Consider the following 60,130-nt stretch of genomic DNA (forward strand, 5'->3'; position numbering starts at 1 on the left):
GATTGGGATAATCCAAGCAATCTTCTAGATCTATCTCTATAGATCTTCATCCCTAGGATGTAAGATATTTCTCCCAAATTTTTCATGGCAAATTGAGATGATAGCCATACCTTTATTCCTTGTAATGCAGAAATGTCATTCCCGATTAAAAGAATGTCATCCACATACAAAATAAAAAATATAATAACTGAACCATTTGCCCATTTATAAATGCAAGGTTCCTCTTCATTCTTAAGAAGCCATATGATTGATCACCTTATCAAATCGTATGTTCCAACTCCGTGAAGCTTGCTTTAATCCATAAATGGACCTTTGTAGCTTGCACACCTTAGACTCATCTGTAGATGTAAAACCTTCAGGTTGTATCATATATACCTCCTCTTCTAAATCTCCATTTAGAAATGCGGTCTTTACATCCATTTGCCAGATTACATAGTCTAAATGTGCTGCTATCGCAAGCACAATCCGAATGGACTTGAGCATTGCCACAGGAGAAAATGTCTTGTCATAGTCATACCATAACGTTGACGATATCCCTTGGCAACCAGACGAGCTTTATAGGTCTCTACCTTTCCGTCTGCACCCGTTTCCTTTTGAAAATCCAACTTACACCCTATAGGTTTAATCCCTTCGGGTAGGGTCAACTAATGTCCATACATCATTGACCTTCATGGATTCCATTTCGGATTGCATGGCTCCAAGCCATGCATCAGAGTCATGCCTCTGCATAGCATCCATATAGGTGATCGGATCCTCATCGTTTTCATCAAGTTCGACAGGATCCCTGTCTTCGGACCCAGAAACAGTAGTATCTGTCCGGCTGACGTGGTACTCTACCTGATCGCCTTAATGGTGCATCTAAGATGGGTTCTGGATCTAATCTAATCAAATCTGACTCAATTGGCTCAGTGGATGGTGTCGGATCTTCTTACCATGTTGAACTTCTCCTAAGCTCAACATTAGAGCTTTTAATTCCTTCACTAAGGAATTCTTTCTCTAAGAAAACAGCTCTATTGCTTACCGAACAACTTTTTGTTCTTCAGCAAAAGTAGAAGTAATATCCTTTAGTTTCTTTAGGATAACCACAAAGAAACATCTGTCCAGACTTGGGTTCAAGTTTGTCTGTTTTCAAAGATGAGAGAGCATCGGCTTACGTCCAGTCCACATCTCATGTGGTGTTTTATTTTACAGACTTACTTGGAATCTTATTTAGAATGTAGCAGGCTGACTCAAGTGCATATTCCCAAAAAGATATGGGCAGACTCGCAAACCCCATCATGGATCGAACCTGTCTAACAGAGTTCGATTTATTCTTTCTGATACACCGTTATACTGTGGTGTACAGGAGGAGTCCATTGGGAGAGAAATCCCATTCTCTCCTAGATATGTCAAAAACTCACTGGTGAGGTATTCACCTTCTCGATCTGATCGAAGAGTTTTAATACTCTTTCTAGTTTGTTTTTCTACTTTATTTACGATATAATTTGAACATTTCAAAATGATTCAGATTTATGTCTCATTAAAGTAGACATAACCATACCTAGAAAGGTTCGTCTGTAAACGTTAATGAAATATGAATACCCACCTCTAGCATTGGTGCTCATTGGCCCACATACATCAGAATGTACAAGGGTCAATAAGTTACTGGCTCGTTCACCTTTTTCGGTAAAAGGTGATTTGGTCATTTTACCAAGAAGGCATGATTTACAGGTTGTCAATGATTCACAATCATTAACATCGGAGGATTTTCCTCTTTACTTAACCTGTTCATCCTGTTCTTGTTAATATGTCCTAGCCTATGATGCCAAAGGTAGACATCCCGTGACATTATCTATTCTAGGGCGCTTATTGGACTTGTACATTACATTGAACAGGCTGTGACAAAATGTAAATGCCATTACTCAATCGTCCATTCATTATAGTAATACCATTCATAATGATATCACAAGAACATTTCTTTATTGAAATTTCATAACCGTTCATGGCCAAAAGGCCTACGGAAATTACATTCAATAAGAACGTAGGACAATAGTGACAATCACTCAAGACAACTACAAGAGAATTGAAAATAAGTTTGAGGGTTTCCTAAAGCTAGCAGCTGGAATAGATCTTTCATCTCCAACATTTAGGAATCTCTTGCTGTTTTCAAATCTCTTATTGACCTGAAGTATTTTGCAACGAACTGCATATATTAAATGGACTTCCAGTATCTAATACTCAGGTCGAATTTATCACATATAGAGAAATTACAAGGTATTAAATACCTTGATCAGCAACTAATTGCCCTTTTCTCTTGCTTGGCCTGTTCGGGTTAAGTGAGGCAAGATACTGAGGACAATTCCTCTTCCAATGCCCCTGCCTTCTTACAATAGAAGCATTCTGCTAGATTGTGGTTAGCCTTAATCTTTTTGGTCTGACTTGGCTTAGCACGTTGCACCTTTTCTTTTTCCCTTTCTTAAAGGGGCGACCCTTGGTGAACCTCCCACTGAGTTTACTTTCTTAAGAAGTTGGTGATTATTCGCAAATGCCTGTAGTAACCCCAACAATTGGTGATAATTCACTACAGATTTCGTCATACGAAAATGAGTGAGAAAGGAACGGTATGATCTAGGCAATGAGTTTAGTATGGCATCCTTCTCCAATTGATCATGAAGGGGAAAGCCAAGAGTGCTTAGACGTTCGATCAACTCAATCATGTACAGTACATGATCAGTTACCGAGGTCCCATCTTTCATTCGGGCACTGAAGATGGCACAACTGGTTTTGTGCCTTTCAACATCATCAGAAAATATCGAAAGATTCATTCAACACTTGAATGATGTCTTCCGGCTGCGCATTCTCAAAATGCCTACTAAACTCATCATTCATTGCAGCGAGCATAATGTAACGGACAGTGATACGATCACTGAGCTACTTCTGATAAGTGTCTCTGACCGTACCCCGTGCATTAGCAGCGGGCTGTTCAGGTGCTAGATCCATTATCACATAAAGGATCCGTTCATGCTCTAGCACAATTTTCAGTTTTCTATACCAATTATTGAAGTTGGGACCAGTCAACTTGTCATTATCCAATAATGAGCGAAGTGACAAACTTGTGGCTATTTCTGCATAAAAGAAAATTTGGCTATTAGTATATGAATTGACTGAACTCAATAGACTTGGACTTTAGTCTAAAGGTACTCCCACTATTTTATACAAATTGGTAGCCTCTACCTCCAATTCGAAAAATTACTCCTAATTCTTTAGTGGGCACTAGAACCCAATAGATCGCATATAGGCCCGAGTGTGGCTCGGCTAACCCATATGCACCTATTAGTAGATTCTTAACCAATTGTTTCACCAAGCAACTTCTAGTGATGATTTTGCCCTAGGTTCTTCGGCAGGCGTGTGGCGCCTCCACCGAATATCCTAGTCATGTCCAACCATTAAATGATAGGGTTAAGTCTAATCAACTAATAGACGACCAAGCCCGAGTGTGGCTCGGCTCACCTGACCGCCTATTGAAGGTACACTTAACTCATCATATATTGAATGACAATTTCAATGCTTGATAAGTACCAGGCGTGTGGCGCCTCCAATAATTATAAAATATTGGACCCATTATCACCCAACTTAATGGGAGGCTATGACCTAGTTATCCCCATAACCATTTCATTTTAAGGACCTAATAATTTTAGAGGATTTCATAATTAGGATAGATGAGAAGATCCGGTTAGTCTAATTTCTCCCACTGACTTCACCAAATCAGATTAGACTCAAACCGGTTAAGGAGGCACCTAAATCAGTCAAACTGATTTTCCTTATAGGCATGGGCTAACTCGAATCATTAAGTGATCCAATCAAAATGTGATTGACCATGTCGCCAGGTAAGTGAGATCGGTGGAAGGGATATGCCATTAACTCGACAAAGACGAATCAGTGCGAGTAGCTCCCAATTAAAAACCACCGGTCAAAACTGCCAAAACTTACCTTAGACACCGACTGGTTAATCAATTTCGATTTGATTACTCAAATGACTCGGGCTACACCTCTGAGCCTAAATCAAGTTCCATCTTGGTCTAATCAAAGACATGGACTTGATCCATCTACAACTATTGTAAATTGACCTAGAATTTTCTTGACCTAATCTAGTTACTACTTAATTAGATTTGATCAATTAATTCTATTTGTCCATGTATGATTCTAACCTTAGGTCTAACCCAATCCTAGGAACTTGATTCAAGCTAACCCATATGCCCAAAGAATTATGCAATGTCAATTAATTGAGTTACAATTCTATTTCATAACACTTAATTCTCAATTAAGTTTAGACTTATGAAAGTTTTGATCATTGCATATTTCTTTTTAATTACAAATTAATTACAATCTTTCAGTTCTTAAAATATATTTTCATATCTGAGTTTTTTGTAATTAATCACATGTAATCAGATTTAATTCATGTTTAAGTCATTATATTTTATGTTCATGCATCACATATACATAACAACATGAATTAATACAAACAACATACATCTTATGTGTTTGTTTTTTTACTTTTATTTTCAGATCTGATTTGTTCATTAAAATCAGAGATCATATGAATCATAAATTTTATTTAGATCTAATCTAAACAATATTATGATTTCAGATTTATTTATGTTACAAATCTTAACACAAACATGCATCATATGCATCCAAAATTTCAGATCTAGTTAATCATGCATAATCAGCAATTAAATCAATCATAAAAATACTTTAGATCTAATTTAAGCATGCTCATGATTTCAGATTTAATTACAAAATTAAAACATAAAATTTTAAACATGAACCTGGCTCTGATACCACTGAAAGGAATTCCTAGGTTCTTCGGTATTAAGCATGCTGAATTTTTTTTAAAAAAAATCATGGCTTGAACCTGATCGGGTTGCCTACGTACCCCTTCATAAGGGGGATCCAGCCATACGTAGTTCTTTTTAAGTTTTAAAATGCAGCAAAAAAATCGAATCAAACAATTTAATTCATGCATGCTTACAAGATCAAATCTAGAAATCAGCACCTTAAGAACACATAGGATTATGCCGGAATCGTTTAAACAATTATGCTAAAACTTTCATGCATGATTAACTATCAGATCTGAAACTTAAGAACTCTACTCCGATTAATCTCCGAATATCCATCGAATTGATTCTGGAGATAACTCCGTGAGGAGCCCCAAAGGAGGGTAAAACCTCAGAGAATCGGACCTAGACCCTGACTCCAAAATAAAATATTGATGTGGGATTAATACCTTTTATGATGGAAGAAACTTATGGATCTGATCCTTCACTTCGCAGCCACGCACATGAATGGCCTCTATGAGAAGTACACGCGAAGCCCTAGGTAGATCGTTTTCCACAGGAGTGCTAGCTCGCGCAGGAACACCGCAGTGGCTAAAACTTTCTCCATCTAAACACTCAACCTTTGATTGTTCTTCAAGAAGATGGAGGATGGATGTGAGGATGAGGAGAAGAAGGGATGGAGGCCCTCAGGGAATTTTTTCAGAATTTTTTGAAGCCTCTAAATATTGTATATCTTGAACCTAAGGCATGGGGGTCTTTTATAGCCAAAAGACCACCTCACGCCTCACACCTAATTTAGCCAACTAATTTGGCTGATAAAATTTCCAAAAAATTCTGGTGGTTTGGGAGCTAAGAGAAGATAAACATATCCAAATTTTGTGCATTTTGGATCCCTAAAAGATAGGAATTCATGCGTCCAAAGTTCAGCCGCGGACCACCCTATTTCATGCACCATGCAATCCCTACAAATTAGGAAATTCATCTAAATCTTTCTAGAAAGATTTAAGGTGCCATTTTTATGAAAAATATAGCCCCACACCTCCTCTCTTTTCACGCCAATTTTGGCCAAAAATAAAGAGGATAGGCATAGAAAATATTGGAGATAAATTAAGATGTCATTCTTCTCCAAGAAGATAAGGATGGGTTCCTAAAATTTAAGGATTCTTCTCCTTATCCAATTCTGATTATTTGGACTCATAATCCTCATCAAATAAGGTCTTCTAATTGATTTGGATCAAGCCCAATCCAATTGGGTCAAGTTCCATCAATTGGGTCAAGCTCAATCTACTTGGGTTGAACCCAATCCAATTAGGTCAAACTCTGATGCAGCCCAAATTGAATCCTATTCAATTTGGCTCAACCTAAGCCCAATTACTCAATCAAATTGAGTTTATTAGCAATCTAATTGCCAATTAGTCCTTCAATAATTCAATAATTATTTTAATGCAACTTTTGCTTTTGATAATTTGTCAATCGAATTGACCAAATTATCCCTGAATGATTCTTAATCATCAATCAGCCATTTGATCAACCTAGAAATTTCTATGCGTGTGACCTCATAGGTTCGAACCTAAGTCGGTAGTATAGAAACGCCTTCTTATACTAATCGATGTGACCATCTAGCAATGATACCCGACATCCGGATAGGCCGAATATATGCGAAACAAATATTCTGGAACCTTGGACTATGGTTACTGTATAATTCAATCCCTTTGACTCCTAATGTCAGGATGACTTAGAGCTCACTGTCAACCCTATAATTAGTACATCCATTATGTGATTAACTTTAGATATCCCATGACTCCTCACTGGGATTACCTTGGCCAAGGTTTTGCTAAATTAATCACAAGAGATTATCTCCTGTTTCCAGAAGGGGTCAATTCTATCTCGTCTCACAACTGACTACGCAAGTACTTGACTGCACCCAGTGACCTTCCATCACTGAATTAGAAATTCAGGTAGTCTAGTACCAAAGTACAGTGAGTTGCTTGGTAGTCACAGGTTGCGATCTCAGATCAGAGGGCCAAACTTATACCCATATCCACTCGGAACATCTCTTGACAGTAGAGCGTTCCGGAGTTGGTCACGTTCGGTGAAATGTACTCCTACACTTCACCTGTGTGGCACTCCAGTGTCTCCACACTCCTTGGTTAAGAGGATAACCAACGTATATGTCACACAACAACCTAATCTCGATAATGTTGTCGTCCTAATAACAACATATCATTTGGTCGCGAACAAGTTTAAGGACTCAAAGATAAATCCTCCTTTATCATAACATAAGTCCTAAGAACTTCATCATATAAGAGTTCATTTGAAGATGAAATGATGAATAATGCTAAATAACACTTTATTAATTTGTCAATTCATTTACAAAATTCAATCATCAATATGCTGACGATTGACATTTAGGATACAATTCTCAACACATACCAGGTGACTATCATCTGATTTTAAAGGGACTGCGGCTCCAGAATAACTCTGGTGGCATGCCGAGCAATCAGTACCTCCCTCTTGGTTAGTAGTGATTGAACACCCAGCCCCCCTGCCCTAGTCGGACGGCAAATCGACTCCTAGTTGACCAGATGAACTCCCGGGCCACCTCCCTACAATCACTAAATGAAGCTCCTAGCAAGCTGCTCAATCTCCTGTGGAATCATCTTCGAGACAACTATGTTGGACATAAGGTAGATCGGCATGGAGCAATGTACAAACCTGACCAAAGTAACCCTACCCATCATAGACAGTAATGACACCCTCCAACCCTCCAGCCTCTGTTGCACCCAGTGTACCACATCCTGACAGTCTGAGACTCTCAACCTCCTTGCTATGATAGGAACTCCCAGGTAGCACAATAACCCCTCCTGCTTCCTCATACCAAGAAGACTCCTGATCTCCTGCTACACCCGCACCCCAGTCTTCCTGCTAAAAGCAATGGTTGACTTCTGAATATTCACCCTCTGTCCCGAAGCCAAACAGTAGTCTTCCAAAACCCTCCGAAGGACAATGGTGTCCCCGGGCTGAGCCCTGGCAAAAAGAATGCAATCATCTGCAAAAAGGAGATGGAAGATCGGTTGGGCACCAAGCGCCGGAACATAGGCCTCCAATGCCTGCTCCCTAGTCGCATGCTGCAGATCCCAAGACAAGACATCCGTACAGATAATAAATAAATAAGAGGATAGGGGACAATCCTGGCGTAGCCCGATAATTGACCGGAAGAAAGGCGTTGGTGTGCCATTGACTAGGATGGAGAAAGACGGCCCCCGCACGCACCCCATAACTCAGGAGATCCAGGTCTCGTGGAAGCCAAGGCTCACCAATGCCCTTTGCAGGAAGCACCGACGAACTATGTCATAAGCTTTCTCCAGGTCAAGCTTCATGGCCATATAGCACCGTCGTTGCGAAGCTCTCTGTAGGTCCCACATCATCTTTTGAGATATCAAGACATTGTCGGTAATGCTCCGGCCATCGACAAACGCCTCCTGCTCTGGACAGATCAGAGGAAGAAGAATGGGCTGCATCCTGCCCACCAGTATTTTTGCCACCACCTTGTAAAGGGTGGTGCAAAGACTGATGGGTCTGTAATGGCTGGGCTCCACCGCATCATGATGCTTCGTGATCAAGATAACAAATGTTGCCTTCCAATCATCCACCATAACTGTCATCCTGAAGAATAGCTGCACTGCCTCCACCACCGCTCTTCCAACAATGCCCCAATATCTCCGAAAGAAGAATAGAAAAAACTCATCCGGCCCAGGGGGCTTGTCCTCCCCCAATGCCCAAACTGCCCTCCTAATCTCCGCCTCTATCACCTCAGTGCGTTCTCCGATGGCACGACCACTATGTCTGGGCTCAGGAAGGCAAACTTACTATTAGGCCCCTTCCCCTCGGTCCATCTTGATCGAAAAAATCAAGCAAAAGGTGTCTGATCGAGCTCTCCTCTTCTACCCGGGCCCCCGTCCCATCTCGTAAGGACCAAATCATGCTCCTCAGCCTCGTAGACTTGTGGAAGAACTAGGTGTTCCTATCCCCCTCCTGTAACCACTGGACCATGTACTTTTCCAGAACACCTCCTGCTTCCTCAAAAGTGAGTGATGCTCTGCAAGTCTCTGTCGAAAATAGTACATATTCTTCTGAGATAGACCACCCAAACTATCCTCCCTCTCTTGTAACTCTGTTATGGATGCCTCCACCACTTCCAATCTCTTGAAGATGTCCCCCAAAACCTCCCGGTTCCACCTCCATGGTCTACGCTTGGTAAGCTCCAACCGATGGGAGACCCGGTGCATGGTGTCGCCCCGCACCCGTGTGGCCCAAGCCTGGCGCACAATCTCCTAAGAATGAGGATACTCTAACCACAATCTCTCAAACCAGAATGGTGGTCAATAATGTGACTGGTCGTCTGTGGAGATCGAAGCGGGCAGTGGTTAGAAGCAATCCAAGCCAAGTGATGCACCTAGAAGGACGGAAAGCGCTGGATCCAGCACGGCGAGGCAACAAGAGATATTTTGAGGATAAGAAATATTTAAAACATTATAATAGGATATTACAAGAAAGTACTTCTGACTAGAGATTTATGTTTAGAGATTTATTAATTCATGAACTTTGATTGATGATTTTACGAAAAGTCTATGAGATGGAAAAAGTCTATCTTTGATAAATGAGAGGAAATCGTGAACCTTGAGATAGGAGGAAGTTGTGAATTGTGATGAATAGGTTTGAGAAAGTTTAGCAACGGAATTTTTGGAATTGCCAAAAATTTTATGTAAAAAGATAGGGTTACCATTAGGAGGATGAAAGTTTTCACATAGATTCTTACACTCATTATAGTTTTTAAGATTGCACCACTGTTATTTCTTCGTGGCCAAACAAAACCAAATCATTGTTTTCGTTTATTGAGTGGTTACTGTGAGTAGATGCTTTAAGTTTCGTGTGGAGATTGTGTCATTCTGCCGAATAGAGGGCGCGCACCGACCATGGGTGATCAGAACTCCAACTAGGCAAGAAGGTATTCCAATAGCGAGGATCGTCCTCAATCGAGGAGGGCTGAGGCTAGGCAAATGTGGTATAGGGATCATTTAGGCAACCTTAATGGACTAACCACAAGATTTCTGAGGAGGAGATCGACAATCTTCAACGCTACTTCACGAGGGTCTTGGAGCTATCGACTAAAAGGGTAGAGGCAGGCATGGGAGTCAACAACACTGATTGCTCTGAGTCTTGGGCAGTGGGTACCGGTTGGCTGGGCAGCTCGGGATGTCAAGGCCAGAGGGAAACTAGTCTCTATGAGGTGGAGGTTTTTCCCATGGCTGATGACAACATTGCTCTACGACTCAGGTATGAAGGAGATCGGGATGCAACGATCACCACAGTCCAAGATTGGTGGCTAGATAGCTCCTGGCGATGGGGCCATGAGTGCTAGATTTTATTTCCGGTGTTGACTTGGTTAAGAAGGTGGTGGTGTGGATCCACCTTCTAGGCCTCCCCCTGGAATATTGGGAGAAGGACTTCATTCTTGACATCGCGGCGGTGGTCGGACAATCGTTGGCACTGGATGGGTTCACAGACCATACGAAACTTGAGATACACCTGGATTAAGTTGGAAATCGATTCCTCAGAGCCCCTGATGCCAAGGATCTTCATCTGGGGGTGCTCCAGGACCTTATGCAAACCCTTTGTTTATGAAAACATACCCAATCTCGGCTTCCTCTTTAGGAGAATTGGCCATTGGGATGGAGATTGCAAATCCCCCATGCCGCTGCCAGAGATGATGGAGGGCGAGTTGCAAAGGGAGCAACTGATGTCGATGATGGTAGAAACTGACCGAGAGACCTCGAGCCCAGTGGACGTTGAACCACCTTTCTCGGATCGTCGGCCGGTGTTCGGGCCCTGGCTTGCCACGGTGAGGATTCGGCAACCTAGGATTTCCAAAGCTAGTGTGAGGCTGAGGAAGGCAACCACTCCTACCCCCGAGTCGACTTTCGGCGTAGGATAATCTCAATCGGAGTCAAGTTTCCCTCGGAATGGGCCAAGCTCGTCGGTTTCCATCGGACTCCAACGGCTGGTAGAAGCTGACCAAGGTGGCACGAATCGGTCACCGGAGAAGGCCTACATTGTCGATGACTCGCAACAGATCGGTGGTGGGGGCAGCTTAACCTAGTCCTAGGTTGGAATCCAACTCGGAGAAGCAGAAGGCAATGGGCCAAGGATTGGACAGGGGCTTGGTGGGCTTGGCCAATGATAGTGGGCCACTAGACCTAGTTATGACGGAGGCTGGGTTGGGCTTGGGCCAGCTCAAATGGGCCAGAAGCCTTCCTTCCTATTCGCGAAGGCTGTTTGGATCAGAACAGGAGGTGGAGGACCCAACGACCTCCCTAGCGAAGGCTCCCCTCCCTTCGACACTCTTTTTCTTTGAGGCAAGCGACAACAGTGTAACACCGGCCTCGACTTCTCCTGCCAACGGTGGGAAGCAAAGGACCTCTGACGGCATGCATATGCCGAACCCTGAGCATGCTAGTGATGATGGGGCAAATCGGTGAAGGAACAGAACAAGCTGCATGGCAGAGGAGTTGGAGGCCAAAATGGGATCGAGCGCGGGAACCTGATTTTTGGAGTGGTACCAAAACCCACTGTGGATGTGGAAAATGGGGAGCAGCCGACTTAGCAACCGATGATTGTGCTTGATGGTGGAGACCATGTGGCCACGGTCCAGAGGTTGAAAATGGAGTTAGTTGGAGAGTGGGGGGAGTGAGCTCTAAGGGGGGGCCTTGGGAACCTCCACTCAAGTTGGGGCAATAGGGAGACAGAAGTTAAGTGTCCACCCAAAGCCGCTACCCTATAGATGAAGTGCTTGTTTGGAACTGCAGGGGGCAAGGAAGCCATCTTTTTCAGCCTCCTTCAGAAGAGTGGTACAACTTCATAATCTGGATGTGTGCATTCTACTTGGGACAAAACTGTGTGGTGGATGTCTTCAGCGGGCCAAGCAGCAGTTCCCACCTTCGTGGGGTTTTTTTGCTATTGAATCTCAAGGCTTGTCGGGGGGTATCATGGTGGTGTGGAGACATACATTTTCTACTTTTAATATTTTTCATAAAAGCAATCAACAACTTATTATGGTGATTTTCTGATCACACCGGGCATCCTTGGATTTTGTTTGCAGTGTATGCCAGTACTAATTATAGGGAGTGTCAGATTTTGTGGAGTGAGGTGGCTAACTTGATCCAATAGGGCATCTCGTCCCTTCTGACGAGTGACTTCAATTGTGTTGATGGGCCACAGGAGAATAAGGGAGGCAAAGCCTTCTCCTCCAAGGATGAGGTCAGAGAGCTCCAAGACTTCATTGCAGTCAATGGTCTCATTGACTTGGGTTTCACTGGACCAAGATTTACATGGTGCAACAATCGTCAGGGTCAGATAAGAGTTTGGGAGAGGATTGATCGGACATTCACAACGGTTGGGTGGATTTAGCGCTTCTTGGATTATCATGTGAGTCACTTATCGTAGATCACCTCAGACCATTGTCTGATGTTGGTTAGTATCGACTCACCCACCCCTTATCAATCTCCTTTTGGCTTTGAGAAGATCTTGCTCTCCTACTTGCAGTCATGGGATATTATGTAGGATGTCTGGCGGATGTCTATGCATGAGGATGGGATGTATCAGGTCACCTGAAAGTTGGAGCTTACAAAATGCCACCTATAAACATGGAACCGAGTGGAGGTGGGTAATATGTTTAGAAGACCGAAGGAGGCTAAAGCCTATACATCCCAACTCTAGTCTAAGAAGGACAGTGTGGGGGCTCTCCTTGGATAAGCTGCATGAGCTTAGATTTACACCGGCGGCGCACCACTCATTCTTACGGCAGCAAGAGATTTTTTGGCGATAGAAGCTCAGAGTATAGTGGCTCACAAAGGGTGATAGGAATACTGGATACTTCTACCAATCTACAATCATATGGAGATAGCGAAACAGAATCAGAAGCTTGAGGGCTAGTAGTGGCCAGATTACAGAACTTTGTAGTTCTTCAGATCCAAATGGACGACAAAGCTTGGAACCAGCAGCCATATGCTGGCATGCCACCTTTGGTGAGAGTTTCAAATGCTGAGAACACTGCTCTCACTACCCTGATCGAGGCTACAGAGGTCTAGGAGGCGATGTGGTTGTTAACTGAGGACAAGGCTCCTTGCCCTGATGGCTTTTTTCTTTCTTCTTTAGGAGATACTTGGCCATCATTCAATATGAGATTGTTGTTGTGGTCAGCAGTTCTTTTGCACCGAGATGAAGCCCAATGCTTGGAAGAGGACGTTTATCACTTTGATTTCAAAGAGATAAGATGCCACGGAGCCGAGTCATTATAGGCCTATCAGCTTATGTGTAACCTTATACAAAGTTATTGTAAAGATTTTGGTCATCAAATTGCGAGGCATTATTTTACATCTCAATAGTCTGGAGCAAGGGGCATTCCTTAGTGGCTAGAGCATCACAGACAACGTTCTCATCGCTCAAGAGTTCATGTAGGATCTCCACCAGGCCTCGAGTCGACGTAGCTTGATGGCGATCAAGCTTGACATGGAAAGGGCTTATGATCGTATGAGCTGGCAGTTCTTGACCCATTCCTTAGAGAGCTTAGGGTTTCATGAGAGGTGGATCAGATGGATCATGAGTTACGTTCAGACACCTTCCTTCTCTATCTTGGTGAATGGCTCACCAACGCCCTTCTTCAAATCTATTGTCGGCCTATAACAAGGTTTTCCTCTATTCCCCTACCTATTTATTATCTGTGTTGATACCCTATTTAGAGCCCTCCGATAGCTGCCCTGATGCAGGTGCTTGATGCCTATAGACCAACCCCCACTGTTGAGCCAATTTTGCACCTCCTCTTTGTTGATGATTGCATATTGCTTGATAGGGCCACTAGGCAGAATGCCCTAGTGATCCATAGGGCCTTAGAGAGCAAATGTATTGCTTTTGAGAAGAAAGTGATCCTCACCAAATTCGATGTCTGCTTTAGCCCCAAGATCAAGCCTCAACTCAAATTCAGCATAAAGGAGCTATTAAGGGTGGGTGAGCGGGATGGGGTCTAGCGATACTTGGGAGTACCCATCCCTAGTAGATGGCCTTAGAGGACTGATTGCAATAGTATGGAGAAGAGCATCTGACAGAGATTAGAGGGGTGGCAAGCTAAGGCACTCTTGATGATGGACAAAGTGACCTTGCTGAGAGCTATTTTAAGTTTGATGTCGGTCTACTTGATGGCCAACACCCTCGTGCCTAAGGCCTCGCTGATGAGACTAGAGCAGATGTTCAGGACCTTTCTTTAGGGAAGGCAGAAAGGTAGGGGCGGTGTGCACCTAGTTGCTTAAGATATTGTCTGGCAGCTGATGCGTAGTAGAGGCCTGGGTATCCAGTCACTTTAGATGAGGAGAGAGGCCCTAGCTGCCAGACATGTTGCGAGGTTCTTGCTTGAACCGAATAGTCTGTGGTGCAACATGATGAAGGCTAGGTATGGGACATGTTTCACAATATTTGATTTGCAGGTGACTCGGTGCAGCTCCTTCATATGGTGGGACATATGTGCTTGTGCCCCGTTGGTGTTGGCTAGCATCAAATGGTCGGTTGGTGATGGGTGATTGATTGACATCATGGATGATGCTTGGGTGTCTGATCAACAGCTGTGTACCTAGCTCAGCTTAGTTGATGCTTAGAGTGCCGAGGGACTCAAGGTACGTGACTTGTTCGTGCCTGGGGAAAGAAGATGGGATGTTGCGACTATCCAATGCATCTTTGGGAACTAGTTGGCTGAGAGAGTTCTAGCCTTGCCAATTCCTTTAGGGGACACTCCGGATAGAAGGGTATGGAAGACATCTTGCAAATCAAGGGTGAGGGCTAGTGACCTTCGTGATCTTTAAAGGGCTGAGCCCATGCGGAGGATGAGCGGTGGCTGGATTTAGAAGCTTCGTGTTCACCCCTGAGTTGTCTTGTTCCTCTAAAAGGTGGCATGGGGATATGCCTACCAACTAAGGGTGTACCGCATGGCAGAAGGCTAAGTCTTTCGTCGGCCTGCAACAAATGTCTGGAGGAGGAGGCAATAGCACATGCATTATTTTGCTGCCCTAGGGTCAGGTAGACCTAAATGCTGGCTAGTACTGATTGAAAGTTTTGGCAATCCACGACCTCCATCATTGCCTTCCTGAATTACTTGGAAGGAACTATGAGGACTTCTTCTTTAGGACCATAGGGGTGAGGATTACTTACCTTACCTACGATATCTAGTTTTGCTCGGGTCTTTGAGAATAAGAGGCAACACTCGAGGCTGGTGGTCGATAGAGCCTTACTTTGGCGATCGAGTTCTCTCAGTCGTCTTCCGTTGGAGATGCCATGATTGCGAGAGACATTTGGGACTTCCGTTCAGCTCTTGCAGCTATTCAGACGATATTCATCTTATGGGAGCCCCCACCTCTGAGTTTTCTTAAGGTTAATTTCGACAGCAGCATATCTGAGGACGGTAGCAAAGTTGGAACTCGATTTGTGATCAGAGGTCCGGACTCTAGATTGCTTGCAGCTAGGGGTGCCCATATTTTTGTTGTCACTGTTCTGGTGCAGAATTGAGGGATGAGTGGGAGGGTCTTACTTATACTAAGCTCACCCTAAGAGCGGATTACATTCAGATTGAAGACGACTCTACTGTGGTGATTTAGTAGATCCAGGATTATTGCATAATGCTATGTGGGCACCTACTATTACAGGACATCCTTAGGCTGACTAAGGATTGTAGTGCTTTTCAAACTTTTCATGTCTATAGGGAGGCGAATGGAGCAGCAGACTGAGTTGTCTCTTTCGTTGCTCAATATTTGTATGATACTCTTTAGAGCCTCTAAGAAACCATACCTGCTTTTTTTTTTTTTTTTTTTTTTTTTGATTTTATGAAATGTATTCTAGACATCTATTGTCTCTCTAAGTTTTATATGTATGTATGTATGTATGTAACAAAACCAAATCAGTTCTCACCGCTGGTGTATTTAGCAAAAACGGGCGTGACTATAGAGAGGGCTCTCGCGTTATATGTAGGCGTATACCGTGGCCCCCGATGATCGTATCCAACAGCTCCATCGGGTCATCGCCCTCACCCTGCCCCCGGTGCTGGCGCTCGCGAGCGATCGGTAGAGAAAAGGACACGAGAGAACAAGAGCGAGATAGGTAGAAGAAAGGAAGACGTTGGAAACATGCCGGGCTATGGAGACTCCAAGTCCGAGGTTTCTTCGCTCTCTACGTCTTTTTCCCTATTTCCCCTCGGGGATTCGGTAAAGATTAGAGTTATTTGTCTGGAATTCGTCAATCGATTTCGTTATCTAGAGTCAATGCTGGATTGGAACGATTTCTTGTCGGGAACTTTGTATCTTGTTTTAGTGTTTGGTGGATTGGGTCGTCTTGAGAAGAAGCTTGGCGTTCTTGATTGCTTTTGATCGGATTGAGGGTTTCTACTTCGATTATTAGGTGCAGTCGGTTTTTTGGATGGAATTTTTAGTTTAACTTCGTGCAAGAATTACTTTTGCTTTTATATTGTTTATTGTATCAATTGAAGGTTCGCCTTAGGGTTATGTTTGGACAAGATTCATAAGAATTCTCGGATATTGGTTTTCTTCAGAGAATCTTCTACAAATTTAGGGTTTCATGGTCTAATTCATTTTATAGCTTTTGTCGGGCTTCTGTTCCTTTTAATCCCCATAGCATCTTCATGTGATTGCAGAGCGATTCTCATGAGCATGAAAGAGGTTCTTCGAAAAGCAGAAACAGGGAGAGAGATAAGGAGAGGGAAAGGTATAGAGGACGAGAACGGGACAGGGAACGTGATGAGGAAAGGGAGAGGGATCGGGAACGAGATAGGGACAGGGATCGTGATCGTCATCACAGGAGGGAGCACAGCCGCGGGAAATCTGATGATCATGACCATTACCGTAGCCGAGATCATGAAAGGTACACCGGTTGAATCTTTTTTATGCAAGAAATCATAACTTTATATTTGTCATATTATAATGCTAATGCGTTGCACTGCCAATAATTCATATGCCAGGCTTAGATATTTTATTTAAACATTTTAATTGCTTATCAACATTGTGTTTAGTTAAATATGTCAAAGAACGAGTTGTTACCACAGTATTGGATAATCTGTTTTGCTTGTTGAGATTTTTGTTTTCATCTCGTATGCTTTGGTTATTTTTTGTTGTTAAGTGGTTTTATCATACTTGAACCTTGTATTGCTACAAGTTTGTGTTCTATTATGTAAATCTTACATGCTATGATACACCTTTGACTTTTCTAGATATAGGTATCTTGTGCATCTGTATATAATGGCATGCATGATTTTCTGGATTATTGTTTTCCTAAAGTCTTGATACCCTTGTTCTTCTCATTGTTAGTTCCATAGCTTGTTTCTAACCAATTATTGACTTATTATCAGTGCTGATTCCTTCTTTGAATGCTGTAACTATATTAATTCTCTCAATGTTTCAGGTATAGGGACTATGAGAGAGACAGAGACAAGTACGATGGACATACGTCTCGATCTCGGTCAAGGGGTAGATCTCATCATAGATCAAGATCGAGGGGTACATCTGATCATAGATCAAGGTCTCGTTCCCGCTCAAGGTCAAAGAGGTAAGTTGCAAATAACCAACAGGCTTATATCCATGACTTATGTCAATTAAGGTTTGAAAACATATGCTTTTAGTCTTGCTTCTGTACATGAGGTTGCCTATGATTTCTGTCATGATAAGGGAATTTATTATACTTTCAGATAGCTATGGTGAAGAAGGCATGGTCAATCACTACCATTGAGAGAGGAAAAAAAAACAAAAGGGCTATTTATAGGCAAATCTATCATCTAAAGGGCTGGTTATGTTATGAGAAGCTTATATTACATTATTTGCAACTTATTTGGTCTTAAACTTTAGTGCTAACTTTAGGATCTCTGATGTAGTGTCTAACTAAGAACTTCTGTTTTAATGAACATATTCTGTGATGTGATATTTGCGTTATTCCATTCAGGATTTTAGGATATGTCATGTAATGTCCAAGCAAGCTCATAACTTCTAGATCAAAAAGCTCCTGCATCTGTGTAGGGCAATGTTAGGACTATTCTGTTGTGGTGTCATTCTATATTATAGAACTCCTATGGTATACATTTGAAACCAATTTCAAGTCCACGTGTTTTTTTGTGTTTGCTTATGTTCCGTATATGGACAAATGTTGTGACGATCTACATCATTCATCTTGATGCGAGGTTCAAAGGTTATCATGATTTCTTCTCCTTTTACCCAGACCATACATTTTTTGGTCTTTTTAACAAACATGGCGTATAGTCTATAACATCTGCAGATTGGCAAATGGTGATGCTTGAAGATACTGACAGGGAATCCCAGATTTAGTAGCATATGATGATTCTAACGAAGGAAACAGGAAGTTACTTGAAAACATTTAAGCTCCCAATTGGAGACTTATCCTAGAATCAAACAGTTGCAACTTTTTAAAGCTTGTGCCCAGCTTCGGCTTGCTAATCCTGGGATTATGACAGGACCAAGTTGCAGGCCTCTAGGGAAGGGGGGGGGGGCTTGTAAGATAAGGAAAGAGGAGTGGAGCGTGAAAGAGGAGGTGATGATTGGATGAGAACAGAGGGAGTAAGAGAGGTGGTCACGGGGGAGCGTTCACGGAGCTAGATTAGCTTGGTGTGAGGTTGGAGTCGTGAAGGTTAGGTGCAAGAATGAATAGGGTAAGAGCAGAAGAGGAAGAGGAGAATATGAAGGAGAAGGGAAGAGGAGAGGAGGAATGGAGGGAAGAAGAGACAAGGTGACGTGGAGAAGGGAGAAGAGTAGAATCGGGAGACTAATTGCAATGTGTATAAGATAGAGGAATAATCTGAAAAATTGGTTTCAGTAAGAGGAGTTTATGTTTGGTGATATGAGTGTATATTAGATTTTCTTTTGTTTTATCTTATCCAGATTCTTTAACATGGAAATCCCTTAAATGTCAAGATAAATCGGTGATGCTATGTTGTTGGGACTAATATGATAAGTCGATTCCTAAGTCATTTGGCAGTACTAGCATGATAGAGAGCTACCTAGGATGATAAGGCAGTCTGGAGCTTTAACGATATGTAATGCAACCGCACAAGCATTTCCAGGACAAGAAAATGATAAAGGTGAAATTTGGAAGTTCTGAATCATTTCTTCACTATATAATTGTCATTGCCTGAATTTAACGTATTGCTTAATGCTTATAATCATGTAATGTTTGGCTAGCTTCTTCTTTTTTTTCTTCCTCTAGAGAACATGAAAGTGTCTTATTATGAAAGTTTTAAGGCACAGTCATTTTGAAGATGCATCTTTTATTGTTGAACTAAGCAAGTATATGACATTTTCTTCTGTCCAGGTACAAAAAAATCAACTTTTATAGTGATATCTAATCAGATCTTGTCTAATCATCTTGAAGATTGTTAGAGCAAAATATGGCATGCACACTTTCCTATCCTTGTGTTCGTGTATGTGTGCGCATGCTTCCTTTTTATTTTTGAAAAATCTTACTATTCTTATTATTTCTCAGTAACCACTCTATTAGCTAGTTCCCTTGCTTGTATATGAGAGGCTTTTACTTTTCCCGCCTTCCAACCAAGTTGGTGCGGTCTGTTCTGAATCACTAGCGAGGCAAAGCTGGCTGTCAGGTTGAATCTGTGCCCAAGCTATCATAGAGCTTTCTAATATTCTAGAGCTGCAATTTAAATTGCCACCAGGCCCACCACAAGCCCCTATCAGATTACTGTCATGGGAAACGTTCCCTGTAAAATAAATATATGCCATGAATACATGTTTTTGATCTCATATCAATTACTCAGCTCCATCCCCTTGATGTGGTCAGGGGATTGGTTACAACCATTAAAAAGGGGTTTTTGATAAATATGCGCTTGACAAGGAGAAGCACGATCCATTAGGCTAAAACTGCTGAGTTACAACCTGTTGCCTATGGATGCGATTTATAGGCTAGTTTGTGAACCTTGTTTTTTGTCCTTATCCTTTTTTTGTTGCTGTAATTTGCTAGTTTCCTAATCGAGTTATTTGAGTATGCTTTGTTGTTATGGATCTGTTAATTGATAATATTTTTTTTTCCCCCAAATACAGCAAACGTATCAGCGGTTTTGACATGCCACCTGTGGCTACTATGATACCTGGTGCAGTCATTGCAGGTATGCCACCACCAAAGAAATCACTCGTTGGTGTCTGTACTCTTGCTTTCTTTCTCTTGTGTTAACTTAGGAATGTTTATATTGAGATGCATATTCTGCTTGGTAAGCACTAGTCATTTTAATGTCTGTTTCAATGACTTTCCAATTCATTTAGAACTGCTATACTTGGATGAGATGTTATGTTTTCAATTTTTCACCTTCTGATTTTATACTGAAACTGAGTGCGCTTTTTGTTGTTCTTGTTTTTTTGGTGGTGGTTTGTTTGTTTTTTGCATGTAAGTTGTTATAAGAAGGCAATGTTGGGTCGCTTGTCCCACCATGCTGCCAATGGGCGTGAGCTGACTACTGTAGCTTTTTTGGAATCAATGCACTGGTTTGATGGTTCTTGTTCACCTTCAAAAGGCAACTATTCATTTTTGGTATTCTTACTAATATTTCCTCCAGTACATATATACCCTATAGATGATAAATTTGACGGGGCCCGGGTTTATCTTTTATTATTGATGGTATATGAAGATGATGCCATACCTTTCTGCTGCTTGTTAAGATAGGCTTGTGGATTATATTTTGTTTTAATTTTGTTGGTTTTGCAGGTCAGATGACTGGGACCACAAGTGCTAGTCCTGGAATGTTTCCAAACATGTTTCCATCAACACCTGGACAGGTTTATTCTTCTTTTCTTTTTTTTTTTTGCAAATGAATGTATAATTCATGTATTCATATGTTTGTCTGTATTCATGCAGTTGTCAGCTCTCTCTTTGATGCCTTATCAGGCAATGACGCAACAGGTTTTATGATCAACTAAATTGTCTGATCATTTAATCTGATTATGATATTCTGTGGTCTGAAATTATTTTTGTGATCTCCAGGCAACTCGACATGCTCGGCGTGTTTATGTTGGCGGCCTTTCTCCTACTGCTAATGAGCAGGTGTGCCCATTTAATATCTCTCATGTTTTTTCTGTAATATTTCAATTATCTCTCTTTATCTTCTGCTGCTGTTGACCATGAAAAGCTTTTGCGTTCAGGGAGTGTATTCAATATCCTCTAATGGATATGCTTTTGACACTATTTATCATTCCACTAGGTCATAGAAGTTATTTCATGACTAGTATCCTTCTTGTAACTAATCGAATGTTCATGTAAGACACATGCTTACATTTTTATTAGGGTAGAAAATTTTATAAGGAGATAGAAATTTAAGTGTTTTTATTATTTTCTTACTTTTATTATACATTTGAAAATCTTGATCTATGATTTCTTTATAAAATCTTATCAGTTGGTGATTTAGATGTGCTTTTGTTATTTCTCAAAAAAAAGCATTTTATAAATTTTAAAGCAAAAATTAACACTTCTTGAGAAAAGGGTGTCTTTCATCATGCTTCATAAATGGCTTCTCATATTGTGCAAAAGTAAAAAGTTGTAGAAGAAGAGGAAAACTAGCTTCTAATTAATCATTTATCTTTATAAAAAGCATATGCGTTGTTTCCATAGAAATAATGAGTGTGGCTTGTGTTGGAGCAAATATATTAGAGGTGCAAATGTATTTGGAGAAGTCAAATTTAATTGAACCATCATGGACCCAAGCTGGACCTAGAATATTGTGCCAAAGCCCATCATCTAGATTCTAGAGGCTAGACTCATATCTCAACAATTTTTGACTTGTTTAAGTCTGTTTGAACAAAGTTAGATTTAAGTCTGTCAGCACAAAAGTAGATTCAAGTCTACTAGAGGATATAAGGCTATTGAAACAAACTTTCCTGTTTAATGTTTTCCCAAACACCATACGCTTGAAAGCGTGCTTCTTTTTCAAACACTTTCATAGATGTGCTTTAAGAACAGCCCCTCTGAAAAAGCTGAAGCAGCATGAAACATACCTCGAAAGTAACTTCTGCAGCAGCACGGACAAACCTAGCTTGAGCCCTATCCCTATAAAGCTTACATGGTATAAGTCCTAGGATGGAGAACTTGTGACTAGGACTACATTTAACTAATTTTTGACTTGAGAATTTTGTTTTATTGGATTGAAAATTTGTTATAAACTTATTTTGAAATTATTGACATTATAGGTCTTGAGCTTTTTAATACTATATGAAGATCTCAAATGTGACTAAGTGGATGGTAAGACATGTGCAACGTGATGTAAAAGTCTGAATATGCTCAGCTTTAGAGTGTTACTTGCCACTTCATGCCCATGCCAATTATCCAGGTTTCCTAAGGTGTCCAACATTTCTTCTAAAAAAACCTGAAATGAGGATACTTCCATAAAGTAGAAATATGTATTAGACTTAAATATAAACAAGGTATGTTGTTGTCTAGGCTATATTGTCTAGTTAGTGATATTTCTTATAAAAAAATCATTTGATGCATATCACAATTATGAAAAAGATGAGAAAATGTCTAAGATAGGGTTGTTTAATATTTAGGATAGTCAAGATTTCCACTGTCAGACCATTGAGCCCTTCCTCGGATGGTTTCACCTCTTGCCACTTGGGCAAGGGAGTAGGGGTTCAATTCCGGTTGGAGTTTGTCCTTGACAGGTGGTGTGGGTATACTAGGGTAGAAAGGTGGGGATGAGCCCCTCCTAATCTCCCTCCCTCCTGCCACCAACCCCACATAAAAAAAAACATTATCATGACTTTCACTAATATGTCATTTGACAGGATAGTTAAGAATTAAATTGTTATACTAAAGTGGCTCTTGTTAGGAACTGAGAGTTTTGAGCCAAGTGGCAATAGTTCTTGCCTAGGATTTATGTGTTGGTTTGTGTCAATTGTGTCATACTGAGCTTGTGCTGAACTGGTCATGTTTGATACTCGATGTGGCTTGTGTCATTGCCTTCCATATTGCAGTGTATGCAGGGTATGGACATAGGTTCATACTCAATAGGTTTAGTGCAGAGCCAAAAAGTTTTTTTGTTTTTACAATTTTTGTAAATAGGACACTTATTCTGGTGCCTGTATGTGTCATATCATGTCCAAGTCTTTGTAAGTCTTGATATTCCAAGAGTTTTGAGAGGATTGAATGGCATCATCATTATTTTTATGAAGGCTGTTCTAGTTAGATTCTCCAGGTTTAAAATTCATGATGGAATTTTCATCAAAAAATTTTCCCAGAACTTATTGTTCTGTATAAGCAATGTGGTGAATCTGATGATGCGGACAATTTAGTGCATGCAGGCATTTTTAGCAATTTTATGGACATGTATCTGATATGATTAAATTGCGAATAATTCCTCTTTCATTTTTTATCAATCAATGGTATTTGAGTGTTTGGGTTGTGTATGCTATTTCTATTTTGTTGTATGCAAACAAAACACTCTTGAGCAACGTTAGAAACTTAGTTTTAGTTTAACCTGGGCAAGTTAGGTTTAGTTTTGGTTGTTTTGCAGTTTTGTAGGTCTCAACCAATAAAAGAGAATTACAATAAAAAAACAGGAAAGCAAAGAAAAATATAATTCACTTGAGAGTATATCCTATTGTTTTGGACTTCTAGCTGAATTACTATAGCAATTTTGTGTTGAAACATGAAAATTTATATTTTTTTTAAAAATAGATCATTAGCAAATTATGTCTTGCATCAATTTAGAGTTTAATATATTATTTTCTTGTTCGCTAATAATTTGAACATAACAATCTAAATGTTTATGATTTTTTTGCTTGAGGATCCATTTTCTAAATTGTGGTTCATGATGCTACATATGTACCTGCTGGTGTTCAGCATTGGGCCAGTTGAAGTCCCCATAAATGTTCAAGCCTCATAGTGGTCCACTAGGTGCGGACATATTTTGGCAGAAAGCATTCGAGATGCAAAAGCATATGGATTATATGGGTCATTGGTTGCTCTTATGTTGGAAGAAATTTGCCTTCCGAGTATACGTTTGAAGATTAGTAGCTTAAATTTTGTACCTTTTGTTTATTTATTCATCTTTGTTGCTTATGTCCTGATTGTACACTGCATTGGGTTGCTTAAAATTTGATCACAGTCCATCGGTGGATATTGTTATTTTTTAGGTCAATATGTCATACTCAAATAGATCTCAAAAAGTGTCAAAGAGTATACATAGAATCTTGTTCTTATTTGTTTCTATTCCACTATTTTAATCTATTTCTATGAATGGTGCTTTATATGGATGTTCCTAAACCACCATTTGAATATGGCTATTGTATTCACTGCATACTGCATAAGCACTATGCAGCACTACAATCACCCACATATCCTGAAGGTGTTTTAGAAACTTGTTGTAGATAATCAAACCTCTGTCATAGATTTACTCTAAATCTTGTTAGATATTTGGCTTGCATTTTGATCCTGTTTAGGGTATGATTGTTGTTAAAGGATCTATTTTGTGCGTATAGGTTATTGCAATTCCAGGTGCCTTCCTGAATGGTATTCAATGAGAATCTAAATTTTATATGTTTCTAATTTTTTCTTTCTGCAATAAATTCTCAACACCTCCCCATTTTTCTTCTTTTCTAACTCTCTCATAAGATTATTAAGTTGTCTTCTTAGTTCTTACAAGAAGGATACCTTGTAATTTATATATTGTACCCCTAGAGTTTCATGGAAGCTGCAACGGCCTATTTAAGAGTTTACTTATTTACATATTTGGCAATAATCAAGAGTTTGTGCTTATACAGATTTATCAATTAGCAAGCTATCCCATATTTTTTAATTGTGCCAGTTCTATGCTCTAAAGGTGTGGTTCTTACTCCTTGGATTGTGGGTGTAACGCTTTGTCATGCCTTCTTGGTGGTGCAATGAAAACGTTGCTTTTCAAGTTCTTTCTCTTCTTAACTTTCCTCTTCGCTTTATTATAAATTTTCCATTTAAATTAGCATCTACCTCTCTAAACCATCAATTGATCCACAAATTCTTAAACTACAGTGCTTCCATATCTTCTCATTATTTAAATAGAATCAAATATTTGAATTCTATGAGTATAGAACAAACATGAAATTTCTCTCTCTTCATTAAGACCCTTGAAGATGCAAATCATCCTTATCTCCTTATTCTTTTGATTAATTTTATCTCCGACACAATTGTGCAACAACATTCCATCATGTATAGCACAAGTCGAGACAATTTTTATACCATTATTATTCTTAACCATATAAATTTGTTCTTATTACCCTTGTGCCCCTGGAAGCTAAATATCATATTCCCATACCTTTTTATACATTTTGAGCACTGAAGCTTCATCCATTTTATCATTCTTCATCGGCCTTATAACCAACTCCCTAACCTAATGTCAACCCTTAATGAGTTAATACTGGATTTTTGCACAGTGCAGCATTGGGCAAGTGGGAAACTTGCCACGTCTGAAGCCTGCATGGTGAAAGGGGAGATCTTTATCTTATTGTTTATATAGTCTAAGCTAATGGAACTGAGATGCGACCATCCAAGGTGTGGGGATATTGAAAGGTCTGATACCAATTGTGGGGGAGATGAACCATTTCAAACCACAACACCTAGGGCGTTCCCTTGGCTGCTAGAGGCGTGGATCACTAGTTCTTTGATGGTGGAGGAGAACAAGAGCCAAGCGGAAATAGGCTTTTCTTGCTTATAGCTGAACACAACTCCTAATCAGGTTAAGACTTCTCCCTTTCTTCCGTGCGGCTGATGGATGGTTCAAGTCCTTGGACGTGAAGAGCTTCTCCTTTGATGGCTGCGTGCCCTAGGGTTCTCTTGGAGATGGCGGCTTACATGCATGAGAGAAAGAGAAGAGAAGAGAAGAGAATAGGGTTTTCAGAAAGAAAGGAGTTTCATCTAATTTTATTCCACACATACACAAAATACATGAGTATATCTATACATAATCAATCATGACCCAAACCTAAAAAATTTTCTAAGCTAAACCACATGAGAAAGCACTCAACTCAAGCCCATGTATACCCATGACTTGCATGCTCTCTCTCCCTTGGAGCCTAAATTTAACCCAATAATGGTTAGCCTCAAGATCCGAATTACCTGAGTCTCAAGTAGGTAGAAGACCAATTTTCGTTTCTACCTAAATCTGGCGCAGGCTTGGGGTCGACCCTTTAACAGCATCAGTCGGCCCCAGCTCTGTAGGGGTCAACCCCAGATCAGCATGAGTTAGCCCCAGGTTTGCAGGGGTCGATCCCAGATCAGCATGAGTCGACTCCTACACTGTTTCCACTGCAGTTTCTTGCATTTCTTGCTTTGGATGCGCCACACTTGTGCCCACAATCTTCACCTTGTCCATCAATCCTATCAGCCCCACACATGAGAGAACTATTCCGCGGAAGAATCTTCGTAAGTGCATCCGACTGGTTCTTCATATCAACTTTAACCAGCACCACTTCACCTTCTTCCACCAGCTTCCTGATCCTGTGGTACCTTATATCTATATGCTTTGTGCGAGCATGATAAACTGGATTCTGAACCAACTGCAGAGCACTTTGACTGTCACTGTGTAGCACCACTGTACCTTGCTTTATGCTCATCTCCTGAATGAGTTTCTTCAACCAAAGAGCCTCCTTGGTAGCCTCTATAATCTCTATATATTCGGCCTTTGTGGTAGACAAGACCGTGATAGGTTGAAGGGTTGATCTTCAAGAAACAGGTTCACCGTACATGTAGAAGACAACCTGTAGTAGACCTTCTTGTATCTAGATCATCTGCAAAGTTAGCATCAACAAATCCTTCTAATGGACCTGAAAACTCACTTGAGACATTTGAGTTCCTCGTAGGTCCATCTTGCTGCCCAAAAATCAGACCAAGCCTCCGAGTTTCTTGAAGATATCGAAAGATCCACTTCAGTGCCTTCCAGTGCTCATTTCCAGGGTTTGCCATGTACCTGCTCACCTGGCTCACTGCATGTGCTATGTTTGGCCTACAACACACCATAGCATACATCACGCTGCCCACGACACTAGCATACAGAACTCTTTTCATGTACTCTTTCTCTTTATCTGTCTGAGGGCATTGCAGCTTGGAAAGAGTCATGTGGCTTGCAAGAGGTGTTCCAACCGATTTGGCTTCATTCATCCCAAACCTCTCCAACACCTTCTGAATATATCCTCCAAATGACAAGTGGAGAATACCCTTGCTTCTATCTCTGAAAATTTCCATCCCAAGTATCTTCCTGGATGGACCCAAATTCTTTATCTCAAATTCTGAAGACAATGTAATTTTCAGCCCATTCACTGCATCGGCACTCCTACTGGCATTGAGCATATCATTCACATACAAAAGTAGATACAGTGCATCATCCTCATCCACATCCTTCACATAGACAGCTATCATGTTCACATATGAAAAAACCAAGGCTTAAGACAAGTATCAAACCTTTTGTATTGCTATCGGGGTGACTGCTTCAAACCATAGAGAGATCTCTTGAGTAGACAGACCTTTTTCTCCAATCCAAACTGCCTAAAACCAGCTGGTTGGTTCATGTAAATCTTCTCCTTTAGGCTCCCATGTAAGAACGCCGTCTTCACATCCATTTGCTCCAATTTCATATCATACCGTGCTACCAAAGACAATAACACCCGAATTGAAGCATGTCGCACCATTGGAGAGAATACCTCTATGTAGTCAACTCCCTCTCTCTATGAGTACCCCTTTGCTACAAGTCTTGCCTTGTATCTGACTCCACCTTGTTCTGAAGGTATCTCCTTTGTGAATACCCATTTTGAACCAATGGCCCGAGCATCTTTAGGTAGATCCACTAGCTGCCATGTACTGTTCTTTTCTGGTGACTGCATCTCTTTTATCATGGCCTGCATCCATGACTCCTGATTTGAACTTTTCATGGCTTCCTCAAAGGTCTCTAGATCTCCATTAGCAGTGATGAGAGCATAGGAGATAGTCTCATCAATGCCATATCTGACAGGCTTGTAGATGATACGCTTCTGCATATGCGGTGCCACTCCCCTTACAAGGTCCTTCAAACCAGAACTGTGTGGCTCTACCTACACATCCTTCTGGACAGATGGCCCTCCTAGCTGGTCTTCCACATATGTGGGAACGTGCCTACCAAATTCTATCTCAAAAGAAACAAGTTTGGAGGTAGAATTTGAAAGTACATCACCTGCTAGTGAATGCTATCCATTGCTGTCCTGTCTAGCCTTTTTAACATCATCTGCGATTCCCGGCTTCTTCAGAATGCTCTTCTCATCAAAGATCACATCTCTACTGATGGTACACTTATGAGGATCCAGCAGCAAGTAGCCTTTGACTCTGTGGATATTCGATGAAGATCATCTTCTGCGACTTCGGGTCTAATTATCTTCTTTCGGTTGCCTCCACAAGTGCATAGGCCCGATAACTAAAAACCTTTGGGTAGTCAAGCTCCACCTTCTTTCCACTCCAGATCTTCTCTGGAATGCCTCCATCAAGTTTGCGATTTGGGGACCTGTTAACAAGAAAACATGAAAATGTTATCGCATCACCCCAAAAAGACTTGAGAAGTGATGCCTACAACCTCAGACTTCTGGCCTTCTCTGTCAATGTTTGGTTTATCCTTTCGGCTACACCGTTCTGTTGGGGAGTCATCCTCACTGTGAAATGGCATTTAATCCCATTCTCCTCACAGTACCTTCTGAATTTGCTGCTAGTGTACTCACATCCATTGTCAGACCTTAGGCATTTCACTGGCTTTCCTATTTTCTTTTCAACTTTAGTTCTCCAAGATTTGAATCGGGCAAACACTTCTGATTTTTCTCTTATCAGATACACCTATACCTTTCTGGAGAAGTCATCAATGAATGTCAAGAAGTATTTAGCTCCACCTCTGGCCGAAACAGGAGCCGATCCCCAAACATCTGAGTGAACTAGGTCCGGTATACCTTCACTCCGCTTGAAACTGCTGGCAAACTTTACCCTATGCTGCTTGCTATATATGTAGAGCTCACATGTCATTCTCCTCCTTTTCAACTACTGGAATCAGACCTTTCTTACCGAGTTTCGTGAGTCCTCCATCGCTCATGTGCCCCATCCGATAGTGCCACAGTTGGTATGCCAACTGTTTCTCCTGTGATGCCGCCAACACCTCTGCACTATCTGTCACAACTGAGTCCTCCATCTCATACAGATTATTATTCAATCTTCTCCCTTTCATCACTACCGAAGCCCCCTTGGTGATTCTCAAACAGCCATTGCTTGGTTGGCTTCCAAAAGCACACCTATGCTTCTTCAGATAGCCCAATGAAATCAGATTTTTCTTCAACTCCAGGACATATTTGACATTGGTCAGTGTTTTAATGACCCCATCATACATCCTCACCTTTATGGTACCAACACCAGCAACCTTGCAAGAATGATCATCACCAAGGCTTATACTTCATCCATCGATTTTATCATAAGAAGCAAACCACTCCCGATGCGAAGTGTAGTGATGAGAGCATGCTGAATCTAGTGTCCACCGGCTGTCATCCTTCATGGTCCCATATGAAACTACCAGTAGATCATCCCCACTGTCTTCAGATGAATTAGCACCACCATGGCTTGCCAAACCACCCTTTAAAAGGCTCTTTCCCTTCTCAATTTTCAGCAATGGACAGTTCTTCTTCATGTGACCAAGCTGATGACACTTGAAGCACTGAAGCACTTCCATGCTTTCTGCTTGCCCCGAGACATAGATCTGCCATTGGACTTGTCTCTAACTTTTTTCCTGGGTCTCCCTTGCCTCTCATTTACAGCAAGAACTTCTGCGTTAGAACTCCCTTTGCAAATCTTCTCTTTTTGCTCATTAGATCGAAGAACACCAACTACCTCTTCATAATTCAGGGTTTTTTTCCCATACACCAAAGTAGTAATCAATCCATCATAAGACCCCGGGAGAGAATACAACAGAAGAAGGGTCCTATCCTCTTCCTCAATACGCACATCAAGACTCACAACTTTCGAACACACTTGATTAAATTTCGGCATCCGCAAACTGTACAACCGTTTCTTCAACCACATCTTGTTTGTCATGCTCTTGCCCATGTATGTGTTTTCTAACCTCTCCCATAGCCCTTTGGCCGTGGTCTCTGAGCAAATCTCAGGTAGAACTTGATCAGCCAAGCACATCCTAATGGTGCTAAAGGCTATCTCCTCTAAGTCCTCCCAATCTTCAACACTGATCTTTTCCTGTCTTTCCCTTACCAAGACCTTATAGATCCTTTGCTGTACTAGCAAATCCTTCACCCTTTGCTGCCATAGGGTGAAGTTCCCCTTTCCATCAAACTTCTCAAAATCCGTCTTAAGATTGCTAGAAGCCATACCACAAAACAGAAATCAAAGAACGCAGAAATTTTGTTTTGAAATCTTACCCGCTGATTTTGATCTTTCCTCCATCAAATCACCAATCAATGGCTCTGATACCAATTGTGGGAGATGGAAAGCTCTGATACCAATTGTGGGGGGGATGAACCGCCTCAAACCACAGCACCTGGGGCGTTTCCTTGGCTGCTAGAGGCGTGGATCACTGGTTCTTGGATGGTAGAGGAGAACAAGAGCCAAGCGGAAATAGGCTCTGCTTGCTTATAGCTGAACACAAGTCCTAATCAGGTTAGACTTCTCCCTTTCTTCCGTGCGGCTAATGGGTGGTTCAAGTCCTTGGACGTGAAGGACTTCTTCTTTGATGGCTGCATGCCCTAGGGTTCTCTTGGAAATGGCAGCTTACGTGCATGAGAGAAAGAGAAGAAAAGAGAATAGGGTTTTCAGGAAGAAAGGAGTTTCATCTGATTTCATTTGACACATACACAAAATATATGAGTGTATATATATATGGTCAATCATGACCCAAACCCAAAAAATCTCCTAGGCTAAACCACCTGAGAAAGCACTCAACCCAAGCTCATGTACACCCATGACTTGAATGCTCTCTCTTTCTTTGAGCTTAAACCTAGTCCAATAATGGTTAGCCCCTCAAGACCCAAATTACCTGATTCTCAAGCATGTAGAAGATCAATTCCCGTCTCTACCTAAATCTGGCGCAGGCTTGGGGTCGACCCTTTAACAGCATGAGTCGGCCCCAGCTCTGCAGGGGTCAACCCCAGATCAGCATGAGTCGACCCCTGCACTGTTTCCACTGCAATTTTTTGCATTTCTTGCTTTGGATGCGCCACACTTGTGCCCACACAAGGTTTCTCTAAGTGAAGAAGGAAGTAAATTCCGAGCACATTTCCTTGCAGATGCAACGTGCTAGTTTTAGAAACTTTCTTGACTAAGAAATTGTCCAAAGACATTATGAAGCAAGCTGAGATCAGGAACAGGTCCAGTACATAGGGTAGTATGGGCGTTTAGGGATACCATGATTATAAGCATCAAAATTGTTCTTGCTATTTGTGGTTAGTTTATATATCCTTGTTTGCCAAGTATTCCTATTTAGGACTTACCATTGATGTTATTATAAGCTTAATAGGTTACTAAGGATATTACCATATAAGTATTTACCTATGATCTCGAGTGCCAAAGGCATGATTTTCACGAACAACGGTATATAGAACTCAAGATTATTATCAATAAATCTCGTGGGTGCATTATTTGTTTTCCTGTTTATCTCTCTGGTGGGCATCCACTAGCAGCTTGGTGCTCTTGGCTCTAATATTGCACGCAGGAACCATTTCTTTATTTTGAAGCAGTTATGTTGTTCTTGCATACCTTTTGTCTGATATTGCATTATTTTGCCTGACTTCTCTTTTTAACTTCCAAACTTGCTTGCAGTCGGTTGCTGCTTTTTTTAACCAGGTTATGGCAGCAATTGGAGGGAACACTGCTGGGCCAGGTTTCTCTTCACAGATCCATACTTTCGATTACTTCTTTCCAATAAGATGACAGCTTACTGATTTGATGCCATTATTTTTTTTTGAAGGTGATGCTGTTGTTAATGTGTATATAAATCATGAGAAGATGTTTGCTTTTGTTGAAATGAGGTCAGTGGAAGAAGCAAGCAATGCAATGGCCTTGGATGGCATCATATTTGAGGTTTGAGTCTTCTCTAGCTGAACCTCTTTACATGCCAGTTACTTGAAATCGTTAAACTGTTGCTAACCTCTTTGCATGTGGTACTGCATGTATTCAGGGAGCACCTGTGAAAGTGAGAAGGCCAACTGATTACAACCCTGCTCTTGCTGCTACACTCGGCCCAAGCCAACCCAACCCCAATCTTAACCTTGCTGCTGTTGGCCTTACACCAGGTTCTGGTGGTGTGCTTGAGGGTCCTGATCGTATTTTTGTGGGTGGGATTCCACACTTTCTTACAGAAGAAAAGATACGAGAGTTGCTTGAGATGTTTGGTCCTCTTCGAGGTTTTAATCTCGTCAAGGACAGGGAAACCGGCAACTCAAAAGGCTATGCCTTCTGTATTTACCAGGACCTTGCAGTCACAGACATTGCATGTGCCGCACTTAATGGCATCAAAATGGGAGATAAAACTCTTACTGTTAGACGTGCAAACCAAGGTTTAACACAGCCTAGGCCAGAACAAGAAAATTTGTTACTGCAGGCTCAACAGCAAGTGGCGTTGCAGGTAATATGCAATTAATATCATTCTATTTCTGTTCTATTGGCGAAGAATTGGATCCTGCATAATTAATAATTTAAGCTTCGTCATGATTTCTTTTCTAAGTGGTGCTTCTAGTGTGGTTGACTCATTATGAAGTGGCCTTTGAGCATCAGTTCTCATGGGCTCACTTTGTTATTTAAAATATGTGTTGACCATTTTCTATGTGAGGGAGCCTTGGCACAATGGTAATGTTGCTTCATTATGACCTTAGTGTCATGGGTTCGAAACACGAAACAGCCTTTCGGTATGCACAAATAAGACACATGCATCTGGGCCTCCCTAGATCCTGCAGTGTGGGAGCCTCATGCACTGGGCTACGCTTTAGTTTTCTTTATGTTTATTTTTGTTTCCTTCGTGTTGTTATGTTTTTGAATGTTTGCCATTCAAAAGTTGTTCATTGTGACTACTGTTACTCTGTATGCTGCTTTTTTGACTATCAAATTAACTTGCTCAAGGATCGACAGTCCAAGCAAATACTCTTTGAAAATGCAGTCAAAAAAGATTTAATTAATTTCTATATTTTCATACTTCTATCAGCATCTTAGGTGCCTCAGCAGATTTAACTATCATAAAGCTGCAAGATTTTTCTTTGGGTGTGCGCATGCTTTTATTTCATGCTTTATCTAGAATCTGCAATGCATCTTTAACCTGTTCTGAGCTTCATCAATAGATTAAAATTATTACAATCTTTCATGTAATCTTGTCAGCTGTCTTAATGAATGATAATTGATATTTGGCAGACATTACTGGCTTTCATATTTAATGTTTTTTCTTTTTGCAGAAGCTTGCTTTCCAAATGGCACCCCTTCCAACCAAGGTAGTATGCTTAAAACAGGTTGTTAGTGAAGACGAATTGAAAAATGATGAAGAATTTGAAGATATTGTAGAAGACATGAGATGTGAAGGCGAGAAGTATGGTAAGTAACTCGTCTACTGACTGAACCATCTTGTCTCTCATTATACATTTATTAGTTTTTTAATTTCATATTTTTTTTTCTGGTTTTTTTTACAGCCTTTTGTCCAACCTTATGCTATTGAGAATCTGGCTTAACCCACTGAAGATACCATAGTTACCCTCTCTTTCCTGTACCTAAGACTGTCTTTTGTGGACTTGAATATTTTGAAGACATCTGAACTGGTGATGCTTTTGCAGGTAAGCTGGTAAATGTTATCATCCCTCGACCTGGTCCAAATGGAGAATCATCTCCTGGAGTTGGAAAGGCAAGTTTGTTAAAAAAATATTGAAAATTGCTATAACTGCTGCTATTGTCATGAAATATTTTGCTGGGAACTCTCTGCAAGCTCACTGTTGATGGTTGCAGGCTTCAAGTCTAAAACCTTTTCTAGATATCATTATCATATATGAAATCTGGAATGGGCTTTAGTTTTAATTTTTCTTCTTAGTCCATGAACCTTCACTGTTCTAAATGCACCATAATTATTTGAGACATAATGTGAAAATTGTGTGCCATATTTTGGCTTTCACTATGGAATCATTGCTGGTCAAATAGCGCTACTTCAATCCTGGGTCATGGGAGCATCCCAGTTTAACAGTAATTTTACGAAGAAGACATGAAAGATCCCTGGAATTGTTGTTTATGAGGATTTCTTTTAGTAGATATACTATGGTTTTATCATTATTGTTGTCATTGTTTGATGTTGCTAATAAATGATTTCGCTGTTTGTTCTTTCTTTCCAGGTATTCTTGGAATATGCTGACACAGAAGGATCTACAAAAGCCAGGCAGGGGATGAATGGCAGGAAATTCGGGGGCAGAGAAGTTGTTGCCATCTTTTATCCAGAGAGCAAGTTTGCCCAAGGAGAATACGATGGCTAGTTGCATCTTTTTCCTTTTAGTATGTTTTCCTCCTTGGTATCTTTATTCTCTGCCAATGTGCGACGGTTATGAGGTTTTTCCGGAGGCTCTGGTGCAATTCGGAGTTGTACAATATTAGTTGATTTTTCATGTACAACTTAAAAGGAAATATGTTTCTGACGTGCTGTTACTGTTATGATAACTCGCATGATACAAAAACTTTTTAAAATATTCTTGTTGTTCCAAAAGTCTAGCAAAGATGGACCTTTTCCACTTTATTATCACCCCTAGTTCTTGAACTGCAGGAGCAATATGTACAGAAACAAAAAGCAGAATCATTCATGCAAGCTTAGGCTACATAGATTGGTCATGTCCAACCCTGTCATTTCATTGTGCCAGGGCTCCACGGAGAGATCCGCTGCTGCTGGTGAAGATGATGATTAAAGTTAGTTTATAAGGTTGGTTTCGGTGGAGAATATGACAGATATTTGCTAATGATTTACAAGGAAATATGCCTTTTTTTTTCTTCCATTCATGCTCTGCTGTTGGCTGTTGCCATTTTTAAAGGTTTTCTTTTCTTTTTCGTTTTTTTTTTTCGTGTGGGGTGTGGGTGGGGGTTGCGGTAGAGTGGCATTTCTATTGATTGGAAAAGGAAATATTTGTTGCCAGTGAGTAGCGGATCATGAAGCTGAGCCCAATTCTAGGCCCCAAGAAAGAAACTAACTAAATCCAAACTATTGCCTTATTTAATTTGGGCTTGAGCCTTTCTTGCAGCTGCTTAAATCCAACTCATCTCTAATGGGACGAGACACCTGAACCAAGCTAAGTAGCCTTATGATAATGGACTTCCATTTAAACCATTTTATGGTTATAACTGATATGAAAAATGTTGGATATCTCGACTTTGGATTAGACACGTTTTTGACCTCGATATTATCTGTGGTGAATAATTTCGGTGAAAACTAAGGAGTCACTCTACACGTGCTAGCGGTGAGCGGCAATTATGTGAACATTGTTGTTAATACATGATCGTCATAATTACTGCCGCATGCTGCTTGTGCAGAACGTTTTTCACATTGTAAACATGCAGCTAATGGCAATTAAAGCATGTTGCGCTAAATCAAGTAATGGATTGTTAGATTATCCTATATAAAGGGATAGTCCGGGGGTCCTCAGGTAAGCTGTTTGAGAGACTATATTCTATAAAGATTTCTTCTTTGCATACTGTTGTTTTATTATTCTGACTTGGACATCGGAGGATTGCCCGTCAGAAACTTTTAGCAAGCGAACTTCTTGCAGGTCATCCTCGAAGGAGATCGGTTCTTCCACAACTCGGTTGCCCAGCTCGATTCTCACCGATCTCAGAGCAAGTCAAGCAGTGCTCAGACCTCAGTTTGGGATTTAGTGGCAGCAGATTGGTACAAGAAAAAGGCCCCAATTATATTGATACCAAATGAAGGAAGGAATTAAATTGTCAATATGAGGTTGCGAAAGAATCATGGTGCATCTCATGCCTCGCAGCACCGTGCTCTAGCCTCATGAGAATCATTGCAGAGTTCGGAACATACTCTGCCAATGCAACCTATTGCACCTGTGAACACTGAGCTAATCAACTTGCTCATACAACAAGTGCAGGCCTTGACCGCAATAGTTTAGGGCTTGCAACAAACACAGCACAACTGCAACCAGTTCGACCAAAACCTGTTTAACTTAGTCACCACTCTCAACAACAAATGCGCTACACGCGCCAGATCAGCCACCACTCTCGACGCCAAAGCCCAGAGCGATCTTGCCAGAGTCGACACACCCAATGAAGAAGTCCTGGTTGGGATGGGAATCAACGAACTCCAAGCCCCCATTTTGACAAGGATTTCGCTTTGGGTCTTTCATCTTCTTGCCATACGGAGCCCCTACCTCAGCGGGACGCCAACCTCGATAGAAAAATTGAGAAGATGGGCCGCCAGATTCAAGTCCTTAGAGGACAGGCTTCGAGGGTGAATAATGACTTCAACTCCTCTACGGAACCCTCCTTTTTTCGGCAAATTGTAGAGGAACCGATTCCATCTCGGTTCAAGATGCCTTAAGTGGAGCCATATGACGACACCTTGGATTCCTTGGATCATTTGGAGAGCTTCACAACTCTCATGATACTGCATGGAGCCACCGATGTGTTTTGTAAAGCTTTTCTTGCAATTCTTCGCAAAGCGGCTCAGGTTTGGCCTAGATCTATCCATTCCTTCGAGCAGCTCGGACATCTTTTCACAGTGCACTTCATCTCTAGCCAAAGACAGCATCGTGGTTCCGATGTGTTGCTCGATATCAAGCAGAAGGAAAGAGTGTCCTTTAGAGATTATGTCAATCGCTTTAATACGGCGACATTGGAAGTCCGCGACCTAGATCAGTTGGTCCCGATGTCAACAATCTCTAAAGGTCGACGCTTAAGGCCGTCTCGTTTCCTCTTCTCCTTGGGAAACACTTTCTCGTCGACTTTATTGAAATGTTGGCACGAGCAAAAAATATACCAATGTAGAAGAAGCCATGGCCTTCCATCGTGAGTCCACTGGGGGAAGACCCCTCGAGGAGACAAAAGGAGACACGTAGAGCGAGGTGTGTTGACAAATACTTCACCTCGTGATGAAAGGAGCTCACAACAACCCAAGAGTCCTTTTCGAAAGTTCGAAAGATATACTCCACTCACTGTACCGAGGACTCAAATCCTCATGGAGATCGAAGGCCGAGATTACATGCGCCCTCCGCTTCGAATGAAGGCCCTGGCAAACAAAAGAGATAAAAAGAGAAGTATTGTCGTTTCCACCAAGACCATGGACATGACATTGAGGAGTGCATCCAACTTAAGACAAGATTGAGGCACTCTTTCGATGTAGACGGTTGGATCGGTATGTACATGCTCGGCGTGACCGAGAAGGGCTTGCTTTAGCCTTTGATCCGCCACCTCCGGAATCAATCGATAATCGTATGACAGCAAGGGTCATCAACATGATTGCTGGTGGTCCTTACAAGGTTCCATGCACCTAGGACAATTGAGAAGATGGGTCGTCAGATTCAAGTCCTTAGAGGACAGGCTTCGAGGGTGAATAATGACTTCAACCTCCTCTACGGAACCCTCCTTTTTTGGGCAAATTGTAGAGGAACCGATTCCATCTCGATTCAAGATGCCTTAAGTGGAGCCATATGATGGCACCTCGAATTTCTTGGATCATTTGGAGAGCTTCAAAGCTCTCATGATACTGCATGGAGCCACCGACGTGTTTTGTAAAGCTTTTCCTGCAATTCTTTGCAAAGCGGCTCGAGTTTGGCCTGGATCTATCCATTCCTTCAAGCAGCTCGGACATCTTTTCACAGTGCACTTCATCTCTAGCCAAAGACAACATCGTGGTTCCGATGCGTTGCTCGACATCAAGTAGAAGGAAAGAGAGTCCTTTAGAGATTATGTCAATCGTTTTAATACGGCGACATTGGAAGTCCGCGACCTAGATCAGTTGGTCGTGATGTCAGCAATCTCTAAAGGTCGACGCTTAAGGCCGTCTCGTTTCCTCTTCTCCTTGGGAAACACTTTCTCGTCGACTTTATTGAAATGTTGGCGCGAGCAAAAAATATACCAATGCAGAAGAAGCCATGGCCTTCCATCGTGAGTCCACTAAGGGAAGACCCCCCGAGGAGACAAAAGGAGACACGAAGAGCGAGGTGTGTCGACAAGTACTTCACCTCGTGATGAAAGGAGCTCACAACAACCCAAAAGTCCTTCTCGAAAGTTCGAAAGATATACTCCACTCACTGCACCGAGGACTCAAATCCTCATGGAGATCGAAGGCCAAGATTACATGCGCCCTCCGCTTCGAATGAAGGCCCTGGCAAGCAAAAGAGATAAAAAGAGAAGTATTGTCGTTTCCACCAAGACCACGGACATGACATTGAGGAGTGCATCCAACTTAAGACAAGATTGAGGCACTCTTTCGATGTGGACGGTTGGATCGGTATGTACATGCTCGGCGTGACCGAGAAGGGCTTGCTTTAGCCTTTGATCTGCCACCTCCAGAATCAATCGATAATCGTCTGACAGCAGGGGTCATCAACATGATTGCCGGTAGTCCTTCCAAGGTTCCATGCACCTAGGACAATTGGGCCCCGCAAGAGGCTGAAGCTGCTTCAAAGAGATAGCACATGGGAGACGTCATCTCTTTCTCTAATGCCGACCTAGGAGGAGTACATACTACCCGTGATGATGCTGTGGTTATTTCTATTACAATTGAAAATTATGATATAAAGAGAATTCTTATTGATAATGGAAGTTCGGCCGATGTGTTGTTTTATGATGCTTTCCAACGAATGAAGCTACCACCTCTGGTCAGCTTCTCAAGCGATTCTGTTCTTGTAGAAGGTATGATTAATCGGCTGATAACCACAGGACAACAGCCTCAAAATAGCACATTGAGGTTAGACTTCCTGGTGGTTCGAGTCTCCTAAGCCTACAATGTGATCTTGGGCCAACCTGGTTTAAATAATTTTCGAGCTATGGTATCTACCTACCATTTGCTCGTCTGCTTCCCAACAAGAAGTGGAGTGGGGGAAATCTGATATGATCAATTGTTAGCTCGTCAATGCTACATGGTCACCTTCAAAGAAAGAAACTGGTAAAAACTCTACCGATTAAAGGGTTGGACACAAGAGACAAGCTGAAGGAGCAGCTAGGAGAATCGACCGAAGAATTGGTGCAGGTCCTCTTAAGGAAAGATAAACTTGACCGAACTATGCAGACCGGCTCGAACCTAGATGAAGAAAATCAGGCCAAAGTGATCAACTTTCTTCATGCCTATGCTGGTGTCTTCGCCTGGTCAGCCATTGACATCCCGGGTATAAGCTCTACTCGGCTTGCTGACCTGTGCGATAGAAGAAAAGAAACTTTGCCATAAAAAGGCAACAAGTCATAGACCAAGAAGTTGACACAATTTTGGAGGTGGGCTTTATTTATGAGATGAATTATCCTAATTGGCTGACCAATGTTGTACTTGTCAAGAAAACTAATGAAAAATGGCGAGTTTGTATTGACTATACTAACCTGAATAAAGCATGTCCTAAAGACAGCTTTCCACTCCCAAGGATTGATCAGCTCGTGGATACGACCTCGGAACATCAGTTGCTATCCTTTATGGATGCATTCTCTCAGTATAACCAAATTCGAATGGCACCGAAAGTCGAGAAAAAAAAATAGCTTTCCTTACTGATAAGGGCCTCTACTATTACAAGGTAATGTCTTTTGGCTTAAAAAGTATAGGAGGAACTTACCAACGACTCGTCAATAAAATTTTTAAAGAATAGATCAACTGAAATATGGAGGTGCATATGGATGACATGCTCATGAAAAGCTGAGCAACAGAGCAATACATAATCGACCTAGAGAAATATTTTGCGACCCTAAAAATACTCCGAATGAAGCTCAATCCAACAAAGTGTGCGTTCGCAGTCACCTTGGAAAAAATTTTAGGATTCATGGTAACATAATGAGGCATCGAGACAAATCTGGAGAAAATCCAAGTAGTATAGAAAATACAGTCACCAAAGATTGTCAAAGAAGTTGGACACCTAACGGGTCGGATCGCAGCACTTGAAAAATTTGTGTCCAAATCGGTGGAGCACTGCCTCCTATTTTTCAAGGCTTGGAGGCATCCAAAGAATTTTCTGTGGACGGAGGAGTGTGTTGGTTCGAGAAGGAATATCTTAGCTCATTGCCTCTCCTTACAAAACCACACGTTAGAGAAATGCTTTATTTATATTTAGTTATTTCTCCTTCTGCTGTGAGCTCGATCTTGGTCCAAAAAGAAGAAAAATATCAAAAACCGATCTACTACACAAGTCGGATTCTGCGAGATGCCAAAATGAGGTATTCCAAATTGGAAAAGATAGTCTATGCTCTCATCATCTTAACTTAAAAGCTCCAGCTATACTTTCAAGCTCATTGAGTCACAATCCTAATCGACCAACCAAAGAAGCAAATTCTGCAAAAATCTAAAAATGCAGGTCGGTCAGCAAAGTGGGCAGTTGAGCTCGGAGAGTTCGACCTTGAGTATCAGCCTCGACCATTAATCCAAGCACTAGTGTTGGCAGACTTTCTGATGTAATGTACCATTTCTGATAAAGATTCTCTCGAGCTCCCCAAGAAAAAGAAGACTTCTGAGCAGCCATGGATCTAACATATGGATGGGTCATCAAGCTTGGGGGGTAGCAGGGTAGGACCTACCAACCTGGATGGAGTGATTAGGGAGTATGCACTGTGGTTCAAATATCTAGCCTCAAATAATGAAACTGAATATGAAGCACTTATTACCAAGCACAAGCTTTCTATGGAGCTCGGTGTTCAGCAATTGAAGGTCTTCAGCAACTCACAATTAGCTGTTGACCAAGTGCGAGGAGAGTTTGAGGCTTGTGGGCCTTTGATGATCAAATATCTACAAAAGGTAAAAGACATCACTTCGGCCTTTCATAACTTTGACATATAATAGATTTCTCAAATGAAAAATGCAAGGGTCAACCTACTGTCAAAATTAGCCACCTTGAAGACTCCCAACCTAACTAAAGCCATATATTTTGAAATCCTAGAGAGGCCAAGCTTCAATGAGCCCGAGGTCATGATGAACACCACTGTCGAACCGAGCTGAATGGATCCTCTCATTTTTTGAAGGACAGAAAATTGCCTACAAATCAAACTAGAGAGCGCTGAATAAAGCATCAAGCCTCTCATTATATTTTTCTTGATGACAATCTATATTGGAGATCATTTTCACTGCTGCTCCTCAAGTGTCTCCATCCTACTGAGGCAGATTATGCACTTCGGAAAGTACATGAAGAAATTTGTGGCAATCATCTAAGGGGCGGATCTTCGGCCTACAAGATTTTGCGACAAGGATATTACTAGCTGACCTTACAGAAGGATGCAGCCGACTTTATCAAGAAATGCGACCGATGTCAACGTGCAAGCATCCAACAACGACCAACGGTACCATTAATAACAATCAATGCCCCTTGGCCATTTGCACAATGGGGAATCAATATCCTCGGACCTTTTCCAATGGCAACTGGGCAGCGCAAGTTTCTCATTGTGGCTATAGATTACTTCACCAAATGGGTCTATCTTTCAAATCTGACAATTATAATAAGCTTATTCGACTCAGATAAAACAAGGGACACCCCAAAAATGTTTGGGCCCCAACCTAAGACCTTCAAGATCAACAGTAGTTCGATAATAAAATCGGCTACTCCCATGGAGACACCTGAGATATATTCAGGACCTCTGTAAACCGAGCTCACTCAGAATTTAAAGTAAATCTAAATATGAACTCTAGAAAATTATCCGAGGAACCCAAGATTGACTAGGGATCCTCGCCGATCCTCTGATCGAAATTAAACCTAAGAAGAGGCATCAAAAGAAAGAAAGTTCAATACAACGAACCGAGCTCAAATAAGAAAGTAAATCATACAAAGTATAAACCAAAGTCAAGAACTTGGAAAAATTTCTATTTTCATTACTTTTAGAAGTTTCTACATAGACCTTGGAATACCTAAGCAACCAAACCCAATACACTGAGCTCAGTCTATCCGAGCAAAAACAAAAGAAAAAAAAAGAAGCAAAAACTTCATTCCTCATCGTCGTCGTCTTCATCATCATCGTCGTCCTCTTCATCACCGAGATCGATCTGAAGATTACTAAAGTCCGTCCTCAGAAAAAGTTGAAGGGCTTGAGCTCAACACTCTTCTAAGTCCTTCTCAAAAGCATCGGTGGCATTCTCGATGGACTCTTCTTTGAATTGATCCAAAGAGAGGAAGTCCTCGACTGCTTTAGCAGCCTTCTCCTTGGCTTTGACGACCATCTCCTTAGCCTCGACAGCTTCTTGTTCGACCTCAGCAATCTTCGTAGATAACTGTGCTACTTTTTGCTCAGACGTTAGGAAGGCCTCCCTAGCCTTGGACAGATGGCTCTTAGTAATCCTTGCATGGGTCCGTGCAGCCAAGGCTTGAGCTTCTACTGACTCGACCTTATCCTTGGCTTTCTTCGCTCTCTTCTCACCTTGCCGAGCCTGCTCCTCCGCCTGCTCGGGATCAGCCTTTGATTTTTCCTCAATCTCGGCGACTCTTCGCTCGGCAGCCTGCCACTTCATCTTAAAGTCTGAAGCATGCCTCCTGAGCGATAGAATCATCTCGTGCATGTAGCTAACCTCATGGGCATGCTGAAAAGAAGAAAAATCAGTAACCGAAGTAAAAGGAAGGTGAAAATTTACAAAATAGAAGCTTACCCTGAATAACCAAAGTGAAGGCTCCATCGATTAGGTCGTTGACATGGAAGGAGTGCATGATGCTCTTGTCGGCATATAGCTGAATAGCTCAGACCACAGCTTTGGCCACCCAAAGGGGTTATCAAGGTCGAATCGGACTCATAGATGGACCACTTCGAAATAAAGACCTTGGTAGAGTGAGCCGAGGTTGAAGGACTGTCCTCGGGTAGAGTTAATGAACTCGAACTAGTCCGTGTCGAGGTATGAGCCTCAGATGACGATGGACAGGAAGACATAACAATAGCAGATGGTTGGGCAAGGACGACCCCCTCAGGAGAGGCTAACCTACTTGGTGATACAATCTCGACCTTGTGGTCGAGCTCAACATTCTCATTCCGAGGTATCGACACCACGGGAGAGACCTCGGGAACCAAGGCCTCAACTGCTGCTTCATTAGGGGCCGAGGTGGACTCTTCCTTCGACTTGTTCTTCTTGGGGCTTCACCCCCAGGCATTGAGGCTGATCTCTTGCGTATTTTTTTCCAAATCAGCGCAAGGTCGGTATTCATTGCTGCAATGGCTGCAAGGCCGAAGATAAAGTTAGATAAGAACATGATGAAATTCTAAAAAAATTTACCCTGAGGATCAGCTGGGCTTAGACCAACATTAATCAGTGTCTCCTCGGACAACAATTCTTACAAAGAAGAAATCATGAATTTAAGAAGAGTGTCCAAGGATTTTTGATCGTCACCTGACAACCTTAAGGGCAGATTTAGGGATCTTCGAAATCCTCCACAGAGTTTCAAACAGCCATGGCTGCTCGGAGATAACAAAAAAAAATCTTCCTTTCTGTGAGGCCTAATAGTCCCACATCGGAAAGACTCGATCTAGAGCCTGGGCATATGAGGCGGGTGTCTCCTAATCCTGCAGACGCGTTTTGGGTGGAAAACAAAATCGAAGAGGGGTGAAGGACGCTTGCATGAAGCCCCGGAACCGGACAATATCTAGCAGGAGAGCCTCGTATTCCCCCCTCATGTGGCCTCCACGTGGGCACTGGGTGCCTCACGTGCTCCGCACAGGCGGAGGCGTGACATTTGGTATCAGAGCCGAGGATGGCTCTTGTCTGATGGTGGGAAGGGTATGAGGCCCAATAGTCCCACATCGGAAAGACTCGTTCTAGAGCCTGGGCATATGAGGCGGGTGTCTCCTAATCCTGCAGACGCGTTTTGAGAGAAAAACAAAACCGGAGAGGGGTGAAGGATGCTTGCGTGAAGCTCTGGAACTGGACAATATCTAGCAGGGGAGCCCCACGGTCCCTCCTCATGTGGCCCCTATGTGGGCACTGGGTGCCTCACGTGCTCCGCGCAGACAGGGGTGTGACACTTTCCATCTATGAATGGAAGAGGGAGTACCTCAAATCAACTAGCGGCCTTTCCGAGGAGAGAAATACTACCAATTGTTTTTTCAAGGATGCCTCTTTAGAGTAAAGCATCCTCGAAAAAGAAAAACTGAGGCCCAGATGTTCAAAGGAAAACAAAGAAAAAGAAGACCTACAATGACCTGCTAAGAGTTAGGAACTAGCTGGGTTGGGTTGAGGCTATAAACCCTCATCAACTGAATGAAAAAGAGGGTGAAGAGGTAATCTTAGCCTAGTCCTAAGAGTTTCTTCATATAAGCCGAGCTAAAATGGAAAAGGATTTATTACCCGGTCTTCGGAACTGACGAGCTCAAAAGTGAACTCGGGAGGTATGAAGTGTGGAGCTCGGATGACTCTTGGGTGAGGACAGACACTTTATAGTCCGAGCCAGAGCGGACTTCAGGCTCAACTTTATGTAGAGGTGAGGACTACTGAGCTCGAGAAGAATGATCGGATGACCAATTCTCCGCCGAGGCATTGACCTCGGCATCACTCACGGTGTTGGAAAAAGGGGAAGAAAAGAGACGAAAAGGAAAGTAAAAAAAGAAATCCGTGGAGAATGCCGAAGCCAAAGGAGAAGAGTTTCGCTCGAGCACGACCCAGGAGAGAGCTTGAGCACTTGGGGAGATTCGTAAAATAAGCAAAGAGCAAGCACCCACCTATAATCAAAAGAAACCGTGGAGAATGCCGAAGCCGAAGGAGAAGAGTTTCGCTCGAGCACCACCCAAGAGAGAGCTTGAGCACTTGGGGAGATTCGTAAAATAAGCAAAGTGTGCAAAATGAGATAGGGGGTTATCTTTATATAGGGGTACCAACGGCCCTGATCAAAGCAATGGTTCGACTATCCAAGCTAATTCATCCACGGCCCCATACCTCAGTCGTCTCATTCATTCCAGTTCTTACCGATCTCAGAGCAAGCAGAGCAGTACTCCGACCTCGGTTCAGGTTTCAATGGCAACAATAAACTATTGAGATTTATACCGCAAAATCTATTACAAATCTTTTAATAGTAAAGTAATGATCATTATAGCAGTAATATAAAGAAAATAATGGACAATAACACAAAATGATAGCATATTTTTTTATTAACTTCATTATATTAAAAATATTATTTTTTGATCATCCAAGAAAATAAAAACTTTTAAAAACTAATATTTTATTTATAGAGAGGTACAAGGCGGCTGTTATTTATATTATAACAGATTGGTATAATGTGCCATCATAATGGCTATTATTTTTTCATCTATTATTATCCAAAATATAATGGTAGGTGGCCGAAACTTTCGAAACGATCGTAACATCCCATCTACACCGGAGCCGATGTCTCGTGAAACGTTAGATTTACGAATCAGGGCTTTGGAGCTGAAAGAGGGCGGTGTCGCCCGTTATGAAATTCCTGATCGGAAGCATCCAAACTAAAGTTCCACGTGATACGTTCTTTAGAACCTTGTTCCGAACAATTTCCCAGGCTCACCGACCGAACCGAGTCGAGGTACATTTATCAGTCAAAGGGAGGAAATGGAAGCAGGAGGAACACGTTTCTCCGTACTTTTTTTTTAGGTTGGACCTCTTGTTCCAGCGGGGTCTTTTGAAGGACGGGAAAGTAATTTTGTGTTTTTTTTTTGGTGAATTTAGGTTGGCTTGATAGAGGGGAGATCCAAAAGGGACCGTCTCATGTATGTGGGTGTCTCTTATTCTCGCTCTCTTTGGTGCCCATTAAAGAGCAACCCAAGACACGAGGAAGGAAAGGAAGGCGCGTGGTCTCCCCCACCTAACGACCTGCCCCGATCCCCAGCTGCTCTCCTCTCGTTTCCCTCCTCACCCCTTTCTTCGAATCTAAATTTATCTCCCACTAGGAGAAAAAGAGGGGATAGAAAAGGAGGGAGGGAGGGAGAGGAAGGGAGAGAGAGCGCCGATCCGCGAATCTTGGAAGGCTCTCATCGTCATCAGGTGCTTTAAGATTTTGAAAATCTCTCTCTCTCTCTCTCTTGTTCTCTGATATTTCGGTTCTGTTTTTTAGTTTATTCCATTTCATGAATCCAGGCTTTTTTGCTTTTTTTCGTGAATTCTATTAAAAGATTTTTTTCCCCCCTTTGGTTGGTTGTTATGGTGATTCCTTGTGAGTATTTTCTCTGGATTAGGCTTGCTTTTGTTTCTTCATTTGTCTGAAAAATTGTTTTCTGCGGGTTTTGTATTAAGATTTCGGGTCGAAGGTTGTTCTTTAGGTTGTTTCTCTTCCCCATCCTGCCCTCGGTGACGGAACTTTATGTGGTTGAAGAAAATTAAATTTTTCGGAAGAAGAATATCCTTTTCCTTTCTAAAGTTTGTAGCTTTGATTGATCTAGTACTAGTTCGTTGTTCTATCTATAGTTCTAGTTTTTCGTTTTCTTTGTCAAGATTTGGTTTTGGGAGCTATGTTTTCTTTTCTATTCTCCACGTATCAACCTTTTTTCTTTCCAATCCTCTTCTCTTTATCAGGTTTTTGGCTGATCACTGAAGGAAAGGGAATTTCGATTTTGTTGATGCATCAAAAGTAATGAGATTTCCTGTTTTATGTCGGCCCTGGGACTGGCGTTTGATTGCTAGAAGAACCCCTCTGTGCCTGCGAGGATAAGATGCCATCTACCTATTTTTCAGGGAAAAAAGGGCTGCAAGCTTCATCAGAATTCCTACTAGGCCGGGGCCAGAACTTTGTTTTGGGCAATACCTGGTCTTTTTCATTGAAGCCCTTCTCCGATCTTAGCCACAGCATTCATCAGTCTCCTCGGTCTTCTGTTAGTGTCCTTAGAGATTTCCATACAAGTGATCGTTGCAAGGGACCATCTGTCATTGGAACGCTCTCTCGCACCTTTTCTGTGCCTTCTGTGACCGGACCTTCTTGCCAGCCTTTTTTGTATAACACTGACAGTCTGCTTTCTGATCCCCAGCAAAGGTTTCCCTGCAGCTTGTTCCGGAGAAATATAATGTCTGCTTCCAACTATTTATTGGGTAGAGCTGAACCAGGTGCTCGGCATTTGGAGAATGGGAACAGAAGTGGACAAGTGTTGAATTCAGTGATGCGGGTTGATATCAGTCATAACTATAAAGGTCTCAATTATTGCAGAAGAATAAGTGGTAGCTTGAAAAATAGAAAACCTTGGGGTACTAATATGGTCTACAAGTGTTTCTGGTCTAATGCAACTGGGACAAGTTGGAATTCAAATTTTTCCTTAGAACCAGGGATGCAAGATTCACAGCGTACAGTTCCGTATTCTGCTGGGGCAGCTCCTGACATGTCTTTGGATGGAACTTCACAGGAAGAGCAGCTTGAGAATTCGGCGGTATCCTCTGACCTGTATGTTTCTGGACATCTAACTAATAATTATACTATGTTGCCAATTTACTGGTTACATTTCAGTAGCACATTGCTTATGTATATGTAGCTTATATCATTGGTATATTGATGCTACATGACACTTTGTGTAAATGCTGCTGCAGCTTGGGTTGTCATTGCATTTTGAAGGGGTGTTGGAATTAAAGATGAAAAAGTTTACTGGTAAAAATAAATGAAAGATTCATAAGTGAACTGAATTCATATGACATTGAACTGGTTGCTATGGTGATGATCCTCTTGCTAGGTGTTGAAATTTTTATCAGATACAATGGTTTGTGCTACTTTGGTCTTTTCTAATAAATTGCCATCTGATTTTTTTGTAAATATTACTTTTTTTTGGAAGGGGAAAATAATACGTGAATACATTTATTTGTTGGTGACACATGTTGGAATAACTTTGGGCTAAACTAGGATCAGGATAGGGGACTTGGATTTGGATGGAAGATCTGCAATAACAAATGGTAAAGCAAAGAATACAGCAAAGGAATTTGGCGAGTCTTTCTAGGAGGATTGGAACGTAGAGGTCCAAAAGGAAATCGATGGCAAAATGAGTTTATAAAGTTGACTAGAACAGAAGGATTAGGGGACAAAAATATAGCATTATATATCATGCCTTTGCTGGAAACATATGGTTTTGTCTCATGCTAAGGTATGCATAGGCATATAAAGATACATGGACCTACCGGATGAAAAGTGAATATCAAACTATAATATGCTAGAAAAACCTTCCCCCCCCCCTAATATTCTGGGCTCTGATCTATTGCTTTTTCTGCTAAGTTGACATATTTTGGGCACGCAAACAAGAATCGTGACTCTTCTGGACAAGTTTAAGCATGAAGCTTCCCATACGTATTACCCTTCGCAAAGAGGCCTACTTGCTAATTGATGTGAATTAGCTCTATATTGGTTAAACAAGAAGAAGACAAGAACTATAATGTGGCATGAGATTGAGGAAGTTTGGTGGGCACATAGAAGATCGAAACCATTCAAATGATATTTTGATATCAGGGTGGTCTGACTATATAAATTTGCAATTTCATCATAAGCTAACCCAAAGACTAGTCCTGATGGTACTGGTGCGTCACTGCATCCTGCCAGTACTGTACCATTCCACAGAGAGAGTGGTGCATGAGATGGCATTGAGTATTGTGAATAAGTTGCATTTTTTTTTCCTTTGGCCTTTTTGGTTTGGCTGTATTTGACTCCAGTGTTAAGGTTAATTGAGTTCTAGACAGATACAGCCTTCTGTTTTTCTAACATTATCTTTACTTCTAAAGCATGTCTTCTTTATTAATAGCTACTGTGTGTTTTCCATGTATTAGAAGTCAAAGTCATTTTTTTCAGTAATTGACAGAAAAATTGGCCATTTATGTATCAAATCTTTGAAGTAGGCCATGTTAGTCATTGAGATTATTGCTAACCTAGATATCGTAGTCCATTAATTGGAATTTTGAGAGTTTTTGAATAATGGGCTGGTTGTTTAAAAAAAAAAATTGAACTTGGTTTGTGGCTTATTTGACATCATGATTTCTCCATCCCTGTGAAATTTTATATTTTTGTGCACTTCAGAAGTTTTCCCTGTGTATATGGTAAGTTCTAGTAAAGTTAGATCAGGCATTTAATATGGATATATGTTGCTAGTGAAACTGCTTCATGAGTTGGATAATGGTCTGTTTTGGGTTACAGAAAAGTATTGGGTGACAGGTCTTTGAAGCTGCGTTCTGGATCTTGTTACCTGCCTCACCCAGATAAGGAGAAAACTGGCGGGGAGGATGCTCATTTCATATGTGTTAATGAGCAAGCCATTGGCGTGGCAGATGGTGTTGGCGGCTGGGCAGACCTTGGAGTTGATGCAGGACAATATGCTCGGGAGCTTATGTCTAATTCAGTAAATGCAATCCTAGAAGAGCCAAAGAGGTCCATTGATCCAGCAAGGGTTCTAGAGAAGGCTTATTCCGGTACGAAAGCAAACGGATCATCAACAGCATGCATCATTGCTCTCACAGATCAGGTTTATTTCCTTTCTCCTTTGGCTGTCTTTATAGCATTAGTTGTAATTCACTAGTTATGATCTCATGGTTACTACTAGAGATATTAGATTTAGGATAAAATTTAAAAATATTTTCGCATGGAGTATTACTGATATGCCTTCCTCATGAAATTGTTAAAGATTTATTTGGTATATCATGTTCCTTGTCTAGATAAGCTTTAGTTCTGCTATGACCATGAAATCAATATTAGTTTGGATTTGGGAAGATGTGGAACTCTCAGAATCATAGAAATCCCAAACTTAAGGAGAGTTTCTTCCTTGGACTCAGAAACCAGCAAGGTTAGGATACTGCTCTGTGCTAGTTTAGCATGGTATAAACCTCCAAGGGAGAAATCTATTTAGGGTTATTATGGGAATAGAAAAGTTTGGAAAAATAGCTGCTTTTATGTATTATTATATTTAGGATTTATTAAGTGGTATTTATTTTGAATAAATCTTCAATATCCTCCACTTCAAGAAAAGCTGTTATATTTAGCACTGATTTTATGATACCATCTCTAATCACTTTAAAGTATAGAAGCACTTGGTATTTTCAAAGATATGTACTGCGCCAGGGTATCCCCTACAATAAACTCATGTTCTATAATTTGAGTGGAGGGTGTTGTCAGTTTACTTGTTAGTATTGTTCTATATCATGTACCGATTTGTACATTATATTATAAATGGTACATTATGATGATCTAATTGTTCTTTGACCCTTTCTTTTGGTGTCATTATTTATATTTGGTTTCTTAAATAGCATAATTTTTGCTGTTATTTTGTTGGTTAACATGTACCTTACTGCACTGTGCATATTTTTCTCTGATTTTTATTAGTAGCTGTTATACACAAATTAGAGGATATATTTTGTTCCCTGTGATAAGAATTGTCAAAGAAATTTTGTAGCATTTCTTTGTTTATTTGAAGTGCATCGGATGAATTGGTTGCATATAATTGCACATATTTCTTCGCCAATGCATGCAACACACCATATAAATATCATGTTGCCTTTTTCTGGTTATCCATTGTAAACATATTTTCCAAGATGAGTCATCTCATTCATTGTTAGAAATATTAGATGCATCTGATATCAAACTATTCCTTAAAAGGGGCTGTCTTCATGGTGTGAGGTCATGTTTTTGCAAAGAGTTTGGTCAAATTTGTGAAATACAGTTGAGATAGATGGACCACTTGAAGCAGTCAGTCATAGTTGAGGAAAATCATTGATGTGGCTCTGCATCAGAACTTCAATTCACAATAAGTTATGGATATGAGAAATATCAAAAATCTGATTGCTCCCATCCATCCAGATCTCTTCGGCATATAAGCAATAGATTGAGTGCATCGCCTATAGAGTGACACTTGGCCTAGAATGCAAGGTTGTCAGATTGCTTAGGCGGGGCCAGGCAAGGGATCCCTTATATGGCCCAGGGAGGCACCTAGGTGCTTAGGTGGCTGCCTAGGGAGGAAAGCTCTCCAAGCTTTTATTATGCATACTTCTAATCATATGCGTAAATATGCATGTGCATATATTCTATATGGATTCTTTTTTGACCATGTATGGGATCATGAACCTATTTTTCACGCAATAAAAGCCCAAAGATGAAAATACACAAGGAGAGTTGGAACAACATTGTACCACTATAGCATCCAGCAAGCTGCAAAACTAGCTAGCACCTAGGAAGAAGCAAAAGGGGAGGCAAGCAAACTAGGGGCTAGCAAGGAGAACAAAAGAAAAAATTTAGGGGAAAAGAGTGGAAGCATATGTGGTGACTAGTTGGCAGCCATTGGTCAGTCCACTTGCTATAGTATGTTGGTTGCATTCACTGCTGCTTGTCACTGTCAGTTGACTAGTTAGCAACCATTGATCAGTCCACTTGCTATAAAGAATGAAAATGAGAAAAGACATCCTTAAAGAGATAAGGTTCAAGCAAGCTTGTGCTAGGCAGCCCAGCCAAACTAAGCACCTAGGCAGCTGCCTAAGCACGTAGGGAGCCACTTTTAATAACACTTCTAGAATGGAATATAAACATAAAAAGAATTAGAGCAGAGGTGAAGAGAAGTGATCTGAGTTTTCTTCTTACAAAGATAGAAGATTATGGCTAGACCCCCCAGTATCATTGCTCTTCCTAAACTAAGATTTCTGATTAAAGGAAAATTCCAATAATTTTCTCCAAAATGTGGAAGAAATGAAATAAAGAAATCATCATTAGAATGACTAAACAGGAGTATGAATAGTGGGGAATGGGCGGCATGACCAGCAAGACTCTTCCTCTATTATCAGTTCCATGTATTTGCTATGGTTTCTGATCTCATTCTTCACATATGGGATGCTTATTCAAATAAGCGGTATTTTGGTTCTAACATTTAAACTAGGTAAAAACTTAGAAATAAATATCATCTCAACTTCTAATCTTGGTCCTCCATTTTATCAAGATAACCCGACATAAACTCCTTAGATTAGCTTTAGGCCCTAAAAAAAAAAAAAAAAATACAAATAAAACTCAATTGGTGCTCCCAAGCCATCAAATTGTAATCATTATTGACTAGATTTAGTAAATGTTTAGCAAGGAGTGTTACAATTGGACTTGATTTTCCACATAATGAATTTACAGACAATATCTACATCTGTATATATCTGCATAAGTAGATCATATTAGGAAACTTACTTTCAGACCATCCATGCCCATCTAATGCTTCCACCCCTACCTCTCTTCTTTTATATTATTTGATTTGATACGACTTGAAGTCTTGAAGGGATAATGCTGAAGATGAGTTAGGCCAATATATCATAGAGGTCTGAAGATCTGATGTGAGCAACCATTGTACCAAAAAAAAAAAAAAGAGGTCTGAAGAGAGGTGTCATACAATTTGATATTATACCAAGTTCAAGCAAGTGTTCATGAACAGTTTGCAAAGTTTATGTTCTTCAATGAACTGGTTTTGGGCTCATGGTTCTAGAATTGGCTATTTTGGGTGTTATTTTTTATCAGGCAGGTTAAAAAATTCAAATTAGTTGGCTGCATTTGCACCCCAACTAATCAGTGTTTTGATATATGACAGGGTTTCAGTAGTGAGAAGATATTGCCAGGCTTATGAGAGAGAAAACATAATAATAAAGTAGAAGAATTAGCAGATAAATCTTTCATGTGGAGGGAATTTGTATTGTGAATAAATTTCTTCAATCTAAATATGCATTTCGATATCAAATTAGCCAGCTAGATAAATATGCATCAATGATAATGGTACATATCTAATTTTTCCCCAAATTTGCCATGAAAATGAGGCTATAATAGTAATCCGCTTTCCTAGTGCCTAACCTATCAGTGTCTTATTCAAAGATCTGTTATTAGAACTGATTAGTGGTTCACGTCTATTAGTTTGATTAGGTGTCGCTAGTGAATATTGTAAATTACCCTAACAATTTCACATCTTTTGGTAATATCCTTGCTATCACAGTTTACCATCTTTCACCAATCATCATTCTGTTGCACTTACATCTTGCCTAAAAAATTGAATGTCTAGGATCTGTATATGATGTTATGCTGCATTTGACAGTGCTTTCTTCAGGAAGCGCGCATAACAATTGTTACATGGGAAGAAGGATCTTGCGTTAGCTTTGCCCCAAAACAAATGCTATCTGCCCAAGCATAGCATTGAACTTGTTATTGTCCATGTGGTTTCCCTTGCAAGGGGACTGTATGGCTTCACAACGGCTATGCAGAGACCTGAATAGAAATGTCTCTGCATATCCATGCTACATCAATACTCTAATTGTCACATACAATTGTTAAAAATTAATGGATGTTGTATAATATATGGTGGATTTTCTATCTGAATTATCAAGTTAATTTTCTGATTTAATGTAGCTTTCTGCATGCTGAAACATTTCACATACTCAAAAACTATTTCTTACATTTTACTTTGTTGTTATTTCTATATGCAGGGTATTCATGCTGTAAACCTAGGGGACAGTGGCTTTATCGTTGTTAGGGATGGGTGCACCATCTTCAGGTCACCTGTACAACAACATGACTTCAATTTCACTTATCAACTTGAGAATGGCAATGGCAGTGACCTCCCAAGCGCCGCCCAGGTCAGTTGAAGCCTATGCCTTCTCTCGTTATTGGCTCTTGCTGCATAGTTGCACAAGCTGAATGGAGGATAGGGTTTTACGTCCGTTCTCTTCTAATTCATATGGACTTTTTAAGTAACCCCAATAAGACTCCTTGCAAGCGTTGTTTCTATCGACTATTATTTAAAAATAATCAAGTTATTAACGACGAGACGAAACCAAGAAATAACCTCTTACATGTGAAATTATAGGAGATCTCCTCTAAGGTCAAACAATTCCATTGAATTGAGTATGACTATATGTGTGATATCATGTACTATACTAGGAATATCAATGGACCAAATTTTTGCAAATGCTCAAGAAACCCTCTTTTAGCTTCTAGGTCTTTTTCTTAATTCAAGATCCCTCTTACCAAGATTGAATTTTGGGGGACAGAAACAGAAATGTGTATCCAGATCTAGGGCGGGATCCACGAAATCATAGCATAGAAAGAAGATACTTAAATGAAATATTGGGATTTAATATTGAAATAATTGATAGTTAGAAAGAAATTGTATTACTTAATTATTACTATTACTCTATTAATATTAATTGTAATTGCGTAATTACAACACATACAACAAAATGAAATTGAATAGAGGAAAGAGCTTCTGTAACAGTTGGACAATAGTAAAATGTCAGAGCAAACTTGTGGCTACTTGTACTAAAAAACAGATATAATTCCCCCTAAACAATAAAATATGCTGACATGAGGAGGAACATCTTTACTAATTATATCATCCACAGTCACCAGAATCTCAACACATTTCTCAAACCAATCATATACCTTATTAAGAAAGGTGATCCAAAGGAATTCCTCCTCTGAGAACTGTATATGAGAATTTTATCTCGTACGGCTCAAGCAAAAACACACAAATACTTTTATTTCTAGAACTCATCAATAGTTCATGAAAAACATGCTTTTTCATTAAGTAGAGAAATTTTGGAGGAGCACCTATGACAGATACAAGAATTCTTTTAATAATTAAGAGTATTTTGTCATTAGTCTAGTAATTTAATGCTCATCTGCTTGCAGTGGGGGATTGTTTGATTTGCAAGCCTCCTCTGGTTGTGCTCTACAGATGACAGGATGCTTAAATGTTTTTGAGCACCATATATTTTGGTATCAAAAGGATAGTTTTTCTGCGAACGTTAGAAAAAAATACACATGCTCTCTTGGCAGTTGTTCTTTATCTCCCCAGTAAGGAAATCTGACACCCAGCTGCAAGGTGTGAGCATCTATGACAATTAACAGGGAACAGAGCTGGACTGAAAACTATTTCTTTTGATTTTATTTGGTAACGGCTTGCTTTCTCAAATGAAGGTCGGGTGCATTATGCACGAATTGGTATGCTATACTTTGGGTTGCAATTAGATTATTAACCTCAACTAAAGTAAGTTGATGGCAATCTTAGGTAGGGTTTTGCATTCTTAAAATGCCACATGTTGGGTATTTCACCTCCCAAAATGATTAGCTACTTTTCAGCTGGAGATGGGATGCTCTAGACTGCTCTACTACAGTACTGTTGCAGAGCATGACAGTAATTAAATAGAAAAGCTGAAGGAAGCTGGAAGTGGAAGGGGGTCAAAAGATGCCACCAAGCCCCCCATGGTCTTGGGAGAACTGAACACAATCCAAATGGTGATTTTTGATATCCCAAAAATCTTGGGATTGCATATATGTATATATGTATATATATACATATGTATATATATACATATGTATATGTATATATGTATATATACATGTATTACTGAAACTCAAACCAGAACAGTCCAAAGCTTGAAAACTATCAAATAGCAAAGTCGTCCGGTTGGCCAAAACTGAAATTAGAACCTAACCTTTCATACCTCATAAAGTAATTTTACCTAGTAATCGAAACAGGCCCTCTTGGTTCAAGCCGAGAGCTTGGCTGACTGCATCTCCAACCTTGTACACACTATTGAACCCAAATTTTCTTGCAAGAAAGAACAAGAGAAAGATTTTACATTCAGTCTATCACTGATATAACTCTTAACTGTTTAATTTCTGGTCAGCTTTTTCTTTTGGGAAAAAACTGGTCAGATGTGGGCCATGAATTTATCAGCAACAGATTAACTTTATCTATTTTGGTTCATTTTATCAAGCTCTATAATCTTTTTAGCGTATAAATTTGGGATATTTGTGTGGATTAATTGATCTCTTTATTTGCATGTGGTCAGGTATTTACCTTCCCTGTCTCACCTGGTGATGTTATCATCGCGGGAACAGATGGATTGTTTGATAATTTGTATACTAATGAAGTTACAGCAGTTGTTGTCCAAGCTGTCAGAACCGGGCTTGGGCCTCAGGTGACAGCTCAGAAGATAGCTGCACTCGCCCACCAACGAGCGCAGGATAAGAACCGGCAAACACCTTTCTCTACTGCTGCCCAGGATGCTGGGTATCGGTATTATGGAGGCAAACTTGATGACATTACAGTTGTGGTATCCTATATCGCTGCTTCCAGTTCTTGATACAAAATCCATCTTCCTCTATACAGTTTTGGAGTCAGAAACCAATTTAGATGTTTTGCATAGGTTCATCTGCTTCTGTCTTTGGAGCTTCTTTTTCAGGAGAGAATATCTTGTTGGTATCTATAATGAGAGGAAGTTCTATCCCCTTTGTATTTTAGATTTCATTCAGGTGGCTGTCACAAACTTAGAACCTGTGCATATTCAGGCTTAATTTTCTATATTTTAGATTTATTCCTAACAGTGGATCGGCTCGTTGTGATTTTTTTTTTTTTTGGCTGTTTTTTGCTTGACGATTTAGTTCATGAGCAATTACCATCTATGAATAGGAAAAGGCTTGGAAAGAGGAAGGGGCAAAAGGATGTGAATATGACACTAGTGGAATGAGAAAGACTTGCGTGCTGCTTGGACAGCAGCAGTTAGGAGTCACTGAACCCCAGTTGCAAGAGATGGTCCTTTTCCAATGCTTGAATACCTGATCTATGTATTTGAAGTTATATTTGAATCCTAGTTGCTCTAGAGAGGATTTCATGGCTAACGTTTCAGATAATCTTAAGCAATAAAGATCTAGATTAAGCCTGTGCATTCTCAAATCTTGTCCCTGGGCCCTTTAGTCATTCGAGGATGGCACGTCACTTTAGGTATCTTCCCTATTAGTATTTGTCAAAAGATGTTCCCACATGTTCTACTCCGTTTTCCCCCCTGAATTCTACCCTGAGTTATCAAAAAAAGGGGGCACATTTTCATGCATATATTTGGGAGTAGAGAAAAAGGGCAAGAATTTTTTCTTTCTTCTCTCTCTCTCTCTCTCTCTCTCTCTCTCTCTCTCTCTCTCTCTCTCTCTCCGCGCGCGCGCACGTGCCTGCGTGGGTGATGGGGGCTCACGGTCCAAAGCCCCTCACCATACCCCTTTCCTCGCGCTCCTTGCGTGCACCTTCAAAAATTGCTGATGATGGACTGATTGTAGGTAACGCAGGTGGAATAACTCAATACAAAGATCAACAATGAAAGCAATCTAAATTTTATTCCACTCCAAATTGAAGAACAAACAAGAACAATAAAAAGCAAAACAATCTAGTAGAGCAATCAAGGATCTTTACTAGCCTAAATCTAGCAAAGGATCGTAAGGATTCCCTCCTAGCCCAATCTAGTGGAGATTGATGTATCTACTACTAGCCCAAGTCCTACAACAAAAGATCTAAGGATCGAAATCTATTGAAGGCCTTACCCCTTAATAGCCCAAATCTAAAGCCTAACCCCTAGACCGAAATCGGCACAATGCCGCCCAAGCCTTACGGCCGACTCTCTCACAAGAGAACAAAATAAAACTCAACTCTAGATTACTCTGGGATATTCTAGGATGCCTCACAATGGCCCCTTACAACTCTATTTATGGACCCAAGACCCTAGACAATTTTAAGTAACCCTCCCTAAGATAAACATGGAAAATCATCTTCCCATGGATCCAAAGCTTCTCTATCGTTGATTGGCAGGTGATCAATGGCTTAGAGGGGTCCTAGAAGATCTCCAATCTTTATCTTCCAGATTTGCATGGATCTTATGTCCCAGATGCACGGTTCACGCATTCCGGATGGTTTGACTCGATCTTCCTTCGCTGAATGGACGGCTGAGATAGCTGGAAGGCAAGGCTGGCTGGGACGTGTGTCCCAGATGCATGGGACGTGTAACCTGGTTGACCGGGTCGCGCGACCCGAGGGTCCCAGTCTGGCTGAGGTCGGCTCGGCCTTTGGTAGGGCCCGTTGGGTTGATGGAGCAAGGTTTGGCGCGCACTGTGATCCCACGCGGTGCCGAAGTCGTGGATGAACCTCGTGGTTGGCCAAGGGTCGGCCGGCGACAATACACATTATTTAGCCACTTTGGCCTTCAGTTGGCACATGATCCTCTCTTAGCTTGGCGCTACCTCGGCGTTGCTTGCGTGAGTCCTCAACAGGAAGCCAAAGATATCTTTCATCTTTCATCCAGCAATTCCATAGTTTCTGGGTCATATCTCAGAGACTATTCTTTATGCCCTATTCTTTGCTGGAACTTGGAATGTCAGATACATCCACTTAAGATCAACATTTGTTGATCTTTGTAATTTAGCATTTCATTATATTGTTTTTTTTCTGTGACCAGTCTCTTCCGGACTATTTCAAATGTTTGTTGCTCGCCTGCTTAAGGAATCGGATATCATCTAGTTCTTGCTGACAAATGGCCAGAGTCGTTTTTGCAATCTCTGGGACCAGCTAATCGGATGGTGAAGAGTACAACTCAAACCAGTACAATCACGAGATCATGATTGAGGGCCCAAATCGATCCACAGGACAAGAAAGCAATGATTAAGGCTCCGATGCTGTCAATTGATTTGCAGCATCCCTACATCTCGCTGCCATCTAATCAGACGAGGCAGTACACAATGTAAATTTTTCATCTGGCTGGATTTTCTTAAAATTATTTAAGCTCCGAAAATCCATAGCTTTTGAAGCAGTACTTTTGTTCCATGAAGTCAGCATGGTGTACACTGGCTCCGGTCTTCTCTCTTTCCTGATTCACACTTACCTTTATCTTTAAGCTAGTTTTCAAGTTCAAGTTATTACCTCAGTTTCCGTGCTAGTTTTCGTGTGTCTAATTGCATGAGAAATGAACAAATTCATCGGTTGAATCCCTACCAGACTGGAACATCTTAAATTAGGTTTGGTGTATATTTTTGCTTCAATTAATGAGACCCCGTCCGAGGAGTGTTACATTGAAAGTTTCAGTTTGAAGCAAATCCACCTTGCAGCAGAATCAAGCTTGTACTTGAGTAATGATTTCTCTGGTGCGATTTCTCTAGGCACTTTTTTGGGTGCACCTCGGAGAGGTTACCATTTCGGACGGACAGGCTCGCCCATACCCAAGCCATTACCTTCAAGCCTGCACAAAGTAATGACTTGGAGGGATAATTCCAGTTGTTCAGACCTGATCTTTAGTGTCCATTTCGATAGATTCTATGGTGATATAAGAATCCTAGTTTTGCATCCATGTCTTAATCTTTTGAGAAGGAACCAATGTTCAGTCTGATGCCACAGAGAACTTCTACAAAACTTTCATGAGCTCCCCTTGCATTATTATTACTTTACAAGTGGCTAATTGGTATTGGGGGGGGCTCTTCCCTTGATGTCCTAGCAAATAAATTAGAGTCGGCTTCAAGTGTGATTGACACCGAACTTGGAAACATTTGAGATCAAAGCCGCGTTCAACTTAAGTCGAGCATCTGGTTGTATTTTATAGCTAAAATATATTTTTTTTAATTAAATATAAATCAATAAAATTTTAATATAACCAAAAAAAAAGTGCCAACTTAGACACGAATTTTCACTTAAAAATTTTAATTTCATCAAAAATATTGAGCATCCTTAAGTTTATAAACTACAATTTTTTACTTATATAATTGATAAACTTAAGGATATTATAAATAAGAATCCACTAAACCAAATTACCGATATAATTAAAATAGGTAAGAGGATAAGTGGTTTAGCATTATTTGGGTTCGAGACGTGCCAAATCAGGTCCAAAACGGGTCAGGCCTTTTTTTTTTTTTTGCTAAGCCAAATTAAATTGGATAATATACCAAGCAGGTTAAGTCGAGCCTAACCCGGTCAAGACTGGGTTTGGTCACGGTTACTAACCCATTCGCAACCCTAGCATGACATTTCTTCCGTGCCAGGCCCTCTATTATTTTAGCCGAGTAAACCCTGATAGCCCATTCGCACAAACACATAAAAAGCGTATGAAATGAGTATAAAAAAAATCAAAATATGTTAATATATGTATATATATACCATTTATTTTTTATGCACAAACCAAATTGTATCTATATTATTTCGTATTTTCAGGTAATATATCCTACTAGTACTTGAACTGCATGAGATATCTCCGCCTATTTTAAGAATCGCAGAAACTCTTCTGCTACAAATTATTAAACATTCCAACATTCGAATCGGTCGGGATTGGGTTCATAGACCCAAATCATCCCTTTATAAATAACCTTTTTGCCCTA

The 60,130-nt window shown here is 40.9% G+C and overlaps 2 protein-coding genes across 9 annotated transcripts; both read left to right on the top strand.

Moving 5' to 3' along the window:
* The first annotated feature begins 15,856 nt into the window (after positions 1 to 15,856).
* LOC103714444 (splicing factor U2af large subunit B-like) lies at positions 15,857 to 34,629 on the top strand. 6 transcript variants are annotated; one of them, XR_605222.4, is made up of 14 exons: positions 15,857 to 16,069; positions 16,564 to 16,790; positions 17,328 to 17,471; positions 19,985 to 20,049; positions 20,643 to 20,713; positions 20,793 to 20,837; positions 20,919 to 20,978; positions 31,725 to 31,785; positions 31,873 to 31,985; positions 32,083 to 32,529; positions 33,347 to 33,482; positions 33,578 to 33,634; positions 33,719 to 33,786; positions 34,265 to 34,629. XR_605222.4 is itself a non-coding variant. In XM_008801690.3 (13 exons), the coding sequence occupies exons 1-13, from the start codon at positions 16,040 to 16,042 to the stop codon at positions 34,400 to 34,402; spliced, it is 1,605 nt and encodes a 534-aa protein (XP_008799912.2). In that variant the 5' UTR covers positions 15,858 to 16,039; the 3' UTR covers positions 34,403 to 34,629. The 6 variants fall into 6 exon arrangements, 5 of the variants coding, with proteins under 5 accessions (XP_008799912.2, XP_008799920.2, XP_026663215.2 ...); XM_008801690.3 differs by lacking the exon at positions 33,578 to 33,634 and having other exon boundaries at positions 15,858 to 16,069; XM_008801698.3 differs by lacking the exons at positions 15,857 to 16,069; positions 16,564 to 16,790; positions 33,578 to 33,634 and adding an exon at positions 20,330 to 20,468.
* Positions 34,630 to 45,751: 11,122 nt separating this feature from the next.
* On the top strand, positions 45,752 to 56,334 carry LOC120104865 (probable protein phosphatase 2C 55). Of its 3 annotated transcripts, none has more exons than XM_039116739.1 (5): positions 45,752 to 46,032; positions 46,561 to 47,416; positions 49,142 to 49,466; positions 53,431 to 53,580; positions 55,801 to 56,334. In XM_039116739.1, the coding sequence occupies exons 2-5, from the start codon at positions 46,698 to 46,700 to the stop codon at positions 56,092 to 56,094; spliced, it is 1,488 nt and encodes a 495-aa protein (XP_038972667.1). In that variant the 5' UTR covers positions 45,752 to 46,032; positions 46,561 to 46,697; the 3' UTR covers positions 56,095 to 56,334. The 3 variants fall into 3 exon arrangements, with proteins under 3 accessions (XP_038972667.1, XP_038972668.1, XP_038972669.1); XM_039116740.1 differs by having other exon boundaries at positions 49,160 to 49,466; XM_039116741.1 differs by having other exon boundaries at positions 45,768 to 46,032; positions 46,720 to 47,416.
* The last annotated feature ends 3,796 nt before the right edge of the window (positions 56,335 to 60,130 follow it).

This window comes from Phoenix dactylifera, unplaced genomic scaffold, assembly GCF_009389715.1.
Source record: "Phoenix dactylifera cultivar Barhee BC4 unplaced genomic scaffold, palm_55x_up_171113_PBpolish2nd_filt_p 000130F, whole genome shotgun sequence".
Classification (NCBI taxonomy): domain Eukaryota; kingdom Viridiplantae; phylum Streptophyta; class Magnoliopsida; order Arecales; family Arecaceae; genus Phoenix; species Phoenix dactylifera.

Bases quoted from the DNA above. Each gene is read 5' to 3' on its own strand.
- LOC103714444 (XM_008801690.3), top strand. From the start codon at position 16,040: ATGCCGGGCTATGGAGACTCCAAGTCCGAG. The intron at 20,979-31,724 runs GTGTGCCCATTT...ACTTGCTTGCAG, and splicing joins CTCCTACTGCTAATGAGCAG to TCGGTTGCTGCTTTTTTTAA. The intron at 33,483-33,718 runs GTAAGTAACTCG...ATGCTTTTGCAG, and splicing joins ATGTGAAGGCGAGAAGTATG to GTAAGCTGGTAAATGTTATC.
- LOC120104865 (XM_039116739.1), top strand. From the start codon at position 46,698: ATGCCATCTACCTATTTTTCAGGGAAAAAAGGGCTGCAAGCTTCATCA. The intron at 49,467-53,430 runs GTTTATTTCCTT...TTCTATATGCAG, and splicing joins TCATTGCTCTCACAGATCAG to GGTATTCATGCTGTAAACCT. The intron at 53,581-55,800 runs GTCAGTTGAAGC...GCATGTGGTCAG, and splicing joins ACCTCCCAAGCGCCGCCCAG to GTATTTACCTTCCCTGTCTC.